This window comes from Pleurodeles waltl, chromosome 4_1 (genome assembly GCF_031143425.1).
Source record: "Pleurodeles waltl isolate 20211129_DDA chromosome 4_1, aPleWal1.hap1.20221129, whole genome shotgun sequence".
Lineage (NCBI taxonomy): Eukaryota > Metazoa > Chordata > Amphibia > Caudata > Salamandridae > Pleurodeles > Pleurodeles waltl.
The window spans coordinates 789,283,914-789,356,002 of NC_090442.1; positions in this window are offsets into that span (position 1 = coordinate 789,283,914).

A 72,089-nucleotide genomic window follows, 5' to 3' on the forward strand; every position below is an offset into this window, starting at 1 on the left:
TTGTGCATTGTAGGTATGTGATTTTGTTGGACTCTGTTGGTTTACTTTTTTTTCGATCTGACATAAATAAAGCTTAAGCTGTCTTTCCAGTCTCATTATTATAAAAAGAAATCATACAAAAACACATGTGTAGGGGTCGACACTCTTCATCATTGGTCTGTTGACATGTAACTCAATTTAGAACATTGGAATGTTGTGAGCTCCTTTGGAGACAATGGAGTGCTTTGGGCTTTTAATGGCTGGTAAAAGCCTGAAGCATCAACATTCCAAAGCAACAGCTGTGAACAAAGGCCTCACAGATTAAAATCCCCTCATGCTTCATGAGGACATTGTTTTATTTATTAGAACATTCTGCTGTCTAGTGGCAGAATGTTCTAGTAGCCTTAGAGACCTTCTTGCTGGGCTATAACGGCAATGAAAGTCCTGCTCCCTTGTTAAAGCTGGAGCGGGCCTTTAATGGCCAGTATAGCCCACTACAGCGGGCTCTAAGGCTATATTATACACCCCTCCAAGCCCAGCAGAAGGTATAGCTCAGCAAACCAGACCAATTAAGCCATTGAAAACTTTTACTTTGAGTGACTGCATTTTGCCCTGGCACATGTGCACACACACAAACACCTAGGAAAAACAATGAGCAGGAAATGAGCACAAAAATGCTAAATAGAGTACAGAAAATTAGCACTAAACTCAGAAAAATGAGCAGAAAAGTATCAGGAAATGAGCAGAAAAGCAGCAGTAAAGGCTGAAAAGTGAGAAGAAAAGGAGCAGAAAAGATAGAAAAAATAGTAAAAAATGGCAGAAAAATGAGCAGGAAAGTAGCAGAAAAATGCAAAATAGAGTGCAGAAAATAAGCACAAAACTCCGAAAAATTAGTAGAAAAGTAGAAGAAAAGTGAGCAGAAAAGAAGCGGGAAATGAGCCGGAAAGGAGCAGAAAACGAGCACTAAAGGCAGAAAAACAAGAAGAAAAGAAGCAAAAGAAGCAGAAAAATGACAGAAAAAGTCAAAATTGAGTGCAGAAAAGGCTGAACAACGAGCAAAAAAGGAGCAGAAAAGGCAGAAAAAATAACAGAAAAGGAGCAGAAAAAGCTGAAAAGTGAGCCGAAAATTAGCAGAAAAAAGACAAAATAGAATGCAGAAAAGGAGCAAAAAAGGTAGAAAAATGAGTAGAGAAGGAGCAGAAAAGGCAGAAAAATTGGCAAAAAGGGAGCAGCAAATGAGCAGAAGGGGCACAAACAGAAGGCAGCAGAGAGTAGCAGACTGCAGGCAAGCTGGACAGGAAAACTGCCTCAGAGGGAGCTGGTGCAATGACCTGCTTAATGGGGTCCCCTGTGGCCTCCATTATGTAGATCCTGAGGAAGTGGAGTGCTGGGAGAGAAACAGAGGGAAGAAAGGAGCAGGAAAGTACAAACCAAGACTGGAGAAAACCAAGGAGAATTGGAGAAGAAAAGGCAGAAAAAAACAAAATAGAGTGCAAAAAAACAAGCAGAGAAAGAAAAAACGAACAGAAAGCGAACAGACAAAGGCAAAATAGAGCGCAGAAAAGGGGCAGAAAAACCAGCAGAGAAAAGGCAAACTAAAGTGGAGAAAATTAGCAGAGAAGGCAAAAAAATGAGCAGAAAATGAGCTAAAAAAGGCACGCTATAGTGCAGAAGAGGGTCAGAAAAGGCAGAAAAACAAGTACAAAAGGAGCACAAAAAGCAGAAAAACAACCAGAAAATAATCAGAAAGGGGAGAAAATCAAGAAGAAAAGGAGCAGAACAGGCAGAAAAATGAGGAGAAAAGGTAGAAAAACGAGCAGGAAAGGAGCAGAAAAGAAACATAAAAAGGAAGAAAACAAGAAGAAAAGGAGCAGAAGAGGCAGAAAAATAAGCAGGAAAAAGCAAGATGGAGTGCATAAAAGGGGCAGGAAAGGAAGAACAATGAGCAGAAAAGGCAGAAAAAATGGGCAAGAAAAGGCCAGAAATGCAGAAAATGAACAGGAAATGAGCAGAAAAAAGGCACAATAGAGTGCAGAAAAATCAGAAAACAAACAAAAAACAAGCTGAAAAAGGCAAAATAAAGTGCAGAAAATGAGCAGAAAAAGGCAAACTTTAGTGCAGAAAAGGAGCAGAAAAATTAGCTGAAAGCGAGCAGAAAGGGCAAAAAACAAGCAGAATAAGGCACAATAGGGTGGAAAAATGGAGCAAGACCTTGTGCCAGCTCCCCCTGTGACAGTTCTATTTTACAGCTTGCCTGCAGTCCACTACCCTCTGCTGCCTTCTATTTGTGCCTGATCTGCTTGTTTTCTACTAATTTTCTGCTTTTTCAGCCTCTTCCGCTCCATTTCTGCTCACTTTCTTCTCCTTTTCCACTCATTTCCTGCCTTTTCTGCTCCTTTTTTGCTTATTTTTCTGCCTTTTCTGCACTCTATTTTGCCTTTTTCTTCTTGTTTCGTGCTGATTTTTCGGCCCTTTCTGCTCATTTTCTGCTAGTTTTTTCTGCCTTTTCTGCTCGTTTCCCTTTATACACTTTATGTACCTGCCGTTGTGTAGCCTCGAAATCAAGCACAAATAATGGCAGTTCCTTCTTACACATTGAGTCACATGTTGCACTGAAGTTCATAAAAAATGCCACCAGTCATACGCACAACTGATACACTGAAGATATGTTATCCAACATCATGCCATTAATTTGTTATAAAGAAGTCAGACAACTTTGAGAGCTTCTTGGCATTAGAGGATGGCGACAACAAGATACATTATTGAAGACAGAACACAGACTGTATTAATTTAAACAAACACATTTTCAAAGGTTTCAGAACACAAATTAGATCAGGTACTACCTAAGAATAGGACGTAATGAATTCCTCAGGGTAAGTCCAAGAACTGAGAAGGTTGTGCTGCCTAATATGTGGCAGTGGAACCAGGGTATTTGCAGAAGGGTCACCCTTGAAATGTATCAAGACTTTATCGGCCTGCACCAGTGAAGACAGCAGATGAAAAGGTGAAATGCAGAGCAAGTAAGGCATTTTTTTAAATACAATAAGTATTTCAAAATCCAGTCTTTTTTAAAGAGGTTGGCATATGTAGTTTTCTACAGAAAGGTCTGTTGTGGGTGAATCTGGAGGCTCCTTTTTAGCATCATTATTCTGCATGACTGAGGGGGCGCTATAATGGGGTGGCAATTATCACTGGCACAATTTCATGTAGTTTGTAGTGCATTAAAAAAGTCCCTTTACCACAGTATTGAGAAAAAAATGAGGATCCTGGAGGTGGAAATGTGTGGTAAGAAGTATGAGCACATGGTGTGCTGTTAGAGCACGTGTGGTGTTTTGTGACGGGGGGAAATGTTGTGTTGTTTTGTGCATTATAAGTATGTGATTTTGTTGTACTCTGTTTGTTGGTTTAGTTCCTTTTTCTATCTGACACAAAGACAAGTTTAAGCTGTCTTTCCAGTCTCATTATTCTAAAAAAAAAATCATACAAAAACACGTGTAGGGGTTGACACTCTTCATCATTGGTCTGTTGACATGTAACTCAATTTAGAACATTGGAATGTTGTGAGCTCCATTGGAGATGATGGAGTGCTCTGAGCTTTTAATGGCTGGTAAAAGCCTGAAGCATCAACATTCCAAAGCAACAGCTGTGAACAAAGGCCTCACAGATTAAAATCCCCTTGTGCTTCATGAGGACATTGTTTTATTTATTAGAACATTCTTCCCTCTAGTGGCAGAATGTTCTAATAGCCTTAGAGCCCTTCGTAGCTGGGCTATAATGGCAATTAAACTCCTGCTCCCTTGTTAAAGCTAGAGTGGGCCTTTAATGGCCAGTATAGTCCACTACAGCGGGCTCTAAGGCTATATTATACACTCCTCCAACCCCAGCAGAAGGTATAGCTCAGCAAACCAGACCAATTCAGCCATTGAAAGCTTTTACTTTGAGTGATTGCATTTTGCCCTGGCACATGTGCACACAAAAACGAGCAGGAAATGAGCACAAAAATGCTAAATAGAGTGCAGAAAATTAGCACAAAACTCATAAAAATGAGCAGAAAAGTAGAAGAAAAGGCAGAAAGGTAAGCAGAAAAGGAGTAGGATATGAGCAGAAAAGGAGCAGTAAAGGCTGAAAAGTGAGAAGAAAAGGAGCAGAAACGATAGAAAAAATAGTAAAAAATGGCAGAAAAATGAGCAGGAAAGGAGCAATAAAATGCAAAATAGAGTGCAGAAAATAAGCACAAAACTCCGAAAAATGAGTAGAAAAGTAGAAGAAAATAAGGTCCCAGGTTCTATGTACTGCCTGCTGAATTCTATAAAAGGTTTTAGACATTCTGACATCTAATCTTCTGGCTGTTTTTGAAGAAGCTAGAGAGCAAAATGTCTCCTACAATCCTCTGTGAAGTCATCCTGATGTCCTGATGGCCCTACTAAAACCAGGGAAAAGTCTGTGAATAATTGTCAACCACTTTCACTTTTCAAATCAAATCAAATAAATCAAATCAAATTTACAAAGCTCTTGGCTACTCCAGAGGTGTTTCCCAGTGCTAACAGATCAAGAGAACTAGCACAGCCAATAAAAGATTCAAAACAGCCAGGTCTTAAGAGATTTAAGAAACAGTGCATATGAGTTGCACAGACGTAGCTCAGCTGGCAGATCATTCCAGAGTTTTAAGCACAGATAAGCAAAAGATCGACTTCCTTGCCTTACCCTTTTGATTCTGGGAATGATGGCCAGGTTGGATTTTACCAGGTCAAAGTTCCCACTTGGGAATATGAGTGTATAACAGAGCATGCATACAGTGGGCCAGCCTGGTGCACGGCTCTGTGGACTTAACACAGTGCCTTATACTTGATACATTGCGATATAGGGAGTTGCTGCAAATGACAAAAGTGTTGGGAGACAGAGTTGTGTCATAATAAATGGGTGGCTGCATTCTGGTCTGCAGCCGCTTTAGCCAAGATTAGCACATTGCCATAATCCTGTCTCAAAATTGTTAAAGCCTAAACCACAGTCTTTTGTGTATCCAAAGTGTAAATACTACTGGATCATTGTCAAACATCTACCAATCCAAAACAGCACACAGCTACCCAAGTGATTTGTTGATCCATGGTCAATTAGTTGCAGGAGCCTAAGGGCCTGATTATGATTCTGGTGGTCGGAACAGCCGGCTGCCAGACTTGTGGTGAGAAGACCACCGTGGAGCCCCACCAGACCCAGACCCATTATGAGTTTTCCACTGGGCTGACTGGCGGAAGCCCAATTTAAAACGTGCGGCGGCATTGGTCTCATCTCCACATGGAACTAAGGCCAATGGCAACGCACTGGGGGCTGCCCAGCACCCTCGGAATTGCCACTGTCTGCTAATCAGACAGTGCGCATTCTGACGGTGCTGGGCAGGGGGCCCCTGCACTGCTCATGCCATGGGCATTGACAGTGCCAGGGCACCCTATGAGACCAACATGAAAAGGCTGGCGGAGAACAAGGGTGTAATCAGCACAGCGGCGCTAAGTTCAGAGCCGCCATAGCCTGTTGGGATCTAAGATTGTAGTGGAGACGGATGTTTTTTGGTGGGTACGCCTGCCAAATTTTTAATATGGTGGTCAGACCACCACAGCTGCGGTGGTCTGACTGTCACCACAAGTCTGGCTGTCTTGAACGACCAGACTTGATCGACTGTCTGGGAGCCCAGCTCATCTCACCAACAGTGGGACCCCAGAGCTGGGGTTGATTGCTTAGGATGAGCACATCCGTTTTACTGCCATTTAATTTCAGGCAGTTATGACACATCCAGCACCCCACTTCTTTAAGGCAGGGAGCCATATTTGAAGAGGTACTATTTGCCGTTGTGGAGAGTGGGATTATAATTTGCCTGTCATCCTCGCAAGAATAGAGAGATAGGGGGAACTTTTCCACTATGTTTGCCAATGGTCACATGTATATATTGAAAAAGTTAAAAGAGGAGACTTGAGGACCTGCATGGGGCAGGTTGAAAACTGTATATTTTAAAGGTTTGGCAGTAAACAGAAATGTGCTACCTCCAAGCACCCAATGAGAAACAGTGCCAAAGGCAGAACTTAAATCCCATAGGATCCAAGACACAGGTCTTCCTTTATCCAATTCCTGTCTCAGAGTTTCCGTAATGCTAGCAGTGCAGATTCAGTGCTGTGTTTGGTGTGAAAACCAGATTGAGGGAATGTAGTACCTTATTTTGTTCTAGGAATGAGGGAAGCTGGCCGTGCTTCTCCAGGATATTGGTATACATTGGTAGGAGAGAAATAGTTTGGTAATTCGCCCAGTCAGGTGTCTCCTTTTATTAGTGGTAGAAGTATTATAGCATGCTTTCATACCCCAGGAACCATGCCATAATTCGAAGAAAAGTGCAGCAGATTAATAAGGATCAGGGAGAGCATGTTGCATATGTTGTTGAACTTCTCTGGTGGTCATTGTTCAGAAGGCAAGCCTGATTTAATGGCTTTATAGCTAAACACGTATTAGGTTTGAGGGGTTGAAAAGAAGTCAGTGTCTCCAATGGACTCTTGGAAGTGGAGTTGACATGAAGCCAGATTACGAGATTATGATTACGAAGACCGAAGACCACCAGCCTTGTGCTGGCTGTTTAACCGCTGCGGCTGTTACCTTCTGACTGCCACATTATGAGGTTGGCGGGCAGACCTTCCAACCTACCGCCATCCCTGCCAGGATCTCAGATCCTGACAGGATGACAGAGGTCTTGGTTGTAATCAGTCAGGGCGGGGCTGAGTTCAACCTCATTCTCCACCATGAAAATGCTGGTGGAGAACAAGTGCAGGGGTCCCCCTGTCCAGCACCCTTGAAATGCACACTGTCTGCTCAGCATGGATGCCATAGCTGTTTTTCTGGACGACTCAAAAGCATTTAATTCCTTTGAATGGGAATGCTTGTCTACAATACTGGTTAGACTCTGTATGTCTGCTGGATTTATGGAGTGACTCATGTTATTGTAGAATTCCCACACAACGCCACACAACCCACATTCAGATTAAAAATTGTACCCCACAGGTTATAGACCTCTAACTGGTAACCTGGCAGGAGCACCCTCTATCGCCTATCCTTTACAATAGCCTTCAGTCACTAGTAATCTACTTGATTATTTTGGATTTGACCATGACAAACAGTATTGCAGCTCCTGGAGTGCTTATTCTGATTGTGTTGAAATAAAACCAATAAAATATAAATGCATATAATTTAATGTTACGAAAAAGGGTAAAAATAATACATATTTTTGTTAGTAGAAAATATTTTAACACCCATTTTTTAATTAAATATTTACGTAACATTATTTTTTATTAAAAACTATTTAAACTACTTTTAATTAATTCTGTGCATCACTTTTTGTAATTATGAATGCATAATTTATTTAAAAAATAAACTTTAGGTAGGATTTTTTTTTTTTTTTTTAAATCTAAACATCAGCAAACTATTTTTATTTGATATAATATAAGCCAATTAATAAAAGATTTAATTCAAGGTGAAGTTAATGGTGTAACATTTTTTATTTACTTGGACATTTAAAATACTTATATAGAATTAATTTAGATTACAATCTGACATACAAACATTTTCACTAATTTATTATACATTTTAAGAAACTTCTTAAAACATTTTCCCTATGCTTTACCATAGGTAGATCTGGACCCCATCTGTTTATGCATTAACAATTTTTAAAAGTGATGTACAGTATTAATTAAAAGTAGTATGTATGTATAGTTTAATAAAAATTAGTGGCAACAAAGGTTGATAAAATATTTTATAAATAAAAAATAAATGAAATGTTGTAAACATTACATTAAATGTAGCTATTTTAGCATTTACATTTTTTTTTATTTAAATGTAATCTAACATTATTTCCTATGAGGTTTTATTTTAAGTCCCCACATCCATTACTTCCTTGTGGAGGGTATTGCAGTACCAGGGGTTGCCCATATGTGGTGCTGGACTTCCTCAAGCTCTGAGCTGAAATAATTTACTATTGACTATTGTGCTGAGTCCCATTTTGGTGGTGTTAACTTTAGATGTGCTGAATAGCAATTGGCTTCCTCTTTTGTGTGGGTGGATGTATGTTCTTCCCTAAACCTCACTAAACCCCTCTCCACTCCTCCCTAAGCCCCTCCCATTTAGAAGTAAGTATGCCTCTTTTTCAAGTCACTCTGCCTGGCCCATCCGACATTTACTACTAACTTACAAGAGCGAGGATCATCCCATAGAAAGATAGGAGGTGAAGATTTACACTCATAGGTTTGTGAATAACATTTGTAACATTTGTTGTACTTTAATAGTATTACTGTGGTACTGTGAAATGTAGTTTGTAAATAGTCCCTCATATGTATTTTAAATTACGGAAACACCATGAGCAAAAAATAGGTTTTAGTATATTTTGTGATCTCATCAGGGACAGTTTAAAATGTTGAGCCTTTCTACATGCTGAATTGCTGCCTTCCGATCAGCACTACTGTGGGATACTTTCCTATCACTAAATAAATGGGAAACCTAACATCGTTGTAGATGATTTCTTGTATGTAAAAATAGCTGCTAAACAAAACAAGAAAACTTAAAGGAATATCTTCCTTAGCCAACCTCTGCGTAATAACTGTTTAATATTTTGAAAAAACCATTAAATTCTTTTATATTTTCCAGGTAATGAAGATGTGCAACTTCCTTCTAAACCCCCTCTGGGTAAGCACTTTCTCAGTATCTTGAGGTCACCATGCAGAAACTATCTCAGTAGAATCAAAAAGCAAATTCACTTTTTTGCTATCAGTCTGAGCCATGACTTAATATGACGTTTTGCAACACTTCCAGCAGTCTGATGTAAAGGAGCATTGTTGAGCTTACTAGATGAGGAAGAAGCCAATGCCTTGCATGTAGTTGGCCTGAAACACGCTGGCTGGAAGGATGATTGGAGAAGCATGGAAGGAAGAGGTAGACAGAGCAGCATGGACTTCAAACATCATTTTAAGATGCAGGGGAAGAGCTCAAGAGTCAGGATTAAAAAATGACTAGTACATATGGGGAGGGAGAGAATGGTGGACAGGGAACAGGTACTGTGGAGATAGGGGAAGAAAGGGGGTAACAATGATTACGTAATAACTGTGACGGGTCGGAATGGGCCGACCCGCACATCAGGAGGACTTGTGCTGACGCTGCCCTGAATAGCACTGAAGCAACTCAGGACGCTGTGTTCTCGATTGGCTCCCTACCAAAATTGCGCGGCTCAGAGGCAGTTAAAGAAGTGGGAGCGCCCACTCAGGGAGTGTGCGAAAGGATTCCGTGGTGGACACCGAAGTAACCGGAGGAGGAATCAGAACGGCGGAGGACGAGCGAAGAAGGCAATCCAAAAGACGCCAGGACCTGTCACCGACAACTTGGGGAACTGCCGACGTCTGGAGTCGAGTGGATGCAACAGCGTGGAGAAGAGACCTGGCCCCGGGGAGCATACGAACGAGCCTGCCACGCTTCAGGAGAAGAGTGGCCGAACCAGGTACGGGAACGCAGGACATGGGAGGAAGGAGTGAGTGAGGAAAGGAGACACGGGCACTGCACATAAGGGGAGGGGAGGGAGGTGGTGGAAGGAAAACACAGAGTGCACATAAAGGGGGGGGAAAGGGGCGAGAAAACACAAGAAAACAGTAATGTAGGAATAAGGTATACAGAGAGCCAAGAAACGGAGCACAGTAAAGACGAGGGAAAAGGAAAAGACGAGGAACAAACCGACGAGGAAGGAAAGAAAGAAAGAACAGTAAAGAGACGTGTATGTCATACATAGAATAGACCAAGAAACTGATTCTATATACTAGCATATCCCTACTGGCCAGTATCCAAAGGCCAACACTGCACCTATAGAGCTCTCACAAGGGTTTGTAATCTCTGAGGATCTGATTACATTAAACAATACAATATTCTAACATCGATCTTTGCATTACTGGAGAAATTCAGTGGGGGTACTGAGCACATTGAGTCACTACTAACTATGATATTATAGGCCCTAGTTCCGGGTGGAAGGACAGATGGAAGGAACCAGGATTTACCCCAGTCATAACCGGATTAATCTCTCATATTCCGAAAGGAGTACTGTACAGATTGAACTTTTAGATTTCACATCTGTTCAAACTGGGAGTCAACTACAAACTGATGTAATTATGGCCAACCCCTGTGGCACTGGCATCTGTGGTCGTGGATGGATGACAGGCTTATTACAGCAGGGAGGGGCAACCTCCCTGCAGATTAGTGTCAGGTTAGCCCTAGAGATAAATCTGTAGCTACTGGATCTAAGGAGCTTTTTTTTGGTACTGTGGAGTCCAAAAGTAAGAACTCTGGGGTTGCAGGGAGAAGTCTCAGGTGTTACAGGTGTAAAGTCGAGTAGGGGTATCAAGACGGAGGAAAATGCTAAAAAAAAGGGGGAAGTGGGCCACACCATTACCAGTCTACTCTTTAAAATGGTTGTTCTCCAACTCTATGAGTCATGCAGACAGTGGGGCAACTCCAGTTACCAGCTCTAAGGATGTGCCAAATGGGGAGAGCATAGATGTCAGTAACTCAACTGCCCTTTTGCTGGACAATGCCTCATAGGTGTTGGGATGTAGTAAGGTCCTTTGAACCCACCCAAACCCCATACTGCGAGGATAGTCGAAGTCAGGGTGGTACAGCAGAAGGAGCAGTCTGCCAAGAACATTGTCAAGGGCAAGGATGCCTAGGAACAAGAAAAAAGGCTCCATAAAGAGAAAGGGAACAGCGGGGAGGAAGGGCCCAAGGAGAGCAGCCAAGACTGGTAACCCTTTGCCTCGCACTCAGGAGATGGTGGCAGCCCAAATTGAGCAGGAAGCTGTGCATCCCCAGCGAGCCATCAGTGCCTTCCGGCTTGAACCTGGATGCCCTGCCATTTACTGTGCCCCTAGGAATTAGACGCAGAGACAGTCCAGATGATTGTGATTTGCATTATAACAGCATTGTAGCCCCCTGGTGCTACTCCTGGAAGAAGGTACAGTGGGCAATGCCTGGAGTTTGTTGATCTCTTCCCTGATGCTGGTGTGAATCAACCTTTAAATAGATCACAGTTATTAACTCTCTTCTATGCTGTACCAGAGTTGAGAGTTCTTTCTTCTAGCGATGTGAAACCAGTAAAACTGGGGAGTAGGCAACAGCAGTTTGACTGTTGTAGTAGGTGTGTCCATCCTGTCACCTTCCAAGATGATCCCGTCCTCTCCTGTCCTTCAGCTTTAGTTGAATTTGCTCTATCGGTTATAGCCAGACTTATCCTCAATCACGCAGACTGTTTCCACATAATGGGGGTTGATGTGCTGCCATGTCCTAATATTAATCAAGAGAAAATTGGCTTGGATGAGCGGTTCAGGAGTAACACAGATATGTCGAGGGCAAAAAGATGTTTTGCTTGCCTAAATACAGCGCCATGATAGCTGCATTAGAGAAAATAATTTGAGAGAGTAGAGAAGAGATTATAAGTACTTCCTGGCCACTAAGAAATGGCTGTACCAAAATACTGTGTGGGTACAACTCAGTAAGGCCGCAGCTGGGAATAATTCTAAAAAATTCTGGCAATTGGTAACCAGAGTGGGGAAGGGGACAGTGAATGCTGTAGAAACTTGCATAGGCCCAACTGTCTGGGTCCACTATTTTAGCACCCTATGTAGTACTGCTTCCCGGTTTCCAAGCAGACGGGAGATGCCCTTTCCGCCTCTCCCAATGCAATAGGAATTTTAATCCCAGAAGTACTTAGAGCACTGGGATCAATGAAGTAGCAAAAGGTTCCCGGCCCTGACCTGGTGCCGGTGGACCTTTATTGTGCTAGACTCCTCACTAAGGTGTTTAATGCAGCTCTTGAGGGGAACGCAGTACCACAGTACTGGTGCTCTGCTATTATTGTCCCGATCTATCAGAAGAGAGAGGCTGTCCCACTAATTATGGGCTGATCTCCCTTCTCAATGGAGCCGTGAAGGTTCTAGGGAAAGTTTTGCTTAATCGCCTCCAGGGGTGGGCCGAGGCCCAGGGTGTCTTAACAGAAGTGCAAGCTGGCTTTCGGTCTCAGGTGGGAACTATCGATCAGGCCATCTGATTCTACCTGATCTCATATAAATACACAGAAATTAGAAGGTCCTTACTGTATTGATTTTTATAGACCTGAAAGCTGCCTTTGATTTAGTGGACAGGGGCTAATTATGGAGGTCATTGTTGGGCTTAGGTGTTGATGCTTCCCTAGTGAAAGCTATACCAGCACTGCACTCAGATAGCATGGCTAAAGTGAGAAACAGGATGGGTAGGGAGTGCATAGATCTCTTTCTGGTACAAAAGGGCATCCAGCAAGGTTGTGTCCTGGCATCTCTACTTTTCAGCCTCTTCCTGAATGATGTGGTCCACTACCTCCTAGCAGAACAGCTAGATGTCCCTGTTGTAGCCGGCAGCAGGGTCCCAGTATTACTATTTGTGGACGATGTTAAACCCATGGCACGCACAGAAAAAGTGGCCCATAGGCTGCTTGAATGCTTTGTTAAATACTGCGAGGAAAAATCAGTGACCATGAACTATAGTAAGACCATGGGGATGACTTTGCGGCCTTCTCACAGCCTCCGGTGAAAACTAATGATCAAAGATGTACCAATTGAGGTCATCAAGCACTTTGACTAGCTGGGTGTGCGGTGCTTGGATAACTTAAATTGGGACAGTCATGTAGGGAAGACAGCTATAGTCCTCAAGTAAACAGCGGGGGCAATACTGAAGTTCAAGCACAAGGCTGGAGCTAGAAGTATCAGTACCATCTTGAAAATATATGTCCGAAAAGCAGTGTCTGCGAAACTCTTCGCGGCAGAGCTCTGGGGAGTTGCAAAGACTAGTGTGCTGCAAGTAGCTGAGAACAACTTTCTGAGAACCTTATTGGGGTTAGGGCCGGGAACCCCCTTGAAGGCTCTGTTTGTAGAGTTTAGCCTGGTGATGATATCAGAATTAGCGGCCTTAAGGCCACTATTTTACTGGGTAAGGTTATTACGCACCTCCAGGGCAGCAGTGTATCTGGAACGTCTTGAAGAGGTCATCGCGACAAGACCTTGGGAGCGCTCGTGGGGGGCACATGTCAAAGAGACTCCAGGGAATCTTCGGTTAGAGGCTCTTTCGGCTGATACGGGCAGAGTCAATCAGGACACTGCAGGCCAGGTTACAAGTTATTATTTTAATAATGTCTATGACACTGCCCCTATAGATTATCTGGATCTGTTGTACACCGAATCGAAGCATTCTCTGTACATAAAATATAGGTTGGGTGTGCTGCCTCTAAGAGACTATTTGGTATGTACCCGTAGGCTGGGGGCAGGACTGAAGTACTGTGACTGTAGTCCTGGGAGGGAGGCAATGTTGCCCACTTCACCCTGTTATGTAAGAAATTTGATGTGGGGTAGAACTGGTGGCTTTACCACCTTTTCAAATCTAGGGGAGTGAATTGTATTAAAATTGCATTAGTGCTTTGTGCAAGGTCAGGTAATATCAGTGCACACAATTGGGTAGCCTCATATATATGGGCCGCCTGGCCCCGTTTGAGGGAGCTACCATTTAAATTAGGTTTGGTTGAATTATAAGATCTTACAAGGCCTTAGTTGCCATTTGTGAGATGGAATTGCTGCTCTCTCCTGTATAAATGGGGCTCCCTTTACCCTTAATTAAATCATAGCTGCAATAAAATAATTATGATCACTAATGATTGCTATGTGCATAAGCACTTTCTTTCTGGGTCCCCACTACTAAGGCCATGTCATAGATGGGGGTTTGCTCTCTTTGATAAATATGAATGGTGGGCCCATATTTGCATTGACGTACGTGGTTTTCTATGATTAATAAATTGTGTGGGCAGAGTTGTTTGTTGCTATTATGTTTTTAATTGTGACTAATTGATTTGATATGTAAACTAAGGGGGTCATTCCGACTCCCGCCCGCCGCGGTCACTGCGCGGCCGGCGGGAGCCGCCAGAATACCGTTCCGCGGTCGAAAGACCGCGGCGGTGATTCTGACTTTCCCGCTGGGCTGGCGGGCGGCCGCCTTCAGGCCGCCCGCCAGCCCAGCGGGAAAAAGGCTTCCACGATGAAGCCGGCTCGGAATCGAGCCGGCGGAGTGGAAGCTGTGCGACGGGTGCAGTTGCACCCGTCGCGTATTTCACTGTCTGCGCAGCAGACAGTGAAATACATTTAGGGGCCCTCTTACGGGGGCCCCTGCAGTGCCCATGCCATTGGCATGGGCACTGCAGGGGCCCCCAGGGGCCCCGCGACCCCCCCTACCGCCATCCGGTTCCCGGCGGGAGAACCGCCGGGAACTGGATGGCGGTAGGGGGGGTCGGAATCCCCTCGGCGGCGCAGCTAGCTGCGCCGCCTTGGAGGATTCCAATGGGCGGCGGTACACTGGCGGGAGACCGCCAGTGTTGCCGGACCGACCGCGGCTTTACCGCCGCGGTCGGAATGCCCATTGGAGCACCGCCGGCTTGTCGGCGGTGCTCCCGCGGTCCACCAACCCGGCGGTCATTGACCGCCGCGGTTGGAATGAGGGCCTAAGTCTTTTTATTGTTCATGTAAACTGTTTTATACTATTGGAAGGCTTGTGGCTGAAACAATTAAATTAAAATAAATATTCCTCATATTCTCTGCCATTCCTTTGCAGGTTTTCTTTGGAACTGCTTTGTCTAGTTAGTTTTTGAGAGCATATATAATCAAATAAATCATGTCTGATTTAGCATTGTTCTTCAGGCCAGTAGTCCAGACAATTAAAGAGAAAATGTGACGTACTTCACTAAAAGTTGGCACCCAGTATGCATTCAAGCTGTGGGGCCACAAACTAGTAGTTTAGTTTGTCACTGTCAGAAAGTAGTTCATTATGTGGGGTGGATTGCCGTCCACTACAAGTAATAAAGCCACTGACCTATTAGGTCCAGCCAAAGATTAAAATAATTTAAACTTGAGCTCAACCCCTGGTAGCTATAGCATAGAACCGATGGGCCTAACTTACCAAAAATGTCTAAAGCACTTAGAAGTACCATATAAGCTAAAAAGGTCAAAAACACAAAACATGGGACAAACCCGAAATTCAATCCAATGCTGTGGAACTGTCAGTCAGATTTTTTTCAATGATAGTCTCCTTGAAGCTCTGGAGTTCTGGAGCAAAACATTTGGAAAGTGTGTCCAAACAACTACAAGAGTAGAACTTCAGGGGGAAAAGTAAAAGACTGTCAGTGTGTCAGGCAAAGGGCAACACAAAGCCCAGTCCAGGTCCATTTGCCATTTGTCAGCTGTGATTCTTCACAGGAATGTCCTATTTAGGATGTTTATACTATTGCAGCCACCAGGTAGATCAGACTTATGAACCTTGAAGATCTTTTTGTCATTGGATCTCAAGCAGAAGGGGGTCCAATCTCCTCTGAACCCTCTCACAAGTCATAGATGCCAATCTCAGAAGGTTCAGTCTACCTAATATCTTTTTGCAAATCCAGCAGTGGTCTGAGGAAGACTGGGTGAGGTCCAGATTTGTTGGGTTCACCGGTCTGTTGTTTGGGGACACCCTTAGACACTCCTAGTTGCTCTCAGACCAGTGGATTAAAGGTTCTCAGGTCATTCCCTGACTACTTTTTGCAGTAGCTCCTGTCTGCCTTACTTTTACATTACCAGTTGCACTGTCCTAGAGTTAGCCATTGTCACATATTCAAATAGTGCTGATCTAAAAGTGCTGCTGTGCACACAGTGTAAAGTCAAGTCACGTCAAGTTTATTAGCATAGTTAATTAAAACTAATGCCAGCTTTAAGATCAAATCACATAAATCCTGGCAAGATAAACATGCAAAACATTCTTCATAATGTAGCAAAAAAATACACAAAATTATAAAAACAACACCAATTTGATAATTATAAGACAAGAACATTTACATAAAATATGAACGATAAATACACACTAAGGGGGTCATTCCTACCCTGGCGGTCCGAGACCGCCAGGGTAGGGGACCGCGGATGAACCGCCAACAGGCTGGCGGTGCATCCAGGCCCATTCTGACCGCGGCGGTAAAGCCGCGGTCAGAAAAGGGAAACCGCCGGTTTCCCGCCGGTTTTCCCCTGGGCTGCAGAATCCTCCATGGCGGCGCTGCATTTTGACCGCCAGAACCAGGCTGGCGGGAACGGGTGTTGTGGGGCCCCTGGGGGGCCCCTGCAGTGCCCATGCCAATGGCATGGGCACAGCAGGGGCCCCCTAACAGGGCCCCACATTGATTTCCAGTGTCTGCAACTGCACCCGTCGCACAAAAGCAACTCCGCCTTCATCGTTGCTGTGGCTTCCCCAGCGGGAAAGCCAGAATGACCGCCGCGGTCTTTTGACCGCGGTACGGTCTTTTGACCGCGGTACGGTCTTCTGGCTTCTGACCACCGCCCGCCAAACTAGGAATCAGCCCCTAAATCTGTGAACAAGGCAAACAGTTTCAGCTAATAAGGTACTGATGCTTACTTATCCCTTGAGTTGCCTGTATGAAAAACCCGCTGACTCCTTTCCCCTCTAAAGAATACAAGCCTTATAACGAGTTTGGCCAATGGTTTAGTCCATCCACCCAAATTCCAATGACAAGGTTGCTGCCATAGTGGCTACATCCCTGCCGGGCCCAATAAGAGTGTCCAGCTGGGTCATCGGGTGGACACCTCAGTTTTTTCCCATTGGCCTAGAGGGGAACAGCCTACAGCACTGTCTCCGGCTCATAATCGAGCCGACGGCAATGTTGTAGGATGCAGGGTGCACCAGCAGCCTCCCAATGTTCACTGTCTGCAAGGAAGACAGTGAACATTGCGACGGTGCTGGACAGGGGGACCCCTGCACTGCCAGGGGGTCCCCTGCACCCTTTCTCTGCCAGCTTTTTCATGGCGGTGCTACTGCCCTTAAAAGGCTGGCAGAGAACGAGCTCGTAATCCCCAGGGCAGCGATGCTTGCATCGCTGTCCTGGCGGACTAGGGCTGCTGCAACCACCAGACCGCCGGGATCTCTGATCCCGGGGGTGCTGGCGGTCCCACCGTGGCATGATCACTGTGGTCAAAATATGGTGCATTGGCTGCAGTCCGACCTCCAGAAGACTAAAACACACAACACTCTCACATCTGAATCTCACATATGAATTAATCCAATATCAATACATATTCTAAACAGAAAAATTATTGTATTCATATACACTAAGAAATCTAGAAAAAATAACAACTACACATATATAAAGAAACAATTCCCCCACATACCAAAACCTGAAACTCAATCATCTGAATTACAAGAGAGAACAATAACAAATTCAACTGCAACACAGAGAGACAGACATATAAGACGGAGACAAAAAAAGGAAATAAAAATTAGAAACACCGGACAAACAAATTAATGATAGCAATATAAGCAAACAACTACAGACAATAATCTTTACATGCCATGCTCATAATAATAAATAAAATATGGCTCCTAATCTGAATACAATCCAATTTAAATAAACAACAGTTTTTCATATAATGAGTTTTCAATACATAGAAAAGCTAATGGACAAAAAATATATTTACACAGAATAAAGAGTAATCAGAAAGAATATACAAAAATAACGAAAAATAAATATTGTCCAGTATCAACTTTGTATATTTGTCATAATCTCAAAGTTCATGAACATAATCCTCAATTTTCCTCCAAGCCACACGTTCAAAATTCATCAAGATAATCCTTAATATCAAGGGCTAAAGCTCATTTCGGCCAGAATCTTGGAATTCATCAAGGTCATCCTTTATTATCCTCAAAGCCGACGTGCGTTTCAGTGGATAAACAAAATCTGAAGTTTGGAAATACAAGCGCCACCTTCATCAGGGCATAGTGGAAGGATGATGTAAACTGATGCACTGTGTCGCAGTAATATATCTCTACATATAGGAACAAATACCTCAATTAATAATATTGCAACTATAAAGGGGATTTTCATGTCCGTTCCCGTGACAAACAAACACCACTCCACAAAGTGACAAAGAAAATAAACAACACAACCATCAAACCACGTGAATGTTACGAAAAAAATCAAAGAAAAAAACAAAATTATTGTGCAAAACTCAAGAGTGCACCCAAGCAAGTCTAAAACACCATGCAAAATATATATCAATATTAGATAATAGCCTATATATTACTTGTGCAGATCCTACCTCACAATGCCAACCACTGGCAACAAACTCCAAAACCAATTACAGGGGTAGGAGGAACTAGTTGACTCTACAAAGACCAAACAACAGGAATAAAAATACTGTATGAACCTCAAACACAATTTCAACACCAACGAAGTTTCCCTGTCCTCAACAGTGGCAAAACCTACTTTCTCCATAAGACCAGTGATTAACTAAACTTACCTTCAGAAGGAATCCCTGCATAGATTGCCAGCTCGTCCTGTGACTTGGTAGAACAAGTTTGTCAAGTCTTCAGCTACCCCAATGGACGCCGCTTTTATGATCTAAACTGGATGTCTCACAGAAGCATGTGTTCGGAAAAAACATAGAAAAGGGACTAAGCGTGCCCATAAATCTACATGAAATCCAGGAAAAGACGGCGGCCATCTTTAAATGTAGGTGTATTGCTCATATGCCAAAATAAGAAATGCTGTCAAATGCGCTCATCGGCGTCAAAAATAGTAGATGTTAGTGAGGGCAGCAGAAAATAATAATCTGCAAATAGATATAATCTTAACCCACTCTAATCTTTATTCAGAAACAGGGGGTAGACATTGTAGCTCTAATACACAGAGCTAATTTATGGCGGCCATGTTGGAGTGGAAACGAACACAGATATATAAACAACATCACTCCAAGGGGTACCAGTGAAAATATCTGTAAACAGATATGCAGATCTTAAATAAAGTTACTGGCACAAACTAAATGGCATTTCGCCAGGGGATCTCGTCATTAAGTCCTTTTTCAAAAGTCCGTAAGAAAAAAATCCAATATACTTCTCTCTTTTTCCTAATGGATTCAACACAGGAATCCCCTCTTAACAGGATTTTCTCTAGTATCGTCCATCTTATCTTGTCCTCACTGTGGTTGCATAAAATCGAATGGGCAACTAACGGGGCATTCAATTTGCGCGTTCTTATTGCGGATTTGTGTTCAGATAATCTGGTCCTGAACTCTCTCGATGTCTCCCCCACGTAACCTAAATTACACGTGCATAAAATCAAATATACCACATTTTTGGATCTGCAGTTTGTCATGGTCATCAACACAACCGTTCTCTCATTATGTATGAACTTATTAGTACTAATAGCCCCATCACATGCATGGCAGCTACCACATTTAAAGTTCCCTTTAACCGAGTCCAATCCTACGGCGGATCTTTGAACCAGATTCTGAGTAAACCCAACAGATGCCCAGACCAACATAATAGTACATTCTTATTCCTTTTAAAAGCAAAGAGTGTTTTTTTCTAATAAAATGTCATCATCACTCGTGTTCAAGATGTGCCACTCAGAATTGATGATTTGTCTCAACCTATTGTTCAAATTGGAATGGTGGACTGCAAAAACCAACTTCTCACTTTTAATTTTACTTTTACCTTGCAATAATGCTTCACAAATGTAATATTTTGCTCTTTTTAATTAATCCTCAATCACTCTATGGGGATATCCTCTTTGTTGTAATTTCTCCGCTAGAACATCTGCATGCTTCAAAAAATCTTTAATCTCTGTACAGTTTCTTCTCAAGCGCAAGAACTGTGAGAAAGGAATCGCTTGTCTTTGACTTCAGGGATGAAAACTATCATAATGTAAAAGTGTATTCCTCGCTATAGGCTTAGTGAACAGAGATACTATCAACTGTTTGTTCATATGTTTAATGTATACATCTAAAAATTCAACCTGATCACAACTGTGCTGCATGGTGAATTAAAGATTGTAATCACACAGATTAAGCCACATAAAAAACTTGTTTAGTTTTTCTTTTTCACCTTTCCAAATAAAGAAAATATCATTAATGTATCTACACCAATTCCACACATTTTCAAAGGAAGGAACAAGCTTGTTATATATATGCTTTCCTCAAACTTGCCTACATATAAATTAGCAACACCAGCAATCACATATGTGAGATTCGGATGTGAGAGTGTGGTGTGTTTTACTCTACTTGTAGTGCCCTTGATCACTGTCCATATTAGATTAGGGACCCCTGTTTAAATGTCCTTTACTGCAGTCCGACCGCCATCCGTGAGTCTGGCTGTCAAGTGACGAGGCCCTAAGTGATGAGGCCCTAAGTTTTGAAATCATACAATTTCTATTAGCCTAGTTAAAGTGGCAAAGCAACATAATACAGTAAGCGTCATAAAAGGAATTCATGTAGAGACTGCAGGGAAAGTGGTGACTAAAAGATTTTTAAACCCAGGTTCTCTTGCAAACTCCACTACAAGGAACATTTCAGCTAACTTGTACCACAGGGTGCCTTGAGTTGCCTATATGACACGCCTGCCGAATCCTTTCCCCTGTAAAAGGTAAGAGAAATTAAAGTGCCGCTTAGCCAACCAATAACTGCTTGTTTACATGAGCGAATGTTCAAAATCCTAAAAGTATGTTTCAATAAACATTTTCCTTTGTACTTCCAGCACCGGTCACACACAGAAAACATGTTCAAGTGTCTGTTGCTTGTACCCACAAAGATAGCAAGCTTGAGACTAAAGTTTCCAGGAAGGGGCAATGTCCTTAGTCTCCATCGTACCAAAGCAAAATAGCATGAATTGATGTTTCAGAAGCTGAGAAAAGTACATTGATAGATATCCCTAAGCCCGTAAATTTTTATATGATGATATTACAGACCAGGCATACGTCTTGTAGCAAATGTGTTTCTGTCCATTAAAAAGACATAGACCTAGTAGCAACGTTAGCTATGCGGCTGAACTCCACTTTCCTCAACTTCATGGCCCATGCGTCTTGCACACGTACAGCCTGATTTATACTTTTTTAGCACTGCATTTGCATAATATTTTGACACAAAAGTGGCACAAACTTACAAAACATAATTGAATTTTGTACGTTTTTTGCGTCAAAAAATCACACAAATGCAGCACTAAAAAAGTATAAATCAGGCCCCTAGTCTCTTGAGTACATGATTTCAATAATGACCCCAATAGCCTTTTACATTGCATGCTGCTGTTCTTCGATTTCCAACCAGCATAGGTTGCTGATAGAGCCGACCGCTGCAGATCGAAGTCTCCAGGAAAGTTTAATATAAGCACTCTTGCACTGGAATGCTTGATTTTTTAACCCAAATTCTAAACGTACCTGTGTTGGTGAAGCTGAGTTTGGAATCTGAAACACTGTTTTGTAAACCTTCATTTGAATGTGGTTGCAGGAGGCTATTTCCTTGCCCCAAATTATTTCAACCCCTATATGTAACTGTTAGCATCAAGTGCGCCCACATTACAGAAAGCAAATGGTTAAGTGAATGACAGCTCAGTTTTTTTTTAGTATCTGAAACCCATGGATGAGGGACTGTACTTTTGCTTGAGTGGCAGCAAGCTGTGGTTTAAAAGTCATTTGATGATCCACTATGAGTCCCAAATATTTATATGAAGGGACTACCTCCACCCGATTTCCTTTAAAAAACCATGCAAATGATTTGAATTTCAAATCAACCAGCCGGACTGCCTTGATTTTATTCAAATTTAGTTCAAGGCCTTGCTCTTCCATATAGCTAATAAGAGCATCGATATTGCACTGCAAGCCGGCTGGTGTATGGATAAGTAATACAATTTCATCTGCAGATTGCAGCCATGCTATTGCTTCAGAGGCCAGAATGGGCGGATGGCTGTTTTTGAGTAAAAGAGCGCCGGCCAAGTTTACAAGATATAAGGTAAACAGCCTTCGGGCTAGGACGTATCCTTGTTTGAAGCAGTTGGCTGTTTGAACTCTATTAGTAACTTGACTACCCTCTCCGGTTTTGACTTGCGTTCAGGTGCCTAAATGTAGTTCAATGACTGAGCCCAGTAGGCCGCTGGGATGACCCCATTCTTCAATTTTTGTTGCCACAGTCGAGCTCTGGGAAGGATATGAGATTGATGAAACATGCAAATAACCTATCTTTCCTATATCTGGCCCTCATAGCTAACAAGGATAGTTCTGCTAAATTTGTTAGTTCCCCCATGCCAACTCTAAATCCTGTCTGGCTTCGTGGTATAAGATGTTTATCATTTATCCAAGGTGTTAAATTATGCAGAAGAAAGGATGAGTAGAGCTTTTCTTCAACTTCAATCAAAGCTATTAGCCTATAGTAGAGGGCAAGCGGGATTACCACTCATAAAACGGATGGAAGATGTTACCTTTCCATGAGTCTGGCAACTGCTTTATACTGTAAAGATCGTTAAAAAGGAGCGCTAAGTAGTAGGCCCAATCTATTACTCCTTCTTTAAAAAAGGCATTTGGAATTCAGCTCTGAACTGCAGCCCCATCCAATTTTAATTTATTTATAATGCCTGTCAGCTGTTCAATATCCATGACCATGGAGGCTTGTTCATGGACATATGAGGGTGAGCTAGTTTCCTAATTCACTGTGAAGCCAAAATTGACTAACGCCACACTTAATTTACATTTGCTTGCACTTAAACAGGCCAAAAATGCAATGAGCCTGGGCAGTGCCAAGATTGCCAAAGTCTTCAACCATACTGAACTTCTGATCCAAAAGCTGAGGATGTGTAGGACAGTGGACGATCATAGTGTCCAATCACAGCTAGCACCAAAATCCAGTTTGAAGCAGGCACTGTACTCACAACAAACTCTGAAAGAGAAGTCTAGTAGGACAAAAGCAGGGCCCTTCAGTATCCAGTATTCACGCAATAAAAGAATTGTACAGGCATCCTATTCTCTTCCTTTCAAGGCTGCCAATGTGTTACATGTGGCTGAAAGATCCATCAGACAGGATTTAACACCATGGCATCAACAGAATGAAACCACCTTCACCCTACATATTTGACTGAATTCAAAGGAGTCATATCTGCCCATTAACGTCAGCCTATTGTGTGCTGCTGGGAAGATTTTCACACCTCTCTCACACCATTTACTGGCTCAACACTGAATTGTGTTTTTAATAACTATTTAAATAGTTGTTTAATTATTTTACTACCTGGTCCCATTCTAGAGATACAAAGTAAGTATTTTATTTTTGTGCTGTGGTTTCTATATTGGGCAACTATTGGGCAACTAGGCCTGGCATAGTGAAAATATATTGTATGGGCTTCTCACTCAATATTAATAATAATGATCCACATGTCCCAGTTTTAAATACCATGCACCATACCTTGGGGGTACAATGCCTATGTAGGGATGAGTTACCAATTTTAAAATAGGAGTTAAAAAGGTGCACTACCATTTTGATACTGCAGTCAGGCTACAATGGTAGACCTGAAGCCTTGTTTTCCTTTGGAACAATAAATGTTTCAATCCACAGATGATAGTTTATCTTTATATGCCATAGATACATTTTATACACCTTATACTATGGCCTTAAAAGAAAGCTAAACAAGACAATCAGGGATTAGCTAATATCTACATGTTTATGGCTCAACTCATGTACACTGGGCATTCCATAATAGTGCCCCAATGCTCAAAGTCAAAACAACATCAAATCAATTGAGCAAAAATGGGTGACCATGCACAAAGAGGCATTTTCTTAAACAGTCCTTCCTTAGCTAGAAAGACAAGAGCAAACAGCCATATCCCGGGCAGTTCCCATTGGTTTAAGAGGAATGGATGTGGGGAAACCCCTCTCCATTGGTGAGATCAGTTCCAGGCTCATATCCCACTGCAAAGCACTTTTACTGTGGGGAATAGACTATACCAACAGTTTTGGGCCTACCCTCAAGTTCTGCCTTCAACAGTACAGCCAATCTGTCAAACTCAGCCCCAACCAATAACCCTGTCCAGGGGAATCCCTATCATCTGCAGACCCCAACTAGGACAGAGCTCACCCTAGCCTGCCAACAGAAGCCTCCCAGCAAGTGAAAAGGACCATCATGGCTAAGAAGGTGATGTGGATCCTACATCCTCAGTTAGGCTTCTGTCTCAAAGTAAGAACCAGCTCTGCCCATTAGACAAGCAACAAAGGGCATTGACAATGGTCATGTCAGAAAGCAAGCCTCTAGCCATCCACTGACAGGTGGTTGCTGCTATCTGGTGTCTGAAGCTATCTGGCACCTCACTGTTAGCCTTTGGGCTAAGGAGAAGGCACCAAATTACTCCAGACAGCACTTTGACCTCTTAGCTTTCCAGAGTTTGGAGATACAACCTCAGGTTGCAGACACCATCCTTCACTCTCACTTCTCCCATCTCAGTGTCTGCCTCCTAAGACTGACCAGATCCCTGGCACTCCAGAACGTATAGGTTAGACACAAAGGGGGTCATTACAACATTGGCGGAAGACCGCCAACACACCGCCGCGGCCGTGGAATTCCGCCACAGCTATTATGACCCACATCTTGGAATCTGCCAAAATTCAGACACCCACACAAGTCCGTCACACCAAAGGTCAGTGATAAACTGGTGAAAACTAAACCTCCACCGTCACGCCAACAGAAATACGCCCACACTATCACAACACACGAATCCACGCGGCGGTCTTTCAACCGCGGTATTCCATTGGCGGTGCACACTGCTGCGCTCAAAATACACACACTCATACAAAACACAACTACATTGGACAATTCGAAATACACACACCTGATACACATACACACACCACTCCCACACACCCAATACAATATAAAACACACACCCACATCACCCACAAACCCCTACGACCACAATTACAGAGAGAAGGCCAGAGAGAGACACCACCATCAATAAACTAGCATCCACAGGCACACAACACCATCACCCACACAACTTCCACGCACCTCACACAACACACCACTACATATCACCACACTTATCACCACACACACCACCCCAAACATCACCCACACCACCCCATGGCACGGCAAAGACAGCCCAGGTTCTCGGAGGAGGAGCTCAGAGTCATGGTGGAGGAAATTGTCCACGTAGAGCCACAGCTGTTTGGATCACAGGTGCAGCACACCTCAATTACAAGGAAGATGGAGCTATGGTGAAGAATAGTGGACAGGGTCAACGCAGTGGGACAACACCCAAGAAATCGGGAGGACATCAGGAAGAGGTGGAACCTACGGGGGAAGGTGCGTTCCATGGTCTCAATACACCACCAGGCGGTTCAGCGGACTGGCGGCGGACCCCCTCCTCCTCCCCCACAACTAACAACATGGGAGGAGCAGGTCTTGGCGATTCTGCATCCTGAGGGCCTCGCAGGAGTCAGTGGAGGAATTGCCTCTGGTAAGACAAATCTTAACTATTACATCCCCCACCATACCTGCATGTTATCACATACCCCCACTCTCGCCCCCACCCCTATCACTCCAACTCCTCACAAATGTACCGCTATCACAAACCACACATCCCAACACCAAGCCCTGCATGCAACAAAAACGCATGGACACCAATCACTAAAGCATGCCCACTGCACATACCCATACAACCCCCTAAACCATCATCACACAAGCTCCCACACAGGAATGCCAGCACTGGGGTACACTGTCACCCACCCATTGCACACCATGACACACAAAGATGCAATAATCATGCCTTTCCACCCCTGCAGGACCACTACCCAATGTCACCAGACAGGAGGGTCCACACATGTCCACTCCACCCACAGAAGATGCCCACAGTGATGACAGCACCTCTGTCCACCTGGATCTAGATGACCAGCCCGGACCATCGTGGGCCTCGGGACAGTCGGTTCCCCTCACACAGGCCCAGGCCACCACAGACCTTCCCCCCTCTGGAAACACCAGCACAGCACCCACCCAGCGGGCCTATACCTCCGTCCCCAGGACACGTCAATCAGCTGTGTGTCCACCACTACAGGGAACCCAGGATAACCCACCACCCCAACAACAACAGGGACCTGGGGGCAGTGGCAGTGGGCACACGGTCCAGGGGACAGAGGCCCAGGAACACAGGGGAACTGGGAGGGCTGCTGTGCGACAGGGGGCGGGCAGGCCAAGGGAACCCACTCTCCATGAGGCCGTCTCCTCCATCATGGGAGCCTACCACCACTCCCAGGATACAATGGCAACGGTACTGGCCAAGTTTCAGGAGACCCAGCGCATGCAGGAGGAACAGTATTTGGGGTTCAGGGAGGAACTCAGAACCATCAGCTCCGCCCTGGGCACCACCATAGGGGTGCTGAAGGAACTACTCAACACCAGGAGGGACACTGTGGCACTACAAGGGGCCCCTGACACTAGCATGGACGATGAACTGCCCACCACCTCCACCGGCGCTAGTGGACAGGAGGCACTGCCACAGGACCACCACACCAGCACCCCACCCCCTGCAGAGGGAGAAACCACCCCACAAACACTCCCTGAGATCCAGGAACAAGCCCGCCAAGAAATGAGACCACCCTGATTGTCGTCCCACTGTCCCACTTTGTCACCCTGTCCATACTGAAACTGCCCCAGCTCCACTTCCTATGCCCATATGGGCAATGCACCTGTGAGACTAATAGACTGGACTCTGCCATGGACACTCCTCCACCATCACCCCTCACCATTTAACTTCCCCCTCCCATATTTTGTATTGAAATAAACACACCTAAAGCACCAAAAGATCTGGAGTCTGTCTGTGATTTCGAAATAGTGTATTTGCAATTACAGTGACAAAATGTTCATGAAATAGTAATGTCAACATACCTATGTCAAACAGCTCTAGTCCATGAGGAATCTAAGCAGATGACACACGTTGGGACCCACACCTGTGAAACCGTAAGAGAAAGTGACAACTCAGTGACCATACAATGGGTGAAATCGACAGACAGGATAGAGGTAGAAGTGTTAAAGTACATGTAGTAGGCAGGAATGTATTCTCACCTGTGTTTCACTGGAAATATTGCTGGATGACTGAGTTCCTATTCTGCATGTCTTCTTCCTCTGCTTCCTCCTCATCACTGTCCACAGGCTCCACAGCTGCCACAACACCGCCATCTGGACCATCCTCCTGCAGAAAAGGCACCTGGCGTCGCAAAGCCAAGTTGTGAAGCATGCAGCAGGCCATGATGATCTGGCACACCTTCTTTAGTGAGTAGAATAGGGATCCACCTGTCATATGCAGACACCTGAACCTGGCCTTCAGAAGCCCGAAGGTCCGCTCGATCACCCTCCTAGTTCGACCATGGGCCTCATTGTAGCGTTCCTCAGCCCTTGTCCTGGGATTCCTCACTGGGGTCAGTAGCCATGACAGGTTGGGGTAACCAGAGGCACCTAATAGCCACACACGGTGCCTCTAGAGTTGACCCATCACATAAGGGATGCTGCTATTCCGCAGGATGTAGGCGTCATGCACTGAGCCAGGGAACATGGCATTCACATGGGAGATGTACTGGTCAGCCAAACATACCATCTGTACATTCATGGAATGATAACTCTTCCGGTTCCTGTACTCCTGTTCACTCCTGTGGGGGGGGACCAAAGCCACATGGGTCCCATCAATGGCACCTATGATGTTGGGGATATGTCCAAGGGCATAGAAGTCATCTTTCACTGTAGGCAAATCCTCAACCTGAGGGCAAACGATGTAGCTCTGCATGTGTTTCAGCAGGGCAGACAACACTCTGGACAATACGTTGGAAAACATGGGCTGGGACATCCCTGATGCCATGGCCACAGTTGTCTAAAAAGACCCACTAGCAAGGAAATGGAGCACTTATAGCACCTGCACTTGAGGGGGGATTCCTGTGGGATGGCGGATTCCTGACATCAGGTCTGGCTCCAACTGGGTAAACAGTTCCTGGATTGTGGCATGGTCAAACCTGTAGGTGATAATCCAATTTCTTTCCTCCATTGTCCACAGGTCCACCAGCGGTCGGTACACCAGAGGATTCCGCCATCTCCTCACATGTCCCAGCGAACGGTGCCTATGAAAGACAACAGCGACCACAGAGTCAAACAACTCAGAGGTATGTACCCACAGTCTACACAGAACACCATTCATACCCAAAATGTGGCCTGTATGTGTGTTGAGACTAGGCCTAGGTATGTGTGACGCAGTTGGTAATTAGGCCATGTGGGCCCCTGAAATGGCGGCTGCCAGACCTCTAAAGTGGGACAATGGGATGTGAGGTAACTGTGCTGGCGTTGTACACCGTCGCGGTAGGCGGTCGGAGACCGCGGCGCAATTCTGTATTGGTTAACATTGGACCCTGTGGGTTCCAGGAGCCAATGACGATGTACGCCGGCAGTGATGGTACGCACCGTCGCGGATGTGACCGCCGTGGATGTGACCGCCATTTTCTATCCGTTGAATCACTCGATACCTGATCTTCGACAGGAGAGGAACTAAACTGCAAGTGCTGCTGTGACCTCGGTCTGGAAGAGACAATGGCTCGTGCGTCTGCGGAAAGGGCCCCTGCCTTCACTGCGGAGGAGTTGGAGAAGCTCGTGGATGTGGTCCTCCCCCAGTACACGCTACTCTTCGGTCCTCCAGACCAACAGGTAAGCACACTGTGGGTGCATGAGCCACATGGCAAGGTTAGGCATGGGGGCCACTCACTTTGACGGCGCAGTTGGTAATGACTTCTTTTCTTCCCCTGTACATTTCATGTAGGTCAGCGCCCACCAGAAGAAGGATATTTGGCGTGCCATCGCCAAGGACGTCCGGATCCCGGGGGTCCACCACAGACGGAGCACCCACTGCCGTAAAAGATGGGAGGACATTTGCCGCTGGAGCAAGAAGACGGCGGAGGCTCAGCTGGGGATGGCCTCCCAACGTGGGAGGGGTGCCCGTCGAAACATGACCATCCTGATGTTCAGGATCCTGGCGGTGGCCTACCCTGAGTTGGATGGGCGCTTGAGGGCATCACAGTAGACACAAGAGGGGGGGGAGTACACTCTCATTCAGCTGACTTTGCGTGCAGTGGAGGTGTCTGGGTGGGGGAGGAGGGCTGTGGGTTTCCGTAGGCCAGGGCGAGTTCCGTAGCCCAGGCCCCTCTGTAAGGCATGGCCCTGTGGCCCCCCACCCCACCTCTGTAGAGTGCCAAGTACAGCTATTAATGCCCCTGTGTCATCTAGGTGTGCATATTTCGTCCATAGCCTTGTAACCCATTTCCCAGGAATTGCACTGTAGAGCCCAACAGCGCAACGTAGTGCAGGGGGCTTCTGTGTCTGTCTTGTCCGCAAACAGTAGCAGTAATCCATGCACTCAACATGTCTTTATTCTGTCTTCCCCCCCTTTTTTGTGGTCTCCCTGTTATGTGTGCATTAGCATCATCAGGCGGAGGAGCAGTGGCACCGGAGCATGAGGGAGCTGCATCCCACATGGCCATGGAGGGCCACACTACGGACTCAGAATACACCAGTGGGACGGAGGGCGAGGAGAGCACCACGCCGGAGTCAGGAGCTGAAACCAGTGACACGGACTCATCCTCCGATGGGAGCTCCCTTGTAGTGGCAGCAAAATCTGTGCCCCCCACTTCTACAGGTACAGCCGCCACCCCCCCTACCAGCACCGCCCTCCCAGCAGCTCCTCAGCCTTTGGCCCGTGCCCGCTTACCCAGGAGGGTGGGCATCACATTCACCCCAGGCACCTCAGCCCCTGCCCCTGTCGTCCCTGCTGCCCTCAATGAGGAGGCCATTGACCTCCTCAGGTCACTCACTGTTGGGCAGTCTACCATTTTGAATGCCATCCAGGGTGTAGAAAGGCAGTTGCAACAAACTAATGCATTCCTGGAGGGCATTCATTCTGGTCAGGCGGCCCTTCACCGATCCTTTCAAACTCTGGCCTCAACACTGATGGCAGCCATTGTCCCTGAGTCTACCCTCCCCCTCCAACTTCCTCCACCCAGACCCAATCCCCTGTACCTCAGCCTATCCCATCCACACAATCAGACCAGCCTGCACACACCTCACCACAAAAGCGAAGCTCAGGCAAACATAAGCACCACACATCCCACAGGCACTTACGCAAGCATCACACACATACAGACACACCAACATCCACTGCCTCCACTGTGTCCCCCTCCTCGTCGTCTCCCTCCCTCCTCCCAGTCTCGTCTACACTCACACCTGCATGCACTACCTCTACAGCCACTACGTCCCGCACCAGCACACCCCGCTCACGTGCGGTCACCACCCCCACTACCATTCACAAGTCCCCTGTGTCCTCTCCCAGTGTGTCTGTGACGCCCCCTCCCAAGGTACACAAACGCAGCCACACACGCACCCAACAGCCATCCACCTCACGACAGCCTCCAGCGCATGCACCCAAAGCCACAAAAGTACACCTCCTACAACCACCACCTCTTCCTCCACTCCCAAACCCCCTCCAGCTACCCATCCCAGTGTGTCCAAACAACTTTTCCTGTCCACCCTTAACCTATTTCCCACCCCCCCTGTCCAACTCATAGGTCCCGAACTAGCACCTCAGCCACAACATCTCCGGGACCAGTGGTGCCTATTGTCACAGGTATGTGGAGTGCACCGGCCACCAGGACACCCAGTGTGGCACGGAGCCACAGCAAAGCCAGTCCCCCCTGTGAAGCACCAGAAGTTGGCCAGTGCCCAGCGGGAGAGGGGGAAGACTCCAGCCACCCAAGCCGCTCTCAGTGGTCCCAGTGGGAGTGTGGACTCAGCTGTGACTCCTCCCAAGGTGGTGAAGGGCCACAAGAAACCCGGCAAGTCTGGGAGGAGCAGCACGGCGGAGAAGACCGCCATCATCCCCGCTGCCCAGGAGGGCCCTGCCAGCCCCATCGTCGCTGCTGCCCAGGAGGGCCCTGCCAGCCCCATCATCGCTGCCTAGGAGGGCCCCGCCAGCCCCATCGTCGCTGCTGCCCAGGAGGGCCCTGCCAGCCCCATCGTCGCTGCTGCACAGGAGGGCCCCGCCAGCCCCATCGTCGCTGCTGCCCAGGAGGGCCCTGCCAGCCCCATCTTCGCTGCTGCCCAGGAGGGCCCTGCCAGCACCATTGTCGCTGCCCAGAAGGGCCCCGCCAGCAACAGCCCAGCAGACCAATGAAGGACCGCGAGCCACAACCGAGCTGGGCAATGAAGGACCGCCAACTCAAGCACCGCTGCACAGGGGAAGTATCGCTGAACAGGGCAAGGACCGCCAACTCAAGCACTGCTGAACAGGGCAAGGACCGCCAACTCAAGCACCGCTGAACAGAGCAAGGACTGCCAACTCAAGCACCGCTGCACAAGGCAAGGACCGCCAACTCAAGCACCGCTGCACAGGGCAAGCACCGCTGAACAGGGCAAGGACCGCCAACCCAAGCACCGCTGAACAGGGCAAGGACCACCATCTCAAGCACCGCTACACAGGGCAAGCACCGCTGAACAGGGCAAGGACCGCCAACTCAAGCACCGCTGCACAGGGCAAGCACCACTGAACAGGGCAAGGACCGCCAACTCAAGCACCGCTGAACAAGGCAAGCACCGCTGAACAGGGCAAGGACCACCAACTCAAGCACCGCTGCACATGGCAAGCACCGCTGAACAGGGCAAAGACCGCCAACTCAAGCACCACTAGCCCATGAGCAGCAGGGGCACTGACGCAACTGGGACCGTAACGGGGTGAGTGATGCACCCTGGGCACCAGTCCCCCTCCAGAACCAGTGGAGACATGCATCCACTACTTCTGTCCTTGGCAGGATGAAGCACTCTGGGCACCAGTCCCTCTCCAGAACCAGTGGATTATCACATCCACTACCTTAGTCCTTGGCAGGATGAAGCACTCTGGGCACCAGTGTCCCTCCAGAACCAGTGGATTATCACATCCACGACCTGAGTCCTTGGCAGGATGAAGCACTCTGGGCACCAGTCCCCCTCCAGAACCAGTGGATTATCACATCCACTACCTCAGTCCTGGGCAGGATGAATCACTCTGGGCACCAGTCCCCCTCCAGAACCAGTGGAGACTGTTATCAACTTGAGAGACTGTGGCTTTGCACTCCCCAGGATAAAGCAGTGGGCAAGACACCCACTGTATAGACTTGAGAGACTGTGGCTTTGCACTCCCCAGGATGGAACAGTGGGCAACCCACCCACTGTATAGCCTTGAGAGACTGTGGCTTTGCACTCCCCAGGGTGGAACAGTGGGCAACCCACCCACTGTATAGACTTGGGAGACTATGGCTTTGCACTCCCCAGGATGCATCAGTGGGCAACCCACCCACTGTATAGACTTGAGAGACTGTGGCTTTGCACTCCCCAGGATACATCAATGGGCATGGAGCCCCCTCGTGGATCTGGCGTTGTGCACTCATATGGCTGAGGTGCCCCCCTTTCCTTCCCCCTGAGGTGCCTGGTGTATTGGCACCTCCATTTTGTGTTCCTCTGTGCATCTTCTCCTGTGTCCTGATACAGCCCAGTGTTCAAGGATTGCAAAGAGACCTAGGTAAGGAGCCCAAAGATATTTTTCTAGTCAAATAGTATTAATTGTTCAACAAGTGTTTGTTTTACTGTGGACTCTCTGTGTTTTCAGGCAGCCTGGCCTCTTTTAAAGTGGTGTTTGTTTCAAAATCGTTTTTGCTGTGACTGTGTGAATTCCCTTGCTAGTTTGTGGCTCTCCCCCCCTTTCCCCCCCCCACTCTGCCCCCCTTTTTTCACCCCTATTCTTAGTAAAAAGACTACCTAGATACTGTTTTTAATCTGTTTGTGTGATTTAAATTGTACTTAAAAGCTGTCTGCCCCCCTGTATTTTTTGCCTTAAAAAAGCCTGATTTTAGAGTGTGCGCCCAGAACTATTGCAGTGTTTGTCTCTTAAACAATCTCCCCCTTACCTGAAAAGTAGACTCTGCTAGCTTGAAAGTGTGGATTCAGCCTGTCTGTATCCAAGGAGATACTGAATAGAGCAACAATAGCCTCCCCCCAGGCCCCAGGGACTGGACGTAGCTGATTGGCTCCCTGAGTCTCTGCTGCACCTGAGACCCGCCCCCCCACCTGCTCTGGCTCCTTAAGTTTTTGTGGAGGGAAGGCCAAAGACAGGCACCTCCATTTTGTGTTCCTCTGTGCATCTTCTCCTGTGTCCTGATACAGCCCAGTGTTCAAGGATTGCAAAGAGACCTAGGTAAGGAGCCCAAAGATATTTTTCTAGTCAAATAGTATTAATTGTTCAACAAGTGTTTGTTTTACTGTGGACTCTCTGTGTTTTCAGGCAGCCTGGCCTCTTTTAAAGTGGTGTTTGTTTCAAAATCGTTTTTGCTGTGACTGTGTGAATTCCCTTGCTAGTTTGTGGCTCCCCCCCCCCTTTTTTCCCCCCCTCTGCCCCTCTTTTTTCACCCCTATTCTTAGTAAAAAGACTACCTAGATCTTTCAAGAGTGTGGTTTTAGGAGACTGTTTTTAATCTGTTTGTGTGATTTAAATTGTACTTAAAAGCTGTCTGCCCCCCTGTATTTTTTGCCTTAAAAAAGCCTGATTTTAGAGTGTGCGCCCAGAACTATTGCAGTGTTTGTCTCTTAAACAATCTCCCCCTTACCTGAAAAGTAGACTCTGCTAGCTTGAAAGTGTGGATTCAGCCTGTCTGTATCCAAGGAGATACTGAATAGAGCAACAATAGCCTCCCCCCAGGCCCCAGGGACTGGACGTAGCTGATTGGCTCCCTGAGTCTCTGCTGCACCTGAGACCCGCCCCCCCACCTGCTCTGGCTCCTTAAGTTTTTGTGGAGGGAAGGCCAAAGACAGGCACCTCCATTTTGTGTTCCTCTGTGCATCTTCTCCTGTGTCCTGATACAGCCCAGTGTTCAAGGATTGCAAAGAGACCTAGGTAAGGAGCCCAAAGATATTTTTCTAGTCAAATAGTATTAATTGTTCAACAAGTGTTTGTTTTACTGTGGACTCTCTGTGTTTTCAGGCAGCCTGGCCTCTTTTAAAGTGGTGTTTGTTTCAAAATCGTTTTTGCTGTGACTGTGTGAATTCCCTTGCTAGTTTGTGGCTCCCCCCCCCCTTTTTTCCCCCCCTCTGCCCCTCTTTTTTCACCCCTATTCTTAGTAAAAAGACTACCTAGATCTTTCAAGAGTGTGGTTTTAGGAGACTGTTTTTAATCTGTTTGTGTGATTTAAATTGTACTTAAAAGCTGTCTGCCCCCCTGTATTTTTTGCCTTAAAAAAGCCCGATTTTAGAGTGTGCGCCCAGAACTATTGCAGTGTTTGTCTCTTAAACAATCTCCCCCTTACCTGAAAAGTAGACTCTGCTAGCTTGAAAGTGTGGATTCAGCCTGTCTGTATCCAAGGAGATACTGAATAGAGCAACAATAGCCTCCCCCCAGGCCCCAGGGACTGGACGTAGCTGATTGGCTCCCTGAGTCTCTGCTGCACCTGAGACCCGCCCCCCCACCTGCTCTGGCTCCTTAAGTTTTTGTGGAGGGAAGGCCAAAGACAGGCACCCCCATTTTGTGTTCCTCTGTGCATCTTCTCCTGTGTCCTGATACAGCCCAGTGTTCAAGGATTGCAAAGAGACCTAGGTAAGGAGCCCAAAGATATTTTTCTAGTCAAATAGTATTAAGTGTTCAACTAGTGTTTGTTTTACTGTGGACTCTCTGTGTTTTCAGGCAGCCTGGCCTCTTTTAAAGTGGTGTTTGTTTCAAAATCGTTTTTGCTGTGACTGTGTGAATTCCCTTGCTAGTTTGTGGCTCCCCCCCCCCTTTCCCCCCCCCCTTCTGCCCCCCTTTTTTCACCCCTATTCTTAGTAAAAAGACTACCTAGATCTTTCAAGAGTGTGGTTTTAGGAGACTGTTTTTAATCTGTTTGTGTGATTTAAATTGTACTTTAAAGCTGTCTGCCCCCCTGTATTTTTTGCCTTAAAAAAGCCCGATTTTAGAGTGTGCGCCCAGAACCATTGCAGTGTTTGTCTCTTAAACAATCTCCCCCTTACCTGAAAAGTAGACTCTGCTAGCTTGAAAGTGTGGATTCAGCCTGTCTGTATCCAAGGAGATACTGAATAGAGCAACAATAGCCTCCCCCCAGGCCCCAGGGACTGGACTTTAGTTAACTTGCTCCTTATATAGGTTCCTTGTGGCTGTTGCATATGCTGTTGTGATTGGTTTTTGGGAGATGGTGTTTCATTGGTTGCTAGCTCCAGGGATGCATTTATGATTGGAGGATAGGGCTAGGATTCTGATTGGCTGTTGGTACTAGGGCTGTGATTGGTGGATAAGGCTAGGTTTCTGATTGGCTGTTGGTACTAGGGCTGTGATTGGTGGATAGGGCTAGGATTCTGATTGGCTGTTGGTACTAGGGCTGTGATTGGTGGATAGGGCTAGGATTCTGATTGGCTGTTGGTACTAGGGCTGTGATTGGTGGATAGGGCTAGGATTCTGATTGGCTGTTGGTACTAGGGCTGTGATTGATGGATAGGGCTAGGATTCTGATTGGCTGTTGGTACTAGGGCTGTGATTGGTGAATAGGGCTAGGATTCTGATTGGCTGTTGGTACTAGGGCTGTGATTGGTGAATAGGGCTAGGATTCTGATTGGCTGTTGGTACTAGGGCTGAGGCTGTGATTGAGGGTCAGGAAATAGGGCTGTGACTGGTGATTAGGGCTGGGTCTCCCATTAATTGGCTAAATCAGGGTTTAAAATTGGATTGGCTAGGGTTAGGACCAGCTTCCTATTGGCTGTTAGGGCTATAAAAGGCCAGGATTCAGGGCGTCTCAGCCCGGGCGTCGAGGCAAAGGGCGGAGAGGACAAGGGCAGTTGTCTGTTTGGGCCTGTTCGGGACAGGTAGGGACTAGGGCCAGAAATGCTGCCCAATTCCCATTCCACCAGGAATGGTTTCTGCCCCAACACATCCCTCAACATGCAAACACATTATCTGCAAAGATATCCAACTCATGCATCACAAACTGACCATAGACATATTACATTGCCCCACCACCCAACACAATACCCTACATACAACACATATACACATACACCCCATAACTACTACAGTCAAACACCTTCATACTCACAGGAAACACTACTCTGTCCCCTCCCACTAACACTACCTGCCACCACCCACACAATACAAAACTACAACATACAATTCCCTCAGTTTCAGTCTCCCAGATACACACTCTCTACACATACTAACCAAAAACACTATCCGCTGTTCGCTTCACACAGACCGCCTGAACTCATAACAATGCCAAAACCCTGCCTTCAAACACATCATCTACACACACTCTTCCCCTCTGCTCACCAATTACACACTACCATACAATCCCCACATTTCACTCCACCACACATATTACCTCTTCCAGTCTTCTCAACTAATACTCATCTCCCTGACACACATCCATCACCTCATATACACCTCATACATTCATCTCCAAAACACATCAACACCCCATCTAACACTCAAATTCCACTTAACAGCACTAACTCACATACAAGTCCCTCACCAAAAACAACTACACCAATAGCCCCTCTCATTATTCCACAAAAACAATACCAACCACAAACATCAGCACATCAAAGCAACACAAACTTACATTACACTCATCATCATACCGACTCTCACCCCCAAGACTACACAAAGGATACAAATTCCACCCTATCTCCACCCCTACCCCCCCAACCTTCACAAACACCTACCACAAGCACCCCATCCCAGCAACCTTCTTTCAGTCGCCTCTCCTCCATTGCACAATTTAGAGCCTTACATCATGATCCACATGCTCCTCCACCACCCCTAACCCATACTCCATCCACACTAAACAGACGCAAACAAAATAAAAAACATGCCACTCATAGCAACCTCGCATCCCCTTGTTTGTTTCATAATAAAACTACCCTACAAAAAACACTACACTCCTCATGGCTCTCTCAGCCACCAAGTTCACCACCCACACACACAGACCCAACAAAATGCCTCCTTAACCTGCTGGAAGAGGAGCACTATGTTGAAAAGCAAGACTATTGTGAGCCTCAAACAGTTAACACAACTAGCAACACTCCTGCTTCAAGCTCACATTATACTACTTACCCTTCTACTAAACAAAACAACACCACCACTAACACACCCTATCTAAACTGCCAGCTCATAAATGCTCGATCACTCTCAAAAAACAAGCACCACATCTACGACCTTCTCACAGACACACAACCTGACTTACTATTCATTACAGAAACCTGGTTGGGAGATGACATGGCACCAGTATTGCATGAAGCCCTTCCTCCAGGCTATCAAACCATCACACAAAACCGTATAGGCAAGAGAGGAGGTGGACTAGCTATTATATTCAAACAGGCAATAAACCTCAGTAAAACAGACAACATCTCCATACAAGGTTGTGAAGCCCTCCTTACCAGATGCCACCCTACTCCAACTTCCACCTGTAACTTTCTCCTCCTTTACAGACCTCCACCTAACAACTCCACTTTCCCAGATGCCTTTCTTGACATAGTCTCAAACCTTATTACACTATACTCCAATCTATGCATTCTTGGAGATCTAAACATTTGGTTTGACAAACCCAATATGCCCCATCCAAAAGCTATCACCACTGGCCTACTCGCATTGAATCTACATCAGATTGTACACAATCCCACACACATCGCTGGTCACATCCTAGATGTAATTTTTGCAAAGCCTGAACTTGTTACTATTCATAGCATCACACCAACCACCTGGTCAGACCACCATCTGATAACTTTCCAACAGACAACTCCACAAATCAACACACCCCACAACCACTTACATACATACACCTATCGACCATGGAGAAAACTCAATTTGGATCACTTAGAAACACAACTAACAGCAAACACAGATCTAGATACAATCAATTCTGTACCTAAACTTTATGAGTGGCTACAGGAAGCTTTTGATGTCCTAATACCACTCAGAAAAACTAAACATGACAAAAGAAAACCAACACCTTGGAGAAACACAGAACTTAAAAAGATAAAGAAACAAATCAGAAAGCTGCAACGGACCTGGCTCAAAACAAACAACAGTCAAGACAAACTGCAGCTACACAAACTTAACAGGATATACAAATCATCAATCAAAAAAGCTAAAAAAAGATACTACTCAGACAGAATTCTAAATGCTCAATCTACAACCAAGGAATTTTTCAAAATTCTCAATGAATTTCGAAAACCCACATGCATGGAAGGAAGTCATCCCACCACTCAAGATTTCACAAACAAATTGGCAACTCACTACACAACCAAGGCAGACACATTGGACTCCTAATTAAAACAGAAGAAAACCATCAGCACCAACCCCTTTACTAAAATACCCTTTAAGAATAAACCATCCCAACCTCTACAGTCCTTCAAACAAATATCCCAGGATGAATTTATGGCTTTGGTCAAAGCAAGCAGACCTTCTGGTTGCCCTTCTGACCCTTGCCCACCACAGATCTTCAAGAACATCCTGCTATCTACTTCCGCTGCCACACCTGTAAGAAGAATCATCAACAACTCTTTAACTTCAGGAACTTTTCCTACAGACCTGAAAAAGGCATACATACGACCATTATTAAAGAAAACAAATCTAGACCCGCAAGACCCCAACAACTACAGACCTATCACAAATGGACCTTTCCTGGGCAAATTGATAGAAAGAGCAGCATTCGCCCAGATGTCACAATTCATTGAAGACAATTCTATACTTTCAGACTTCCAAACTGGATTCCGCCTAGGAAGAAGCACTGAATCGGCACTCATGGCAATCTGGGACGATCTTAAAAACACAGTTGACCGAAATGGAGTTGCTGCACTACTTCTCTTGGACCTCTCAGCTGCCTTTGATGCGGTTGACCATGACACCCTAACTCAAAGACTCCACGAAGCCGGCATACAAGGGATTGCGCTCGACTGGATTACTTCCTATCTCCAAAAAAGAGCGAATATCATCCACTCACCCCCCTTCTCATCCGAACCCTACCCCACAAAAACAGGGGTCCCCCAAGGGTCAATCATCTCACCTTTGCTTTTTATCATCTACATGATATCTTTACCAGAACTGATCAATAATTTCCATCTCACATGCTACAACTATGCAGATGAAACACAAATACTACTTCAATTAGAAGACCCCAAAAACATTGAAAACTCTCAAATCTTCAGTTGCCTCAGAGCCGTTGATCAGTGGATGACCTGCAGCCATCTCAAACTAAATACCTCCAAAACTGAAATACTCATATGTGGTGACTGGAAACATTATGACCCTCTGTGCGTCTGGCCTGACGTTCTCGGACCACCTCCTCAATCATCCAAGGAAGTGAAAAACCTAGGAATCACCATGGATTCCAAACTAACTATGAATGCCCAAGTAGACAAATTAGCACGCACAAGCTTCATCACCTTAAAGACTTTACGACGCATTTTCCCTCACCTCGGATTTCCACACAAGGTGCAAGCTACTATCTCACTTGTATTATCCAAACTGGATTATGCCAATAGCCTCTACCATGGATCATCTCTATCTGTTATGAAAAAACTACAACGTATCCAGAATTCCGCAGCCAGGCTACTACTACATATAAAGCCGCAAGCCCACATCTCCCCTGCCTTGAGAGCACTACACTGGTTACCCGTTGCCAGAAGATGTACTTTCAAGCTGCTTTGTATCACCCACAAAGCTATACATGGAACAGGACCGCTTTTCATCAGAAAAAAAATTACCAAATACATCCAACAAAGAACCCTCCGCTCAAGACTGGCACCCCGCCTTAGAACACCACCATACAAGAAAAAGACTGTAGGTGGTACATCCTTCTCCGTCCAAGCAGCCAAACTATGGAATTCATTACCCCCAACTATAAGAGCCACAGATAACTTTCTTGTTTTCAGGAAACTACTCAAGAGTTGGCTCTTTCCTTCATAACCACCTTTTTCAAGCAACTACGAACTGCATATGCCTATGTGGATAATTATTTTTTTCAGATTATATGTATATTTCTATTCATTTATAGTTTCTTTGGAAACTAAAGCAAGGCTGTGCGCTCAGAGATCCCATAGCAGAAAAGATCTAGAATCCATCCTGGAGATGAACTGTTGATGTACTGGAGCGTAATCTGTATCTGACTGAGATGCGCGGGTTCTATCTTCCTCTGCTGGAGACACAGAGTAGAAGGTTCTCCCTTTATAAAGCACCTGTAAGCTCCGCCCACTGAGTCACGCCCCGTCCACCCTCGAAGTAGGTAAAGGAATTCCCGCCTTTTTACCTGGATGATGGACAGCTTTCCAAAACGACCCCAATGCGTTTACCGCCGATTCCGGTGGTGCGTTGTTGATGCTCAGAAGCACGAGGACATCTCCACAAAGACGCACTAGTAACAATCACATTGCCAAAGGCACACAAGGTTGCTGGAGACGTTTGCCCCGTGGCCCATCACGTACCCTTAATTGTACAATATAAACGGGGCGTATAAAACATGCTAGGTAACGCTTACTGACATACTCATAGAAAATATTCCGGTTGGGTAGGCCACAATACTCTTTTACAGACACTAAACCTCAACAGGAAGCACTTACAAATATAAACGTTGCAGGTGCCCCAGTTGAAGCTCAGCTTCCGGAAAGGACAAGCCACCCTAAGTCTTTGCCTTGGCAAAGATAAAGCAAGGCTGTGCGCTCAGAGATTCCAAAGCAGAAAACAATCTAGAATCCTTCCTGGAGGTGAACTGATGATGTACTGGAGCGTAATCTGTATCTGACTATGACGCGCGGTTTCTATCTTCCTCTCCTGGAGACACAGAGTTGAAGGTTCTCCCTTTATAAAGCACCTGTAAGCTCCGCTCGCTGAGCCACGCCCCGTCTACACTCGTAGTAGGTAAAAGAATTCCCGCCTTTTACCAGGATGATGGACAGCTTTCCTAAACTTTTCCCTTTATAAAGCACCTGTAAGCTCCGCCCGCTGAGCCACGCCCCGTCTACACTCGTAGTAGGTAAAATAATTCCCGCCTTTTACCAGGATGATGGACAGCTTTCCTAAACGACCCCACTGCGTTTACCGACGATTCCGGTGGTGCGTTGTTGATGCGCAGGAGCACATATCCACAAAGACGCACTAGTAACAATCACATTGCCAAAGGCACACACGGTTGCTGGAGACGTTTCTCCCTTGGTCCATCACGTAGCCTCAATGTACAATATAAACAGGGCATATCAAAAATGCTCGGTAACGCTTACTGACTTACTCGTAGAAAATACTCCGGTTGGTTAGGCCGCGATGCTCATTTTCCAGACACTAAACCTCAACAGGAAGCACTTACAAATATAAACGTAGCAGGTGCCCCAGTTGAAGCCCAGCTGCTGGAAAGGACAAGCCACCCTAATTCTTGGGCTTGGCAAAGATAAAGCAAGGCTGTGCGCTCAGAGATTCCAAAGCAGAAAACAATCTAGAATCCTTCCTGGAGGTGAATTGATGATGTACTGGAGCGTAATCTGTATCTGACTGTGACGCGCGGTTTCGATCCTCCTCTCCTGGAGAAACAGAGTTGAAGGTTTCTCCCTTTATAAAACACCTGTAAGCTCCGCCCGCTGAGCCACGCCCCGTCTACACTCGTAGTAGGTAAAAGAATTCCCGCCTTTTACCAGGATGATGGACAACTTTCCAAAACGACCCCACTGCGTTTACCGCCGTTTCAGGTGGTGCGTTGTTGATGCGCAGGAGCACATATCCACAAAGACGCACTAGTAACAATCACATTGCCAAAGGCACACAAGGTTGCTAGAGACGTTTCTCCCTTGGTCCATCACGTAGCCTCAGTGTACAATATAAACGGGGCATAAAACATGCTAGGTAACGCTTACTGAATTACTCGTAGAAAATACTCCGGTTGGTTAGGCCGCGATGCTCATTTTCCAGACACTAAACCTCAACAGGAAGCACTTACAAATATAAACGTAGCAGGTGCCCCAGTTGAAGCTCAGCTTCTGGAAAGGACAAGCCACCCTAACTCTTGGGCTTGGCAAAGATAAAGCAAGGCTGTGCGCTCAGAGATTCCAAAGCAGAAAACAATCTAGAATCCTACCTGGAGGTGAATTGATGATGTACTGGAGCGTAATCTGTATCTGACTGTGACGCGCGGTTTCTATCTTCCTCTCCTGAAGACACAGAGTTGAAGGTTCTCCCTTTACAAAGCACCTGTAAGCTCCGCCCGCTGAACCACGCCCCCATCTACACTCGTAGTAGGTATTGGAATTCCCGCCTCTTACCAGGATGATGGACAGCTTTCCAAAACGACCCCACTGCTTTTACCGACAATTCCGGTGGTGCGTTGTTGATGCGCAGGAGCACATATCCACAAAGACGCACTAGTAACAATCACATTGCTGAAGGCACACAAGGTTGCTGGAAACGTTTCTCCCTTGGTCCATCACGTAGCCTCAGTGTACAACATAAACGGGGCATATAAAACATGCTAGGTAACGCTTACTGAATTACTCGTAGAAAATAATCCGGTTGGGTAGGCCACGATGCTCATTTTACAGACACTAAACCTCAAATGAATGCACTTACAAATATAAACGTAGCAGGTGCCCCAGTTGAAGCTCAGCTTCTGGAAAGGACATGCCAACCTAAGTCTTGGGCTTGGCAAAGATAAAGCAAGGCTGTGCGCTCAGAGATTCCAAAGCAGAAAACAATCTAGAATCCTTCCTGGAGGTGAACTAATGATGTACTGGAGCGTAATCTGTATCTGACTGTGACGCGCGGGTCCTATCTTCCTCTCCTGGAGACACAGAGTTGAAGGTTCTCCCTTTATAAAGCACCTGTAAGCTCCGCCCGCTGAGCCACGCCCCGTCTACACTCGTAGTAGGTAAAAGAATTCCCGCCTTTTACCAGGATGATGGACAGCTTTCCAAAACGACCCATTGCGTTTTACCGACGATTCCGGTGGTGCGTTGTTGATGCGCAGGAGCACGAGGACATATCCACAAAGACGCACTAGTAACAATCACATTGCCAAAGGCACACAAGGTTGCTAGAGACTTTCTCCCTTGGTCCATCACGTAGCCTCAGTGTACAACATAAACGGGGCATATAAAACATGCTAGGTAACGCTTACTGAATTACTCGTAGAAAATAATCCGGTTGGGTAGGCCACGATGCTCATTTTACAGACACTAAACCTCAACAGGAAGCACTTACAAATATAAACGTAGCAGGTGCCCCAGTTGAAGCTCAGCTTCTGGAAAGGACAAGCCACCCTAACTCCTGGGCTTGGCAAAGATAAAGCAAGGCTGTGCGCTCAGAGATTCCAAAGCAGAAAACAATCTAGAAACCTTCCTGGAGGTGAACTGATGATGTACTGGAGCGTAATCTGTATCTGACTGTGACGCGCGGTTTCTATCTTCCTCTCCTGGAGAAACAGAGTTGAAGGTTCTCCCTTTATAAAGCACCTGTAAGCTCCGCCCGCTGAGCCACGCCCCGTCCACCCTCGAAGTAGGTAAAGGAATTCCCGCCTTTTACCTTTTTACCAGGATGATGGACAACTTTCCAAAATGACCCCACTGCGTTTTACCGCCGATTCAAGTGGTGCGTTGTTGATGCGCAGAAGCACGAGGACATCTCCACAAAGACGCACTAGTAACAATAACATTCCCAAAGGCACACAAGGTTGCTGAAGACGTTTACCCCGTGGCCCATCACGTACCCCTAGTGTACAATATAAACACAAAATCGTTTTTGTAGTAGGTTCTCCCTTTATAAAGCACCTGTAAGCTCCGCCCGCTGAGCCACGCCCCGTCCACACTCGAAGTAGGTAAAGGAACTCCCGCCTTTTTACCAGGATGATGGACAGCTTTCCAAAACGACCTCAATGCGTTTACCGCCGATTCCGGTGGTGCGTTGTTGATGCTCAGAAGCACGAGGACATCTCCACAAAGACGCACTAGTAACAATCATATTGCCAAAGGAACACAAGGTTGCTGGAGACGTTTTACCCCGTGGCCCATCACGTACCCTTAGTGTACAATATAAACGGGGCGCATAAAACATGCTAGGTTACGCTTACTGACATACTCGTAGAAAATACTCCGGTTGGGTAGGCCACGATGCTCAATTTTACAGAAACTAAACCTCAAAAGAAGCACTTACAAATATAATCGTAGCAGGTGCCGCAGTTGAAGCTCAGCTTCTGGAAAGGACAAGCCACCCTAACTCTTGGGCTTGGCAAAGATAAAGCAAGGCTGTGCGCTCAGAGATCCCATAGCAGAAAAAGATCTAGAATCCATCCTGGAGGTGAACTGATGATGTACTAGAGCGTAATCTGTATCTGACTGTGACGCGCAGGTTCTATCTTCCTCTGCTGAAGACACCGAGTAGAAGGTTTCTCCCTTTATAAAGCACCTGTAAGCTCCGCCCGCTGAGCCCCGCCCCGCCCACCCTCGAAGTAGGTGAAGGAATTCCCCGCCTTTTACCACGATGATGGACAGCTTTCCAAACGACCCCACTGCGTTTACCGCCGATTCCGGTGGTGCGTAGTTGATGCTCAGAAGCACGAGGACATATCCACAAAGACGCACTAGTAACAATCACATTGCCAATGGCACACAAGGTTTGCTGGAGACGTTTTTTTTTACCCCGTGGCCCATCACGTACTCTTACTGTACAATATAAACGGGGCGTATAAAACATGCTAGGTAACGCTTACTGACATACTCGTAGAAAATACTCCGGTTGGGTAGGCCACGATGCTCATTTTACAGAAACTTAACCAATGACAATAAAATACACACACACTCTTTTAAACCTGTCTGACTAAGTATTTTTTACCCATGATTCTAATTATGTATTGTATGTGCATATGTGTGTTTTATTCATGTGTGTGTGTGTATAAATATATATATATATGTGTATGTATGTGTATATGTTGTTTCTGTGCCTGGCATGTTTGTGGATCATTGCATGGCTCCTGATATCTATGAATTTCTGCTCTCTTTTTATCACACTTATCTACCCATCACTCTTATGTCATGTCTCTATCAAACTATCCTCCATTCTCACTCGGACTCATCCCAAATCCCTTCGACCACTTTCATCTCCTAAATATCTCTGCCTAAGCTCTTCCCCTCCACCTCCACATCTAACTCACCAAACCTCACTCTACCTCTGTGACCTCCCACACAACCCTACTAAATTCTCCTGCATTCTTCTCACCCTACTTCTATGCTCTCCCTAACCCATCCACATCCTCTTTCCCCTCCGCTCCCCTATTATTCATCTCAAGCCTTTGGATTGAGTAAATGAAGGATAAACTCCCAATTAACACTTCTGGATTTCTTTCCTCCTCCACCCCTCCATTACTCCAGTCAATCTAACTAACAAACTCTCATATCTGCAACTCAAATTAACTCATAATAATACTAAAACTGTACTCCTTATTAAATTATACTAATCCATCACTAATTCTTGTTGGGTACCAGAGTAGCGTGCTACTCATCGAAAAGCGCTTCGACGCCTAGTCAGGGGTAGTAAGCGCTATCTAAATACAATTACAATTACAATTACAATTTCTATCTGATGCCCCTGCAGTGTTCTCTCTGTTTTGATCTGGTATCGTGTGTGGGCCTCGCCCATGCATTTTGGGCCCAGTGGTCCACGGACTATGAATGGTGCAATACCTGGACTACTAATCTTGGTGTATATTTTGTTAATAGTGTATATATGTATATTTTTGCTTACTGAATTTTGTAAATTACAATGGTTCCACTCATTTCCTTTTGTCTTTGCATTCTTCCGGGGGGGAGTTGGGCGGTGTAACTATAATGTATAGATATGTATTATTGTGTGTGTTGTAGTGGGTGAGGGTGGAGGTGTTGCGTGTGTGTGTCCCTGTTTTTTCCCTCCCCTCCCCTGTGTCGTAGGTGCAGTACTCACCGTGGTCTTCGCCGCCGGCGTTGGTGCTCCTGGTACAGGAGCAAGAAGACTATCGCAGGGAGGATTTGGAGTTCCGGGTCCATGGTGTCCTCCTTCCTCGTGGAGTGTGATGAGGTGAGCGTTTTCCCTTCGAAATTCCTGTTTCTGCCGTGTTTTTATCTGCGGTGTATCCGCCCTGGAAAAGGTGACGGATTGGCCTGTCATAATAGTGTGGGCGGTACATTGTCCTCCGCCTGTCTGTTGGTGGTGACCGCCACGCTGTTTGTTTGTACTGCCGTGGCGGTTGGAGTGTTACAGTGGCTGTCTTTGTTGGCGGTTTCCGCCACGGTCGTAATTGCAAAATGTTTACCGCCGGCCTGATGGCGGTCTTACCGCCGCTTTAACACCATCCGCCAGGGTTGTAATGACCACCAAAGTCCCTCTCAAGGGAAGGGTGACAAACTCAGTATGTGTTTTTGGAGTCTAAATGGCCTATTTCTCCCACACTGATAGTTCAGGAGCCCCTACAGAAATGGCTTAATCAGTGCCAGTCCTCTCTTATCAAAGCAGGAAAACTGAGGCACTCAGGTCTTCCCACTGTGGATAACATTCATCTGCTACCCTTTACTCTTGTCTAGAGCATCTTCACCCTATTCCAAGGGACAGCACCCCAAGAAATCTGTGTTTTTGGGGCACCCTGTGTGGCATTTACTCCTGACTTGTTACTCACCTGTTGGAGCTCACAGCCAAGGATGCATGCTATGGGCAAGGGGGGAACTAACAATTACCCTTCTCTAGCAAGTATCCCTTCCCATTCTAAAGATACCATAGCCATAGGGTTGACAGATTCAAGGTCATAGACATTCTTCACCCTGCAAACCTGTCCTGGCAGAAAGTCACCTGTAGAAACCAGCCTTTCCACCATCATGTTGTGGCTGGCATAGGCATCCCATAGGGCAGTGACCGGGACCCTATTCGATGTGACCCAATTGAAGTACTAGAACTCTCGGGGATCACAAGCTTATCTTCTGGGTTTACCTTCGAACTAAGGGGTATTAACGTCTACTCTGTGTAATTCACAGTAGTGCCAACCTCAATATTGGGCATGAGGAATCTCTCTTTCTGTGCCCTGGCTGAAGGCAGTCAAAACACATACCCCTCTCAAATGGTCTCCTTCCTCTGTGTTCCCACTTCCCAGCTTCTTAGGCAGAGGCTCGGACCCTTTCCCCTTTTCAGAAGTTTGAGATCATGTGAATTTTTATATTTGGGGCCTGTTGCGCCCCTCCTTTTCATGGTGTGGGCCTGGTTCCCCCTTCCTGGAATCACAGTCATGGAATATTTTGGGTACCCCAGTGCATACTTCCACATCAATTCCTCTTCTATACTTCCCGGCATCAGTCAACTTGGAGTCCACTAATTGCTGGTGTAGCTCTGTAGAACAATTATTCTAGGTGGGCTCAGTCATAATGAAATTGTATAGCCCATCATAAGTATGCACTTGTTTGACCAGCCCATTCTATAGTGCTTTCAATGAGATGTCTACAAAATTTGCCTAAGTTTGCTTTACCTAATTGTGGGTGTCTGGGAACTTCTTCCTGTACTCCTCAGGTGTAAGACCAAAGTTTTGTGCTGGGGGTTCTTTCAGGTGTGTGCATATGAGTCAGCTGGCCCTTCTTCTAGAGTCAGGAGTGTATCCTTCCCCAGTGTTGGTACCAACTCCCACATCAGGATCCCCAGTGTTGCTTGGACTCCCCGGTGCTGCTTTTCTGCCCTGCACATTCGCAATGCCTTTTTATAGGAGGTGAACCATTTGTCAATGTCATCCCCCACAAGAAAGCTAGGCAACACATTTTAAGTAAAAGGTGCGTGACTCTATGTAGAAACCTCACCATTGAAGTCACCATCTTCACTAGACAGAAGTTCAAGTCTGGCCTCTTCTCCTTTAAGGCCAGTCACCTTTCTTCTGCTGCAAGCTTCTTTATATTCAGGGTTAGGGCATACAGCTTGTCGTGATGGTCCTTCTCTGGCATTTTGCACTTGAAAGCTGTATGGCAGACGGAGAGCTGTAAGGAGCTAAGGTTGTGGATTCCTTCCATTTCTGCCCTGAACGGTTTACATGAGAAGCTTCTTTGATGCAGCATTTGATTTTCCTACTCCACCTCCTCTCCTTGGGTTTCCTCTATCTCTCCATCATTCTCCTCTAAGGTGGTCTGTGCTTACCAGACCTCTTCCCATGCCCTCATGTTGTTTTTGTAGTCTGCCTTCCTGGCATTCAGGACCAACTGCAGATTCCTTTCTCTGGTAGGGCCCTCATCTCCACTATTGTAAGACCAGCCAGTGTAGCTAGATACACATCTATGTTCCCAAAAAAGGACTTAAGGTTAAAACATTTAGGGAAATTAAAGATGATCAAGTAAAAGACCATATGACAACTAAAAATAAAAACTACATTTGTTCTGTTAATTAAATTTAGGGATTTTTAATTTCAACTTCTAAAACTGAAGGTAGTGCTAAACACAAGATCTAGGGCCCACCACTGAACACAACCATGAGAAAGTGATGTGTTAGTTGGGGTGAATTGATGTCCACCACAAGTAATAAAGTCACTATCCTGGTTGTTCCAATCAAAGGTTTCAATAATTCCAACTTGTGCTCGACCCCTGGTAGCTTTGGCACAGAGCAGGCAACTTTAATTTTACAAAAAAATGTGCAAAGCATTCACAAGTACCAAAACAACTCAAAAGTAAAAAACGTCACAACGAAAATTGTACTCATTTCTACAAATAGCTAAAAATGTAGTCTACAAATAAACACCAAAGTGACAAAAATCTAAAACTGGTACCCAGATTGGATTTTTAAAATATTTAAAAATAGAAAATAACACCATGAATCAAAAAAGCGCCAATTGTGGTCATTGGTCGCAGTGGACAGGGACCTAGGTATGGTTAAAAGTTGACAGCGTTGAGGCCCTGGTCATCTACAACAAGTAGATTAGCCCTGCTAGGACCTAGAAGTGGAGAAGTTAGGAAAGGTTTTGAAGTCCCAATCTGAAAAGGGACTTTGTTGTTTTTCTCCATGAGGTAAACATATTCTCCACATGGGACAAACCAGAATTCAATCTGATATCAGAAATGCCTGTCCGATACTTTTTGTGGTCAATCCCCTTGAAGCTCAGGAGCAAATAATTTTGAAAAGGTTCCCAATTTTGTTTTGGTGCCAAAACAACCACAGAGAGGAGGACACTTCCAGTACCTCTGTGGGAGTGCTTAGAAACTCTTAGGGTGTCGCACAGGACAACAGCAAAGTCCAGTTCAGGTACAGCCACTGGTCAGTCAGAATTCTTCACAGGAATGTCCTCTCCATTTTGGTTATGTTCCTAGAACCACCCAGAGGATCAGCCTTATGATCCTTGGAAATCTTTCTGTCCTTGCATCTCAAGTGGGAGGGAGTCTAACCTCTTCAGCTCCTTTTAACTGGTCATACATGCCAAGTGCAGCAAGTTCAGTCCATCAGGTATACTTCTGCAAGCTTATCAGTGTTCTGAGGAAGGCTAGGTAAGAGTCCAGCTTTGTAGACTTCACCAGCATGTGGGTCGAGGACACCATAAACAACTCTTAGTTCCCCTATGACCAATGGAGCAAAGGTTCCCATGGCCCTGACCTGCCTACTTTTACAGTAGTTCAAGTTTGCCAGATTGCAAATAGGCCCAACATGCCATATGTCAGGGCAATGGCAAGATGGCTGAAGTATTCAGCCACACTAAACTTGGACTCTGAAGGCTGCAGGTGTGCATGAGGGTAGACTATGATAATCATTAGTATCCAATGACAACTAATACCGAGGTCTAGTTTGAAGCAGGCTCTGTACCCACAACAAACTATAGACTAAAGTTTAGTATGACAAAAACAGGGTCCTTCTGAAACCAGACAGGAGATACACAAGAATCGTCCTTGCATCATTGTCTTTCCCTTTCAAGTGAGCCATTGCGTTACATGTGGCTCAATAGACCTGTCAGACAGTATTTGACTAGTAGTTTGAACAGAAGCCCATAGCCCCCAACCTGCATATCCTGAGATGAGTCATCTCCGTGCATTGAAGTTAGACTGTTGTTTGTTCTTGGGAGGAATTTCACAGCTCTTAAAGGCCTCTTCCCAGGCTGAGAAGAGGCTTTGACATGGCAGAGGCTAATGCTAATTAGCCTCCTAACAGTTCAGGCTGGTAAGGTAACTATAAAAAAGTTTCCTTTCCTTCATATAATTCTAACGTCACCATTGAATAGGATTTTGACAACTATTGAAAATAGTGGCCTAATTATTTTTCTAGCTGGTTCCATACAGTAATAGTATTACAATCTGTACTTTGTCTTTGTACATAGGACAGCTAGGCCTGCCATAGTGAAAATAGCTTTTAGGTCCTTGTCACAGTAATTTTCTACATGTCTCACTTTTATATACACAGCTTACATTATGATGACTTACTAATACTGAAATAGGAGCTCTTTACCTGTTAAAAATGGTTACTTTAAGATGTCGCTCTGCAGGGTTTATTCTGCAACAGCCAGGCAACAATGATAGACCTGAAAACATGTTTTTCTTGGTCATACTAGTAGATGGCCCAGTATGTGCTGAAGTCCAAAGGTGGCATTTTAACTTTCTATGTGTATTTTCTGTAGCATATACTGTGAACTTATAAGAAATTCAATTATCAGTCAGGAAATAACTAATTTCTGCATGTGTCTAGAGTCTGAAAACATAAACTCAGCACTGAACAGAAGTTCCCCAGTGAGAAGTGTCCAATAAAAGTCAGACACAAAATAAGGATCACCCCACATAGAGTAATTTTTGCACAGTCGGTGCTCCTACACATATTTTTTGTACAGCAGCATTTTGTCCTCAATGATTTTTTTTAATAGCAAGATGGTTACAGACTTGATACATATATTTTGTTTTATTGTAAATTGTAGGTCATGCAAGGAAATGTTCTTATCTCTGCGATAATTTATTGGTAGCAAACAGACAGCTTTTGGGTAGCCTAGATGTACTCTTCCACAATATATGAAAGTGTGAGTCATAGAAAAGTCATAACCATTATTGTTTGAAATTTGAGACAGGCAAATTACGTTGAGTGATAATGTGAGTTTTCTTCAACACTACAACATAAGTGTTGCTCAAATATGTGATTACTGGATTTTTTACAGTAGCCACATGATGAATACCTTTTCATTTTGAGTAGAGTACAGAGAGTCGGCCATCTATGTATAACACTTAAACACAAGGTTGTCAAATGATACACAACATTAATACCATCTCAAAATATCATTTTATACAAAAATATTGTTCTCACAAGAATATCTTGGTACAGAACATTGCAGAATATAATTTTTGAATTGTTTAATATTGTTTTTGTAACACTAGTTTTATATTATATCGACTTTGTACTACTCTGTAATGTTTTATCATTTTGAGTGTTTTAAGTTAATGTGCTAATTTTATTAGTTTTCAGAAATTATTTCATGATTTTAGTAAAAAAAATTGTTTTTGCCTGTATTATCTTTTTGATATTATTAGTGGGCTGTTTAATCTGTAAGGAACTAGAGTGGAACGGAAATAAAATGTATATTTGTAAATGTTATACCTTATTTACAATTTGCAAACAATAATTATGTAATTTATTCAATTGTTACATCATTAAATGAATGTTGAAACAATGTTATTTCATTGTTTTGACCTCGTTAGTTATTTTATAAGGTATGTTTATTTTTAAATTGTTATTTTTTAAACTGTTAATTTATTTCTTTATTATATTGGATAAGTATGTTGTTATTGCGTTGATTTCATTAATTTAATTCATTTTTTATTGTGACATGTTTTTGCTTTTTTAAAGATTGACTAATTTTAAGTTTTTTATTTTAATTTATTCAGTTTTCTTAGTTAAAATCATTTAACTTTTATGCAGGGCTTTGGGATCGTAGGGGAGTAGGTTAGGAACTTTTCCAAGATAAATTTGGTGTTGTTTTATAATGATAATAAAGTTGTATTTTTTTACTAAGTACTTGTTTAGAATTTTTTTTTTTTTAATTAAGCAGTGTTTATAGAGTGATTTAAAAAGAAAATGTTGTTTTCAAATCATTTTTAATGTTGTGATCTTTTAAAATATATTTTTTATAACCTTTGTTATATATTTTTTAACCTTTCCCTTATATTTCCTAGGTTTAAGTGGTAATAGTTAATCAGTCCCCTCAAACGTCCAATGCTTGTCCTACTGTTGCTTCTGTTGGAGTGGAAATAGTTAATTTGACTCCTCCAAAGTCCAGTGCTTTCCCTAATATTGCTTAGGTTGTAATGGGAGCAGTAAATCTCAACCCTTCAAGTCACAATAAATGTCACTGATGTTGCTTAAATAAGAGTGAACCCTCACCCTAAAGTTCAATATTTTCCCTACTGTTGCTTAGGTTAGAGTGGGAATAGAAATCTGACCCCTGCAAAGTCCAAGGCTTTCCCTAATGTTGCTGAGGTTGAAGTGGGAATAGTGTCCTTCTAAAGTGCAATACTTTCCCTACTGTTTTTTAAATTGAAGTGGGAGCAGTAAATTTTAGTCTTCAAAATGCATCATAGAATTTAAATGTTCATTTTATTTTAATTAAGTTTTTGGTTTATTTTTATTTTAATGGACGTTCATTATGTGTCACTTATTTTAATTTTTATATACCTTTGCTTTAGGTATAACATTTAAAACCATTCACCTTTTGTTGAAGATATATCTTTTTATTAATTGTTTGATTTTTGGATTTTTTTAATTGTTTAGTTTTGAAATATATTTTTGTGATTTTATTTACAGTATAATTTTATCAAAACTAACACTTCTATTTTATTTAGTAAAGTTCTCATTAATAACAATGTTAATAATGTGTTTTTAAAATGTAATTTTAGGTATTTAACAATAATATTGTATCATGTGTTTCTAGTTTTTCATTATTAATATATATAATGTACATTTTGGGCCTCATTATGAGTTTGGCGGTCTGAGGACTCTCATGTCAGACCAAATTATGAGTTTGACAGTGATGCTAACGAAATAGAGCTAAAGCACTGCCGGCACTGTAAGTGCGTTCAGACCACCGCAGACAATTGGTGCCACCAATAGGCCGGCGGACACTATGATTCCATTGAGCTTATTAGGAGGCTGCACACCACCAACATTTCCGTTGCAGTAGGACTACCACAGTAACCCAGGTGGAAAGGAACTGTATAAAAGGAGACACTCACCTCCAGGAAGCCATACTCGTCCAGTGCCACCATGGAACCACTACTAGACTTCTTACCGCTGCTCCTGCTCGCCGAAAGGTAACAGAATCATCGCAGACAAGAATGATAACAACCATAAGTACACACATTCACCTGCCACATTTGTAAATTATTAAATGTTGTATAGTCACATAACATACCATAGGGAAGGGGCTGTGAGGGCAAACACACACATGTAACAGTACACTGACATGCACACTCACATACAACAACAATGACACCCACACATACACAGCACAAACTCTGCAGCCAGCACACACACCACACATCTAGAATAAACTCTTGCGCACAGTAACACAGTAACACAGCACAGGCCCAGCCTCACACAATCCCATACAACATACTAACACGTCACAACAACACCACAACCACACCATCACAGATTGTCAATCACTCACAACCAACACTGGCCAGGGACTCATCACAGATACAATGCAATGTACAACCAACAGGGAACAAACACACACAATTACACAATCATACAACTTAGCAATCGACACACAAATAACACATGCACAGCACATTGTACATATCATACCATGCATAATACATGCACACTCACACAGTCAAACCACACAAAGCCACACACCACAACAAACACATGTCAACACAAATACTACACAATACCATTACAACATGTCAGCAACATACACATGCCCATCACACAACACACTCCCCATCCCTGGGGGAAATAAACACTGCACACAACCCCACATACTGCCCAAACAATACAGCAAGGACAAGCACAACACACACACAAATCCTCACACACAACCAATGTCAGCAAGGAAGAACTCAAAGCTAGGAAAGGAAAAGCAGGACAAAGATGTAACCAGAAAACAAGCAACTGGTTGGTCTGAATATATTTTTTTAACAGAAAATAGAAAATTCAAAGGCCATTGGCCAGTCTGTTATACATATTAGGCGGTGCACCAAAGGCACTATATGGTGCCCTAACTTGAATCCTGACTGCCATGTAACCTCCACAGGTAGGGGCATCCAGGGGGCAGGCAGGCACCTCAGGGATGATCTGGGGGCGTTTGAGCTTAGGCTGCGGAGGAGGGGGGCGTTTGGACTTAGGCTTGGGAGGAGGGAGTTTTGGTTTAGGCTTGAGGGATGGTTGGTTTTTCTTGGGAGGGGTCAACTTCCTTCTTGGTAAGGGAGGGGCATGGGTACTGGCAGGGAGAGTAGGGGAGGCTTTTGGGGTGGAAATGTTGGCCTTGGGGAGAGAAACAGATCAGTTAGAGGTGTTACGGGGCAAGGAGTAGAGAAAAGGTCAAACCCAGGGAGGAAAGCTTTTTTTCACACACATGGATGTCATAACAAAAGAGTTTGGGTGTGGAGGGAGAGGTTGTATGAGGTGTTAGTGTGGATGTCTTGGGTGAGTGTTTGTGGGAGGTATACTTGTGGGTGGTGGGTGTTTTTTGGGTGGGTGAGTGAGGGCGTTTATGTGACTTGGGCTGAGGGAGGTGTAGGTGTAGGGGGATGCCGTGGTGGGTGGGTGGCTGTCTGTTGGGTTGGTGACTGCAGGTATGGTTGATGTGCTATATAAAGGCATGTTAGTGATTGTGGTGTATGCAGGTGTGGTGACTGGGGTAGATGTCTGAGAGTCTGCTGAAGTGATGTCTGTGGGTAGGATAGGTGTGGGGGCTGGATCACTGAATGCTGGTGTGATGTCTGCAGGTGTGCCAGGTGTTGTGTCTGTAATGCAGGGGATGGTGGAGGTGTCAGGGCAGGTTGTTACTGTTGCTGTGTGTGCAGGTGTATGTTGTTTGTGTGTATGCTGGTGGTGTGTACTGTGGTGCTTTGGTTTGTCAGTGTTACTCTTGGATGTTCAAGTTGATGCATGTCTGTCTGTTTGTGTGCTTTGGCCGGGTCAGTGAAGGGGGGATTGGGATTGGGAAGAGGAAGGTAGCGGGGGACTGTAGACAAAGGGTGACTGGCTGCCATCTGTGTGGAGGCCAGAGACTGAAATGATCTCTGTCGGCCAGCCAGTGCCGGTGAATGCCCTCCAGGAACGCATTACTCTGTTGTATCTGAGTTGCCAGTCCCTGGATGGCATTCACAATGGTCAACTGACCCACTGAGATGGACCTCTGAAGGTCAATAGCCTCCTCACCGAGGACAGCAGGGTTAACAGGGGCTGGGGCAGAGGTGCCTACAGCAAAAGAGATGCCCACCATTCTTTGATGCAAAAACAACAGATGAGGGATGGAATGCAGAAAAAATCAAACAGTCACCCCCAGTCACAGATCTGGGTTTAATCCATCAGTTTTTTTGTTTGCCATGCCATTCCAGTTTGGGCCAAGCCATATGCAAATCAGTCTTAACCATGTTCCCCATGGAAACAGTCGAGGCCAAACTGCCAGGCCAGGTCATCCCTGAACCAGAAACAAGCATCCTGGGACCCGTTTCATGGTATCACCCTTCATCAGTCAGGCTAGCTTAAATCTGGTGGCATAGCAAGCACGACACCCACGTCTGAGCATACCCTTCCCACTTGGGGCAACAAACGCAAAAACAACAGATGATGGACTGAATGCAGAACAAATCAAACATTCACCTCCAGTCACAGATCTGGCTTTAATCCATCAGTTTTTTTTGCTTGCAATGCCATTCCAGTTTGTACCCAGCCATATGCAAATCAGCCTTGGCCCTGTTCCCGATGGGGAACCCTCTCCCAGGTTACCATGGGGGCTGCCTTTGAATATGATTAGAGTCTAGATTCCCTTTGGGAGCAGATAGACATGTGGAGTTTTGGGTCTCTAAGCTCACAATTTAAAAATACATCTTTTAGTAAAATTGATTTTAAGATTGTGTGTTTGAAAATGCCACTTTTAGAAAGTGAGCATTTTCTTCCTTAAACCATTTCTGTGACTCGGTTTTCATTGTTGCAAGGCCTATTCCTCTCATAGGTTAACATGCGGGCTGCCTTTGAATATGATTAAAGTGTAGATTCCCTTTCCCATCTGTGCTCGTAGGGAGGGGAGGAGTGGTCACTCACACCTGAAAGGGCTGTGCCTGCCCTCACACAATGCAGTCTCCAACCCCCTGGTTTGTGTCTGGGGCCTGGCCTGGGCAAGGCGGGATTTCACAAACAAGAGAGACTTTTCTTTGAAGTAAGCCTACTTCAAAGGGCAAAATGGGCATAAGAAGGGCACCCAAAACCACAGACTTTAGAACACTTCTGGAAACCTCTGCCTGGAGAAGAGCTGAAGAGCTGAGAAAGAAGAGCTGCCCTACCTGTGACTGTGCTTTGTGGAGCTATCCTGCAGTTGCTGCTTCTGCCTGTGCAAGAGGACAAAGACTGGACTTTATGTGCCTTCCTGCTTGTGAAGAACTCTCCTAGGGCTTGAACTAAAGCTTGCCTCCTGTTGTCGAAGTCTCAGGGACAGCAAAGACTTCTCTCTGCCAGCACCTGGAGCCTCTGCTGAGACTCCTACCCTGCCAAGTGGTGCCCTTCCAGTTCCTGGGACCCTGAAAGGAGAAGCTGGCAGAACAAGAGTAGGAAATCCACGCAAAGACCGCTGTGCGGGGAAGAGATCAACGCAACTCCCAGACGCAGCTGAAAAATCATCGCTCATGGCTGGAGAAACGACGTGCAGCATCGGTAACAAAGGCTGGTGAGATCGCAACCCACACTGTGTGGTGTTCGAATCATCGTGCGGCAGGATTTCTAACGCAAACATCGCTGGGTGTGTAAAAATGATGCATGGCCTGCCCGGACCCGAGAGTGCTGTTCTGATCGACGCAACGCCCTCCTCCTCCTGAAATGATGCACGCTGCCCCGACTGAAGGATAAACGACGCATGGTTTCGCTCATAAGCCCCTTTTGAAGCTCACTTGCCCGTGGGGGTTATTTTTGACGCGCCCAGGTACATTTCCATGCTAACAGCATTAGCGTTGTTTTTAAAATCACATGAAGACTCTTTTTTTGTTTTTTAATTTATAACTTGACTTGTGTGTGGTGGATTTTTTGTCGTTTTGGTCTTGTTTTGTTTAGATAAATATTTTCTATTTTTCTAAACCTGTGTTGTGTCAGTTTGTAGTGTTTTCATTAAGGTACTGTGTGCGTTGGTACAAATACTTTATACCTAGCACTCTGAAGTTAAGCCTACTGCTTGTGCCAAGCTACCAAAGTGGGGTGAGCGGGGGTTAGCTGAGGGAGATTCTCTTTTACCCTGACTAGAGTAAGGGTCCTTGCTTGGACAGGGGGTAACCTGACTGCCAACTAAAGACCCCATTTCTAACACCACCCATTGTACAAGTCATGTCAGTGCTGGCCATTGGATCCTTTCAAAATACAGTGGCCCTAACTGCAGAGACGTCTAAGCCTGTGTTCAGTCTGATTTTGAAGGCTGTACTGTCTGTATTGTTTAAACACCTGGACAGGTGAAGATTTAGCCTACATGAAGGCTGAATTTTATGCTTTGGGACACATCCCACATGTGGTGGGAGCCATAGATGGCACCCATGTAAGCTTGGTTTCCCATGCCAATGAACAGGTGTTTAGGAACAGGAAACACTTCAACTCCATTAATGTCAAAGTAGTCTGTATGGCTGACCTCTACATTTCACAACTTTGTGCAAGGTACCCAGGGTCATTCCATAATGCCTTCATCATGCAGAAAAGCAATATCCCACCGCTGAGGACACAACAATGCACATAGAGGGCCTGGCAGGTTGGTAAGTCATATATGTAATGTGTGTCTGTAACTTTTTTATGTGTTTTAATGTGTGGCTGTCCATTACTTATGTTATTTGTCTTTCTAAACTCTTCTTTACAGGGGACTCAAGTTACCCAAACCATCCCTGGTTGTTGACACCAGTGAGGTACTGAACCATGCCAGGGAAAGTCCGCTTCATTGAGGCCCACGGAAGGACAAGGAGTGTCCTGGAGCGGACTTTTGGGCTCCTGAAGGCAAGATTCCGTAGCATCAATAAGTCTGGTGGAGCCCGCCTCTACTCACCCGCTAAAGTGTGTCCGATCATTGTTGCCTGATGCATGCTCCACAACCTTGCCCTGAGACGTCAAAGCCCATTTATACCGGATGAGGGGGAGCCAGCAGTTCCAATGGGTGAGAATGCAGATTTGCCAAGTGAGGATGAGTATGATGAGAATGAAGCTGGAGACATCTGGGCAGATCTCATCATTCAGTACATCACCTGACTTTAGGTATGTTATGTCTTGTAATTTCAGTAACTCTGTAGGGTATTGGTTGGGTTAGGAATGCTTGATAAGGGTCTTAGTATGACCATCAGACGAGTCATAGGTAGCTTCAAAGCCCATAACTCAGATGTGCCTGCAGAATATTACATGGAGTATTGTGCAGGTTTTTGATCACCATAGTCCAAGTTTATCACAATGCACAGTCAGAGTTACCGTTGTATATAGGACATGGCTGTAGAATGTTTTAGTTGTTAATGCTGCCTATACCTTATATTTGAAATGTATATTTTGCAGATTACTTCACTCATTTGGCAATATCAAACAGCGTCACAGGCAGGTTGCATTTGCAGACCGACAAGTGAGGTGAACATGGATTGAACCAAGTACTGTCAGGCATGAGATTTGTGGTGTGTGACTTCTATGCCCAGGCTGTCAGGACATTGGGATGGTGGTGTCCTATTCCACACTATAGACCTGTTTGGCATGGAAGTTTGGTTCAGTGGTGCCATATGTGTGTTCATTTGTCTCTCACACATGTCATCATGTGCTATCTGTGCCCTCAATGATTTGTATTGGTAATAACTAACTTGTGTGTTGCTTTGACTGTGCTTCCTCATTGCAGGCCACTGTGCATGAGAATCAAGACTGACATAGGTGAGTGGCATGCCTACTGATACCTGACCATAGTAGGTGGAAGGTTCCATGACTGGGGGCATTTGTACTGACCTCTGTCTGTATCATAGGGTATGGTCGTTTTTGGAGCTATGGTAAGGGTATGTGATAAGGCTTTAGCTGATGATACATTAAACCAATCTGTTTGCCTATTTGGATAGTGAAAGACTGACATGTTCTTAACTTCAGTGGTCAGTGGGAAAGTAGTGATTGACACCTATACCGAAACACTGAAGTGAGCAGCAGTACATCACTGTGTGATCATTGGCTTCCTCCCAACCTATATGTGGGAAAGTTCAATGAAAGTGATTAGAGTTCTGTCTATCATAATTATTCAATGCAAAATCTACCCTGGTAAAGCAGTACATGTGAGATGGAACATTACTAATGTCTAACATTTGTGAGACCCTTTTTTGTGCAGGAGGTATTTTTGAAGACAGTTAAATATAGTTGACAAATGACCCTCACACATGATCTGTGGTTAAGTAGTATTTATTAAGGAGTGCACAGCAAAATTGGTGAATTGGATCAACTATAACACAAAGGAAACAGTGAAGGGTTCAATCATGGTGGATGAAATCATCAGGGTAGCTGCTACAACATTTGGAGACAAACGTCCAGTGTCCTTGTACCATAGGAAAATGGAGATAGGTTTAAGAAAAGTCAACAGGGTGTATCTGTGACACCGAAGGAGAACCAGTCAGTAGAGGTTTACTTTCTGGCAGTGGTTTTGGTCTTGGCATCTGCTCCTCCTGGATGTTTGGGGGGACACCCACGTTTGCGGGGGGTTCATCAGCTACAGAGGCAGGGGTGTCTGAGGCATGTCCTTCCCACGGCAGGCCCTCCATTCCTTTAACAGCCACAGATGTAGAAGGGGCTGATGTCTCATTTCTAGTGGAAGGGGCTAGTTGTTGGGTACAAAACCTATTCAGGGTGGTATTATTGTCTCAAAGGACTCCTTCAATAGAAGCCAAGTGGACATTTCAGGCCTCCCATTTCTGCATGACTTCCTAGTGGTTGTCCCTCTGCAGCTGATTGATCTCCCCCATCATGGTAAGTACCTGGCCCATCCCGCCTTGGGTTTGATCGTAAGCTCCCAAAACTTGGGAGATGGTGTCCTGGCCAGTTGTATCCCTAAGTTCCTCCATCCTCTGGCCTACGCCATCCCACCCACGCACCCTACCCCCACGTGCTTGTGCCCCTGGCACAGTTTGGCCACTCCCACTGGTGCCAGGCCCATCATTGTCTGGATTTACAACAGGAGAATCAGATACCTATACTGGGGGGCACAAGATGGTAGACACTGTCCTTGGAACACAGGTTTGGGGGCGAATGGTTGCCTGTGATTTTGACACATCAGAGCCGGGAGGAGTTAATGTAGGCAGGGTGAGGCTCATAGTTATTGACTGACCAGGTGTCCCAGATGGGCCGGCTTCGTCCTCAATGTCCACACATCAGTGGTGTTTTCCTCACTGAGGGCTTCATCCAGAGGGGAAGTGTCAGTCTCTTGTGTCCGTTCCATGGGGACACTGGTTGGGTTACCTGTAGGAGAAGTGAAACACACAGTTATTGAAAGTAATGGAACAAGTGATATCAAACTTTGACCGGTAGACATGCTATGTGACATGCACACAAAGCCTTTACTTGATACCCTGATATGACAATGCCACCTACTTCCAAATCTGGGTTCAAGCTATGTGGGTAAAAAAGAGATTTCTAATTGCATATACCTTGCTACAAGATGTTGGACTATCTTGGTGGTTAGATGACTGTTCATTGACTCATATATTGTCGGTTTGTTGACTGTACATTTTAAAGTGATCTCCAGTTAGGTGTATAGCATTATTGAGTCAACTCACAGCTGCATAATGTACTATGGAAGCAGAGCCGGCCAACAGTATAGTAGTAACTATTATACCTGGGCTTCTGTATGAATGTACTGCAAGTACATCCAGTTTCCTATATTGGTGTCCCCTCCCAGGTGAGTACATGACATTGTTTGAATGGTGATTTAAAGGCCAGTTTAGTGGAGAACACAGTTGTAGCTGTGTGTTGCTTGTAATAGTACTGGCAGATGTGAGCATGCAGGACATTGCAGTTGTTGTACTGTGACTTACCCAACTCAACTCCCCCAGGTATTCCTTTCAAGCCCTCAGGATGCAGGATGTCCAAGGCCTTCTCCTCCTCCGATGTGAAAGTAGGGGAAGGAGGTGGGGGCCCACCGCCAGTCTTGAGGACTGCGAGCTGGATCCTGAGGACCATGGAACGGACCGTCCCCCGAGGTTGTTCCACCTCTTCGTGATGTCCTCCCTTGTGCATGGATAGGTGCCTACAGCATTCACCTTGTCAAAGATTATTTTTCACATCTCCATTTTCCTGATGAAAGATGGTTGCTGGACTGGAGCTCCAGATAGGTGTGGCTCTAATCTGATTATTTCATCCACCATGACCCTTAATTCATCATCTGTGAAACGGGGATGTTCTTGGTGGGGTCTTGTTAGTGGTGGATGTGGCGGTGAGGAAGGATAAGAAAATATTAAATTTGGTGATGAGGTGTGGGTGCCGGGCTGTGAGTGGTTGAGCGGTGGTGTATTTTATGTGGGGTAGTAATGTATGTGTGGGGTGTGTTGTGCAGGTGTGGGATGAGTGCTCTGTGATGAGTGCAGGGGAGCCTATTCTATAAATCATGATTATTTTTTGTGTGGTCTCTGTAGAGTTGGGATAGTCCTTGTAGATGCAAAGGATTGTGGGGTGTGAAGGGGTGTGTTTTATAGTGCAGTTTGTAGGTATGTGGATGTGTGTCAGGTGTGGGCTTTTCAAAATATCCAATGTAGTGTGGAGTTTGTAGGTGTGTGGATGTGTGTCAAATGTGGGCTTTTCAAATTATCCAATGTGGTATGTTGTATTACTGTGGTGACCGCTGACTGCCGCACTTCGTACCGCCATTGGTTTTCTGCCATGGAAGAACCGCCATCATGACTTGTGAGTTGTAATTGGATCAGAGGTTTTTTGGCAGGCTGGCGGTGCTGGTGGTGGGACAACCTCTTTCCCGCCCTTCAGTGTCCTGGCAGTTTCGGGATTTTGGCAGACTTTGTTGTATGAGTCGTAATACAGCGGTCGTATTACCGTCAATATGCAACAAGGCCCTTTATATTTTGTATACATTTTGCCTTTTTTATAAATGTTAATAGATATTATTATTAGTATTTCAAAACATTTGTAAAACGAAAATTTATTAAGTTACTTATTCTTTCTTATATTTGTTTCTATATTTAAATTTCGATTCTTTTTATTTATTGCATTTTTAAAAAAAAGTCAATACAAATATCTATCCATCTATCTATCTATGTATTTATTTATCTATCGATCGATAAACTGTAGAAAATAGAAAGACGCCTGTTTTCGACCCTAGGCCCTTGGGACCACCACCTCCCCTGGGCTATTTTCTTGGGAAGGGGGCGCACAAACCCCCTTGAGGAGCCACTGATGACCTCGGGACTGCCATCCCCAAGGCCGGGTCCTGGTTGTCCCGGGGTGCCCACCGGGACATAGCTGTTTGCTGTGGCTTGGTGGCAGCTTTGACAGCTGCCACCAAGCCGCAACAAACACTCTGCTCCGATGAAGGGAGAGCTGGCAAGCAGCTTTCCCTTCACCAGAGTGGAGATTTCCTCTGTCTGCCTGCCCGCAAAAATGCTCTCACAGAGGAAAACAAAATAATTAGGCCTGGCCCCAGGGGATGGGGCCCCAGGGCAATGATCGGCCTAGGGAGGGGGGCTGCACAGCCTCCTTAACCTCTAAAAAAACAATTAGACCATGCCTGGGGGGATGGGGTCACTGGCTATGAGTTCAGCCTGGGGAGGGCGGCTGCATGGCCTGAAGGGTGCACCAGCACCCACGCAATGCTCACTGTCTGCACAGTAGACAGTGAGCATTGCAAGGGTTCTGGGCATGGCTGCCTTCATTTCCTTGTTAAGGTGTTGGCACCCAATCAGATTTTGAGATCAGGATTACTTGAGGAGCCTTTGAGTCCCTATGTATACAAATATTTTTTTTCTTTAATTTCTCAAAACCTACTGAATGGATTTACACCAAATAACAAAAAGGGCGTTTTCTGGATCATGAGCTACCTTTCTGCCAAATTTGGTGTAATTCCTTCCAGTGGTTCGGGTGCTATTCCTGTGGAAGATTAATCAAATGGTGCCAAAGTTATTAGCAAAACAAAAAATGCTTTTTCTATAGAATCAATGTCCTAAATATACCTACCTAATGGTGACTGTGGAGAGCTGAACACTGTCAAACATTCACCCTCTGTCCAGTCTGGGACTAAATACATCACTTTTTTCCCCTACAACTCCATTTCAGTTTGGACCGAGCCATATACAAATCAGTCTTAACCCTGCTGCTCATGTGAACAGTCCAACCTGAACTGCCAGGCCAGGTCCTCCCTGGACCAGAAAACAATCATCCTGGGACTAGTTTAAGGAAGTAAGCAGGCACATTGTTTTTATTCATGGCAAGGGCAGAAAGTGCACTGTTGTTGGTTTGCAGAAAATAAATGGTGAGAGAATGGTGAGAACTAACCAGTTTGTAATAGGACTGGATCCGGGGCACTGTCAGTGGTGAATAGGAAAGAACCAGGAGCGGCTAGTTACCTAGAGCTTTGGGGCACCACTCATCCATGTTTCTGTATCATAAACATACCAATTTTCTAATTACATTATAATCTCATAAAAGCAATTAAAAAGTGAGTAAATCCTGGCTGGCTTCCACTTTTCTGAGCCCACGCTTGAGCAAGGGTCAAGCAGGCATGCACTTTTTCAATGCTACATGTGCTAGTACCTTCATCCAGCCAAGGCCTGAAATTCTTCAGGCCCTCCATGCCATTTTCCTATATGGCACACAGCAAGCATCACTTTTTAATGTGGTCCCGGGTGCTGTAGCCTTCAGCCTTATTGCCTGGGGTTACCTATCAATCAAGTGATTGCTCCTGGGGCTGCTTATCTACGGGGTGGGCCAGTCTATCACCAAGTGATCTGGCATCATCAGAGCCATGAGGTCTGATGACTTTGTGACGTGTGGTTACATGCAGTAAAATGGATACACTGCTTTCGCACGGTGTGTCTGTTTAAACCTGATTTCACTTTCCCCTTGTTGCCGCTGTGCCTCACAGAAGGTCAGAGCAGCAGAGAGGACATAGCCAGGGCTGAGAAATGAACACTAAGGGGGTCATTCTGACCTCGGCGGTAAAAGCCGCTTACCGCCGGTCAGAAGGCCGCCACAATACCGCCGCGGCCAGCCGTCACGGACATTCTGACCCACAACTGCAAAACCTCTGAAAATCCGCCCTCCACTGCAGTCCGCAGCGGCCAGCGGTAAACTGGAGAAGACCAAACCTCCACCGCCACGCCAACAGAAATACGCCCATCCCATTATGACCCGCAAATCGACGCGCGGTCATTCAAACGCGGTATTCCATTGGCGGTACACACCGCCGCGGTCAAAATACACACACCTTTACAAACCCGTACCACATTGGACAATTTGAAAGGCACACACCTGAAACACATACACACACCACTCCCACACATCCAATACCATATAAAACACACACCCACATCACCCACAAACCCCTACCAACAAAAACCAGAGACGAAGGAGAGAGAGAGACACATCAGAGAATAGAGAGCCAGACACACAGAGGCACACCGCAACATCACACACACCACATAGAAGCACAAAGCACCACACACCACCCCACACATCATCACATACACCACCCCACACCTCATACACACCACCCCATGGCACCACAAAGGCACCCACGCTTTTCGGACCAAGAACTCCGGGTCATGGTGGAGGAGATCATAAGAGTGGAACCCCAGCTCTTCGGCTCACAGGTCCAGCACACCACCATAGCAAGGAAGGCGGAGCTCTGGCAGCGGATCGTGGACAGGGTCAACGCGGTGGGACAGCATCCCAGAAATCGAGAGGACATCCGCAAACGATGGAACGACCTACGGGGGAAGGTGCGCTCGATGGTCTCGCGACACAACATCGCAGTGCAGAAGACTGGCGGGGGACCCCCACCCACTCCACCCGAATTAACAACATGGGAGCAAGAGGTACTCAACATCCTGCATCCCGATGGCCTCGCTGGAGTAGGCGGAGGAATGGACTCTGGTAAGTACAAGGCCAACCACTTCACCCCCCCCCAGCATGCTAACCCCCACCCTCACCCCCAACCCCCCAGCACACATCCTCCCTGAGAATGTCTCCCCAGCACAACCCACCCAACACCAATCCCTGCATGCCACCCCCAAACTATGGACACCCATCACCTAAGCATGACCACTGCACATACCCATCACCCCCCCCACAACACACCCTCACAACACCTCCCCCAAGGGAATGCCAGCACTGGGGGACAAGGGCACCCATAAAACGCAAGCTAATGCACACACAGAAACAATAACCATACCCTCTTATCCCATGCAGGACCCGAACGACAACACACCGGTCAGGAGGGACCAGAAATGTCCATCCCACCCCCGGAACAGGCCCCTAGTGATGACAGCAGCTCTGTCGACCTGGAACCTGACGACCAGCCCGGACCATCGGGGACCTCTGGGCAGTCGGTTCCCCTCACCCAGACACAGGCCACTGCAGACCCAACCCCCTCTGGGAACAACAGCACAGCTCCCACCCAGCGGGCCCATGCCTCTGTCTCTAGGACAGGTCAAGCAGCGGTGTGTCTACCACTACAGGGCCCCCAGGGTAACCCACCAACCCAACAACAACAGGGACCTGGGGGCAGTGGGAGTGGGCACACCGTCCAGGGGACAGAGGCCCAGGGAAACAGGGCAACTCGGAGGGCTGCTGTGCGACAGGGGGGGGAGGAGAGGCCCAGGGAACCCACTCTCCAAGAGGCCCTCACCACCATCATGGCTGCCTACCACCACTCACAAGAGACGATGGCGACGGTACTGGCCAGGTTCCAGGACATCCAGGCACAGCAGGAGCAACGCTACATGGGGTTCAGCGACCAACTCAGCAACATCTCAACCGCTATGGGGAGCATAGTCCAGGCCCTGAACCGCATAGAGGACACGTTTCGGGACCATGTGGCATCACACAGGGCCCCTGTCACTAGCCAGGAACAGGAACAGCCTACCACCTCCGCCGGCGCTAGTGGACAGGAGGCCCCACCACAACGACAGGCCACCAGACCCCCACCTCCTGCTGAACAACAACCGCCCCGCAAAAGGAGCCTGAGATCAAAAAAACCGACAGAGTAGGATGTCAAGTCCCCCGCCAGCATCACATACCCCCTGAAGTCCTCCCACTGTCCCACATTGCCACCCTGTCAAACCTTGAACTGCCCCTGCTCCATCCTGCCACAGGCATATGGACAATGGACCTGTGAGACTGAGAACTGGACTCCGCCATGGACATTACTCCAACCCCACCCATCACTGTTTCACTATCATTTACCAATATCTATGCACGGATAATAAATCACACATTGCACAGAAATCAATCCGGACTCAGCCTGTCTTATTTACAAATGTATGACACATTACAGATCAATTACGTATTGTTAACATTGTGAATTACACACACCGAGGTAACTTAGCATTAGTCCATGGGCCAACCAAGCCGAGGTCACGCAGTGGCTCATACAGCACAGAAAAGGGAAGGGAAAATCAAACATCATGTTCATAGGTCTGGGGGGAAACCGACAAAGTTGAGATGCAGGAGGCTTTCAGGAAATGTAAAATGGCATGGGTGATTATTACCTGTGTGCTACTGGAAATACTGTTCTATTACTCTGTCCCTGTTGTCTGTGTCGTCCTCTGAGTCTTCCTCCTCTTCACTCTCCGCAGGCTCCAACATCTGCACCATCCTCCTGCAGGAAAGGAACCTGACGTCGCAATGCCAGATTGTGAAGCATACAGCAGGCCACGATGATGTGGCACACCTTCTTTGGTGAGTACATCAGGGATCCCCCAGTCATATGCAGGCACCTAAACCTGGCCTTCAGGAGGCCAAAGGTCCTTTCGATGATCCTCCTAGTTCGCCCATGGGCCTCATTGTAGCGTTCCTCTGCCCTGGTCCGGGGATTCCTTACTGGGGTCAGTAGCCAAGGCAGGTTGGGGTAACCAGAGTCACCTATTAGCCACACACGTTGTCTCTGTAGCTGCTCCATCACATAGGGGATGCTGCTATTTCGCATCACATACGCGTCATGCACTGACCCTGGGAACTTGGCATTTACATGGGAGATGTACTGGTCAGCCAAACAGACCACCTGGACATTCATCGAATGATAACTTTTTCTGTTTCGGTACACCTGCTCATCGTCTTTTGGGGGTACCAAAGCCACATGGGTCCCATCAATGGCACCAATGATGTTGGGGATATGTCCAAGGGCATAGAAATCACCCTTCACTGTAGGCAAGTCACCCTCCTCTGGGAAAATGATGTAGCTCCGCATGAGTTTCATCAGGGCAGACAACACTCTGCTCAAAATCTTTGAAAACATAGGCTGAGACATTCCAGATGACATGGCCACTGTGGTCTGGAATGACCCACTTGCCAAAAAATGGAGGACTGACAAAACCTGCACCAGAGGGGGAATCCCTGTGGGTTGGCGGATGGGGGACATCAGGGCTGGCTCCAGCTGGGCACACAGTTCATGGATAGTGGCACGGTCAAGTCTGTATCGCAGTATTATATGGCGTTCTTCCATTGTCGACAGGTCCACCAGCGGTCGGTACACGCGAGGATTCCTCCTTCTCATCGCAAGTCCCAGCGGATGGTGCCTAGGAAGGACAACATGGAGCACAGAGTCAGCCAAACCACAGGTACGTACAGACAGCTTGCACAGTTAAAGAATGGCAATGGGTTGAAAGGCGTGTATGTGTGGCAATGCAAGGCCTAGGCCTGTGTGTCGCAGTCAAAATTAAGCCATGTAGGCCCTTGAAATGGCGGCTGCCTGACCTGTGAAGTGGGACAATGGGATGTGAGGTCAATGCGCTGGCGGGGCACACCGTGGCGGTAGGCGGTCGAAGACCGCGGCGCAAAGCCGCATTGGTTAACATTGAAGCCTATGGGTTTCAGGAGCCAATGACGATGTGCGCCGGCGGTCGCGGTACGCACCGCCGCGGTACGCACCGCCGCGGACGTGACCGCCATTTTCTATCTGCTTAATCACTCGAGACCTGATCATCCACAGGAGAGGACCTATACTGCAAGTGCTGCTGTGACCTCGGTCTGGAAGATACAATGGCTGCTGCGACTGGGGAAAGGACCCCTGCCTTCACGTCTGAAGAGTTGGAGAAGCTCGTGGATGGGGTCCTCCCCCAGTATGCGCTACTCTACGGTCCTCCAGACCAACAAGTGAGTACACCGGGTGCACATGGAATTGGCTATGCTCGTGTGGATTGGGGTGGATGTAAGTTGGTGGGGTGGGGGGCGAATGAGGAGTGCAACGCCCGACAGATGAGAGCATGTGCCATATGGCAAAGTTGGTGGGGGGGGCCAATCACATCTATCATGCAGGTCATTGATGATTTCCTCCCTTCCACCCTGTACATGTCAAATAGGTCAGCGCCCATCAGAAGATCGAGATTTGGCGTGCCATCGCCAAGGAAGTCCGGAACTTGGGGGTCCACAACAGACGGGGCACCCACTGCCGCAAGAGGTGGGAGGACATCCGCCGCGGAACAAGGAAGACCGCAGAAACACTGCTGGGGATGGCCTCCCAACCTAGGAGGGGTGCCAGTCGCACCATGACCCCCCTGATGTCCCGGATCCTGGCGGTGGCCTACCCAGAATTGGATGGGCGCTTTAAGACATCACAGCAGACACAAGGGGATGAGTATCAGCACATTCTCCTATCTTTCTGCGCAGTGGAGGCGTCTGGGTGGGGGAGGAGGGCTGTGGGTGACATTAGGACAGGGCGCTTTCTGTAGTGTAGGCCTCTCCCTTAGGCATGGCCCTGTGCTCCCGGCCCCCACCTCTGTAGGGTGACAAGTACAGCCATTGAAGGTCCAGCATCTCCCATGTGCGCGTTTGACGTCTCTTGGCCTGTTGTCCTAGTCAGTAGTACTGAGTAGTGTACCCCGAATGCGCGGCTTAGTGCATTAGGCTCCTGTGTCTGTCCTCTCCGCCAACGGTGTTGACATTGCATGCACTCAACCTGGTCTTCTTTTTTCTCCCCCCACCCTTTCTCTTCATCTTCTTGTGCATGTGTGCATTAGCATCATCAGGCGGAGGAGATTTGGCATCGGAGCACGAGGGAGCTGCAGGACACAAGGCCCCGGTGGGCCCAGGAAACAGACACCGAGGGCACCAGTGATCCGGAGGGCGAGGGGAGCACCACGATGGGGACCGCTGGTGAGAGCAGCGACAGCGACACGTCCTCGGATGGGAGCTCCCTAGCGGTGGCGGCAACATCCGTGCCCCCCACCTCTACAGGTACAGCCGCCACCCAGCGCACCAGCCCCGCCCTCCCAGCAGCCCCTCAGTCTCCGCTCCGTGCCCGTTCGCCCAGGAAGGCGCGCGTCTCCTTCGCCCCAGGCACCTCAGCCCCTGCCCCTGTTGCCCCTGCTGCCCTCAGTGCGGAGCTCATTGACCTGGTAAGGACGCTCATTGTTGGGCAGACGACCCTTTTGAATGCCATCCAGGGTGTGCAAAGGGAGGTGCAACAGAGCAATGCGTACCTGGAGGGCATTCATTCGGGTCAGGCTGCCCATCAACGAGCGTTCACTGCTCTGGCCTCAGCACTGACGGCAGCCATTGTCCCTGTTTCCAGCCTCCCTCTTCTTACTGCCTCCAGCCTTTCTCTGTCTCCTGTTCCTCAGCCTATCCCATCCACACCATCAGACCAGCCTGCACACACCTCAACACCCAAGAGCAGCTCATCCAAACACAAGCACCACAGATCCCACAAACACTCACCCAAGCAACACCCAGATGCAGACATGCCAACAGCCACTGCCACCCCTGTGTCCCCCTCCTCCTCGTCTCCCTCCTCCCTCCCTGTGACGTGTACACTCACACCTGCATGCACCCCAACATCAGCCAGTGCTTCCATCACCACCTCACCCTCCAGTACAGTCCACACTCGTGCAGTCACCACCCCCACTGCCATTTACACGTCCCCTGTGTCCTCTCCCACTGTGTCTGTCACCCCCTCTTCCAAGACACACAAACGCAGGCAGCCACCCACCCAACAGCCAACCACCTCACGACAGCCTACAGCACCAGCACCTTCACCCAATGACAGCACACCTGACTCTCCTACAACCACCTCCTCTACCTCCACTTCCATCTCCACTTCTCCTACCCTTTACCTTGGCCCTAAAAAACTTTTCCTGGCTAACCTTGACCTCTTTCCCCCCGATGAGCTCCCCCCTCCATCTTCAAAGAGTCCCAAGAGCACCGCAGCCACCACCAGTCCAGCTTCGGGTGTCACTGTTGTGCATGGGTTCTGCAGCCCACCCTTTGCCAGCAGTGACACATCGATCAGCAGCAAGGACACGTCCAGCCCCCCCCCCCGGCAAGAGGACCCGCAAAAACAAGGGCCGCCGTGCGAGGACCGACAGGGCTGCCCCCAAGGAGCAATGTGCGGCCACTTCACCACCCACACCATCTAGGGGAGGCAAGGGCCCGAGAGCCCCATCAAAGGAGCGGAAGGGCAGCAGGAGCGCGGAGAAGGTGGACCCCACATGTCACATCCCAGCTGGGAAGGAGGACACTAAGGAGGCCAGGAGTCCGTCCCCGAAGGGTCCAGAAACGTCACGGTCCGAGGGCGACTGAGCAGGGAGTCCAGGCCAGGTCTGGCTCCCTTGACCTGCTGTATGAGCACCGCTGAACAGGGCCCGCGGTGCAGAAGAGCACCGCTGAACAGGGCCTGCCGTGGAGAATAGCACCGCTGAACAGGGCCCGCCGTGGAGAAGAGCACCGCTGAACAGGGCCCGCCGTGGAGAAGAGCACCGCTGAACAGGGCCCGCCGTGGAGAAGAGCACCGCTGAACAGGGCCCGCGGTGCAGAAGAGCACCGCTGAACAGGGCCCGCCGTGAAGATAGGCACCGCTGAACAGGGCCCCGCCGTGAGGATAGGCACCGCTGAAGAGGGCCCCGCCGTGGAGAAGAGCACCGCTGAACAGGGCCCGCCGTGGAGAAGAGCACCGCTGAACAGGGCCCGCGGTGCAGAAGAGCACCGCTGAACAGGGCCCCGCCGTGAAGATAGGCACCGCTGAACAGGGCCCGCGGTGCAGAAGAGCACCGCTGAACAGGGCCCCGCCGTAGAGAAGAGCACCGCTGAACAGGGCCCGCCATGGAGAAGAGCACCGCTGAACAGGGCCCGCGGTGCAGAAGAGCACCGCTGAACAGGGCCCGCCGTGGAGAAGAGCACCGCTGAACAGGGCCCGCCGTGAAGATAGGCACCGCTGAACAGGGCCCCGCCGTGAGGATAGGCACCGCTGAAGAGGGCCCCGCCGTGGAGAAGAGCACCGCTGAACAGGGCCCGCCGTGGAGAAGAGCACCGCTGAACAGGGCCCGCGGTGCAGAAGAGCACCGCTGAACAGGGCCCGCCGTGAAGATAGGCACCGGTGAACAGGGCCCCGCCGTGAAGATAGGCACCGCTGAACAGGGCCCGCCGTGAAGATAGGCACCGCTGAACAGGGCCCCGCCGTGAGGATAGGCACCGCTGAAGAGGGCCCCGCCGTGGAGAAGAGCACCGCTGAACAGGGCCCGCCGTGGAGAAGAGCACCGCTGAACAGGGCCCGCCGTCGAGAAGAGCACCGCTGAACAGGGCCCCGCTGGGGAGAAGAGCACCGCTGAACAGGGCCCCGCCGTGAGGATAGGCACCGCTGAAGAGGGCCCCGCCGTCTCAAGCACCGCTCCGCTGGGCCCTTCTTCTCAAGCACCGCTCCGCTGGGCCCTTCTTCTCAAGCACCGCTCCGCTGGGCCCTTCATCTCAAGCACCGCTCCGCTGGGCCCTTCATCTCAAGCACCGCTCCGCTGGGCCCTTCTTCTCAAGCACCGCTCCGCTGGGCCCTTCTTCTCAAGCACCG